Source organism: Urocitellus parryii, chromosome 4, assembly GCF_045843805.1.
Source record: "Urocitellus parryii isolate mUroPar1 chromosome 4, mUroPar1.hap1, whole genome shotgun sequence".
Taxonomy (NCBI): domain Eukaryota; kingdom Metazoa; phylum Chordata; class Mammalia; order Rodentia; family Sciuridae; genus Urocitellus; species Urocitellus parryii.
Genome location: NC_135534.1, coordinates 45,692,451 through 45,743,464, shown reverse-complemented (window position 1 = coordinate 45,743,464; position 51,014 = coordinate 45,692,451). Strand labels below are relative to the sequence as shown.

Sequence of the window (51,014 nt, the reverse complement as noted above, 5' to 3'; positions counted from 1 at the left end):
TGTGTCCGCCCGAGAACTAAAAAATAAATATTAAAAATTCTCTCTCTCTCTCTCTCTCTCTCTCTCTCTCTCTCTCTCTCTCTCTCTCCCCCCCTCTCCTCTCTCACTCTCTCTTAAAAAAAAAAGAAAAAAAAAAAAAGAAAGAAACTGAGGATTAGTGTTATATTAACTGTTTTTTGTTTCTGAGATCCATTTTTTTTTTCCAAAGGCACCAGGGATGTTTAAGCACCGAGCCTATCCCCAGCCCTTTTTGTTAAAATTCTGATTTGTTATACATGATGGCTGAATGCAATTCATTTCATATTACACATACAGAACACAATTTTTCAAGACACTGGTTTGTACACAAAGTATTTTCACACCATATGTGTCTTTTACATGTACATAGGGTAATGATGTCTAACTCATTCCACCTCCTTACCCCTTCCTTTCCCCTCTCTCCCCTTTGTCCTATCTAAAGTTCCTCTATTCCTCCCATGCTCCCACACCCCAGTCGCCATTATGCATCTGCATCCTCATATCAAAGACATCATTCTGCCTTTGTTTTTTTTTTATCCCCAGACTTTTTTTTTTAAAAGAGAGAGGGAGAGGGAGAGAGAGAATTTTTAATATTTATTTATTTAGTTAGTTAGTTAGTTTTTGGCGGACACAACATCTTTCTTTGTATGTGGTGCTGAGGATCGAACCCGGGCCGCACGCATGCCAGGCGAGCGCGCTACCGCTTGAGCCACATCCCCAGCCCCTATCCCCAGCCTTTTTTATATTTTATTTAGAGACAGGGTATCACTGAGTTGCTTAGGGCCTTGCTAAGTTGCTGAGGCTAGCTTTGATCTCACGATCCTCCTGCCTCCCGAGCTGCTGGGATTACAGGTGTGTGCCACCATGCCCGGGCTCTGAGATCCATCCTTATAAGTAAAAGGTGTATTAATATGATAGCTTTGGGGTGGGAGAAAAAAAACTACAAAATTAAATATGAATACTGACTTTAATATGTATATTTATTTCAAAAGAGCTTGAGTATGAAAAAGTGTGCATCTTAAAATAGAATATATGTAGTGTAATAAGCTTCATTTTACAGACAGGGAAGCCAAAGACTCAGGTTAAATTATTGTATGTAATGTCAAAAAACATATTCCTAATCTATGTATTATACCACCTTTTATTGTGTGAAACTGTGATGAGATTGTGATTGGTAATAATTTAGAGTATAGTACCTGTCTACCGTACATAAGGCCCTGGGTAGGTTCAGTCCCTACCACTGCAAATAATAATTTAGGAAGTCTGAACTGTGTGCCTGTTGACATTTAGTTACAAAAGGAAGGTATATAATACAAATTTATGCTTTTTGAAGCCACCCTCTGACTTCTAGACTGGCCATCCTCTCTCTTGAAACTGGTGCTATTAGATCTCAGCAGGCTGAAACATTCAGTCTTCCCCAATTACATTTTATTCTTCCTTGCCTCATGCCTTAGTGCCTGCTAGAATATTTGATTGTACTAGAGTACCTGTCTACCTTCATTTCCACTTTCTTTCACTTTCTTTCTATTCACAAAGACTGTGAGGCCCTGTAGAATAGAAGTCACATTTCATTCATCTCTTTGTGCCCAGTGCCTTATATGTTTGAATATATGCATTTATTAATTCTACTAATATTTAGTAAGCCAGATATAAAGACAACTTCAATAGAAAGTTTGCTGAATGAAAGAAAGCGTAGGGAAATAAATGTATATTGTATTAGTTCTCTTTTATATTTATTTTTTAGTTGTAGTTGGACACAATAACTTTATTTATTTATTTTTATGTGGTGCTGAAGATTAAACCCATGGCCTCACACATGCTAGGCGAGTGTTCTACCACTGAGCCACAACCCTAGCCCTATAGTGTATTAGTTCTCAGCCTTGTCTGGGCTTGACACTTTTAAGAAATCTGTTGGAGGGCTGGGGATGTGGCTCAAGCAGTAGCGCGCTCGCCTGGCATGTGTGAGGCCCGGGTTCGATCCTCAGCACCACATACAAACAAAGATGTTGTGTCCGCCGAAAACTAAAAAATAAATATTAAAAAATTCTCTCTCTCTTAAAAAAAAAGTCCAAAGTACCTCCAGACATTTGGGGAGAACTATTAAAAAAAAAAAAGAAATCTGTTGGAAAATATAGACTTGCCCTAAAATTGTTTATGTTTATGTATACCATTAATTTTGTGTCTAATTTCTGAAATATTCATGATTTTACAGAAGGCCACTAGACCCAGCTTTAAGAAATTCAAGTGTAGTTGGTGGGGAGTCTAATTGGTTCATAATTTTTTGGCATAGTAGTCTGAAGTACCTTTAACTCCATAACCCCACTTTGGGGAATCTGTCTTATGGAAATAAAAATAACAAGGATATATGTATAAAAATGTTAATTATGTTAAAAGAAAATAAGTTCTCAAACTAAAAAATGGGAAGTTTTTTGACATCCTCTGTCTTTCTTTGAAGATTTAGAAAAATCACAAGAATGGCTTGTTTAAAATTAGAATTTGTTTATTGATACTACGCTTTTTAAAATTTTTTTAGTTGTTGATAGACATTTTATTTATTTATATGCTGTGCTGAGAGTTGAACCCAGTACTTCACACATGCCAGGTAAGTGTGCTACTGCTGAGCCATGGCCACAGTCCCTTGATACTATTCTTTTGGTCTCAGTTACTTGCATAATTATTGGCCTTGTGAAGACATATCTATAGGGGATGAGTCCTTGTTACTGCAAATATCACAGGTGTATTCATATCATATTATGCTTCTTAGGTGTTTGGAGCTTGTTATTCTTTCATTGATTAGCATATTCTTCACCTCAGGCTATCCTTTCAAAAATATCCTTTATTACAACCTCTGTGGCTTTGTTTTTATACTTTGTGAAATGACATACTGCAATCTTTCTTGCTTTTCTTAACCTGTTTCTTTTTGTAAGGTTTTATGCAGCCTCTCCATGCTTTGTCTGAATTGGCCATACTCTTTATTACTATGTTGCTTCTTTGCTAAGGAAAAAAAATGAAAATGTTAAGAGAAATTCAACTAAGAAATTTTGCTTTTAATAATCATAGCAAAAATTGGAAAAATGTAAATGCATATGATATTAGTTATTAATGTATTACCTTTTGATCCAAATCCACCATTTGCTTCTTGCTCTGCCATAATGGAGCTGGACCCTATAAGCAATTCTGTTTTGATAAGTGGACATGGAGTTTTGTCAGTAGAGGGCCCTAGGGAAAATGCTGAAGGAGACAGGGCTTTCTCTTCCTAGATCTAGCATGCTTGTTTTCTTCTTGGTTCAACTATGTGGCTGACAGTGGCATTTATGGGTACATCTAGTGGTTCTCATCCCCAATGAGTGTCATGGCCCTCTGTGAACAGCTTCCACGTCCCTGAAACAGATTGCCAGTGAGTTCCATGAGCTCACCCCAGGGCAGCTTCCTGGTACATTCTACTGGCACATCCCCAGTTTCTCAATGATGCTCAGTAATTCTGACAGAACCCACTCTGGAGGCTTCCTGAAAATTCTACCATCATCTCAAAGAGTGAGTAGTTCCCTCCTTCCTAGATTTGGCTTGCAGCAGCTCATTGGACCTCTCTACCATTTCATTGGTCATGGCCACTATGACTTCTCAAATTTTAGATCCCAGCTCCAGAAGGGAGGGGACTCGTCCAAATTTATTTCTCAGATGGGTACTATACACTAGAGATAAGGGCTGCCCTCTCTATGCTGTTCTTGTAATAAGTACTGCTTTCTATCCCTTCCATAGTTAATCTCTTACTCCTAGTTAATATTTCTTTTTATTAAACATCCCTGTTCAAATTACTGTGTGCTTTATTAAACATTTTCTTTTCAAATTACTGTCCTGTCTCCTGGCTGATCCTTAACAGAGTAAATCATTGAAAAAAGATGAAATAAACTAGAATACTATGCAGGAATTAAAAAAGAATAAATCAGGCTTTTGTGAAAGACGAACTGCTATAGGAATTGCCTCTCTCCATAAATATATATAAAATTTCACAAAACGTATGAAATAATTATTTACAGACCTTGTACTTGAAGCAGCACAAGACTGTGATCTCTGAAAGAGTCTTGCTGAGTTGAAGAGAAAGAAAGAATACAAATGAGGCCAGAGTGCCAGAAATTTGCAGGATGGAGTTCTGAAAAGAGGGAGCTCCACAAAGAACTCTGGAGATTTTTACAGGGGCCTTCAAGAGGCTTTGGCTGAGTTCTGTCTGCACATACATGGAATAAAATACAATTAGGCCTGGAAAAGAATCACCAAAAGCAGTAGGCCAAACACTTCTTAGAATTCCTTAAGTTCAGGGAGTTGTAGAAAATTCCACAGAATGGAAGATCTAATATAATAGGCTTCAGAGAAAAGAACAGTCATATCTCAGTAATGTAGGTAATTAATCCTAGAGTAAGACTGCTCTTGGCTTTCCATAACAAAACTTACAAACAAGCCTCAGAAGATCTTAGAACAAAATCCAACACTCTTGTAAGGAATACAACAGAATCCAGTAAAATTCAACATGTTCGGGCTGGGGATGTGGCTCAAGCGGTAGCACGCTCGCCTGGCATGCGTGCGGCCCGGGTTCGATCCTCAGCACCACATACCAACAAAGATGTTGTGTCCACCGAGAACTAAAAAATAAATATTAAAAAAATTCTCTCTCTCAGAGTCTCTCTCTCTCTCTCTCTCTCCTCTCTCACTCTCTCTTTAAAAAAAAAAATTCAACATGTTCAAAAGTTAACAGGTATTTTAAAAAGCAGGAAATATCCCATCAAGAACCTTTTTTTTTCTTTATGGTTTTTAAGTTTTGTATGCTGAACAGCCCATGGACGTTTGTACATATATATATTTGTCTCAATCTTCTCATTTCTAGCATTTCTTGAAGGTAACTATTTTCTTGACTCTTTTTTTAAGGACTAGGGTTTTTGATTAGTATACCTTGATTTTATTTTTTGTTTTGTTTCATATTATTTTTCTCCTAATTCCCTTGATTATCTTCTTTTCTTTTCTTTCCCTAACAGTCAAATTCTACTGTTCTCTCTTTCACTCTTCCTTTTACTCTTTACTACTATTCTGTCTCATCCTCTCTCATAATTATTACATCCTACATGTCTGCATTCTCTTCACCTTTTGAAATAGCAAACCCTTTTTGTAAACATAATATCTGTGACCATGAACCGAAATTTCAAGAAACAATAGATAACTTCTATACCATTTCTGTTTATATTGCCAGCTAACATTGTAGATGCCAAAAAAGGAAATAAATATTTAGTTTAATGCTGAATATTGATTACATTGCTTGTTATTATTATTTGTCTTCCCCTAAGGTATTATAAAACTTCAGGAACACTATAAATTCACAGGGTAGAAGCTCTGCCACATCAGATTCTTATTGATAAATGGGTAGACATACAAAAAGCAAGGGAACAACAACCCATCCCCCCAAAATAAAAATACCTCATTAACAATCCAATGAGATCACAGTGGAGGAAATATCAGAGAAGGAATTTAGAAAGTTCATAGTTAAACTGATATGTGAAGTAAAAGATGAAATAAGGAGTGAAATCAGAGAGAAAAATCCAAAAAGTGAAAGATCTCTTCAATAAGGACATAGAAATCCTAAAGAAGAATCAATTGGAAATTCTCAAAATGAAGGAATCAGTAAATCAAATTAAAAACTCAGTGGAGGGGCTGGGGTTGTGGCTCAGCAGTAGAGTGCTTTCCTAGCACATGCAAGGGTGTTGGTTCAATCCTTAGCACCACATAAAAATAAAATAAAGGAATTGTGTCTAACTACAATGAAAACAAAATTTTAATTAAAAAAATCAATGGAAACCATCACTAGCAGACTAGACTACTTAGAAGATAGAGTTTCAGGCAATGAAGAAAAAATATATAATCTGGAAAATAAAGTTGACCATGGAAAAAAGACGCTAAGTGACCATGAACAGAAATTTCAAGAAACATTGGATAACATGAAAAAGGGCATCAAGATTTATCAGAATGGTGAAAGCTTAGAAATAAACCAATGAAGAAATATCACAAAATTTCCCAGACCTTAAGAATGAAATGGAAAATCAAATACAGGAAGCTTACAGGACTCCAAACATACAAAATTTCAACAGACCTACATCAAGGTACATCATTATAAAAATGCCCAAATTTTAAAGACTGCTAGAGAAAAACAACAGGTCACATTCAGAGGGAAAACAGTCCAGATATCAGCTGATTTCTCAATCCAGACCCTAAAAGGTAGGAGGCCTTAGATTACATATACCAAGCCCTCAAAGAAAATGAATGCCAACTAAGAATACTATATCCAGAAAAATTAAGCTTCAGATTTGATGATGAAATAAAAACATTCCAAGATAAACAAAAGTTAAAAAGAATTCACAACTGGAAAGCCTGCACTACAGAACATATTCAATAAAATATTTCATAAAGAAGAAATGAAAAATAAAATTGAAAACTAGAAACGGGAGAAACTACACTAGAAGAGTAGTTAATCAAAGGAGAAATTAATTGAAATTAAAAACCAGAAATAAAATGGCAGAGAATAAAAATTATTTCTCAATGTTAACATTGAATATAAATGGCCAAAATCCATCAATCAAAAGTCATAGATGGGCTAATTGCATTAAAAAACAAGACCCATCAACATGCTGTCTCTAAGAGACTCACCTCATAGGCAGAGACTAAAGGTAAAAAGGTGGGAAAAAAAACCATATCATTCCCTTGGATTTCGTGAACAAGCAGGGGTTTCTATCCTCATATCAGATAAAGTGGGCTTCAAGCCAAAGTTAATCAGAAAGGACAAAGAAGGTTATTTCATACTGCCTATGGGGATTATACATCAACAAGATATAACAATCATAAATTTTTATGCCCCAAACAGTGGAACATTTATGTACATCAAACAAACCCTTCTCAATTTCAAGAATCAAATAGACCACAACATAGTATTACTGAATGACTTTAACACTCCTCCATCATGACTGGATTGATTGTCCAAACAAAAACTAACCAAAGAAGATATAGAACTAAAAAATACGATTAATAAAATAGACCTAACAGACATATATAGAATATTTCATTCATCAATGAATGAATACACTTTCTTCTCAGCAGGACACAGATCATTTTCTAAAATAGACCACATCTTAGGCCACAAAACAATGCCTAGCAAATACAAAAAAAAAAAAAAATAGAGATAATACCCTTGGATTCTATCAGATTATAATGGAATGAAATTAGAAATCAATGATATAATAAAAAAAAATAGTAGCTACTCTAACATCTGGAGACTAAATAATGTGTTACTTAAAGATTAATGCATAGCAGAAGAAATCAGGGATGAAATAAAAAAATACTTAGAGGTAAATGAGAATAGCAACAAAACATAAAAATCTCTGGCACATTATGAAGGTGGTTCTAAGAGGAAAGATCATAGCATTGAGCTCATTCATAAAAAAAAAAAATTGAAAGTCACCAAATAAATAACCTAACATTATATCTCAAGGCCCTGGAAAAGACCAAATCAACACTAAAAGCAGTAGAAGACAGGAAATAATTAAAATCAGAGACAAAATCAAGGAAATTGAAATCAAAAAATGCAAAAATATCAACAAAACAAAAAATTGGTTCTTTGAAAAAATAAACAAAATTGATAAGCCCTTATCCATGCTAATCAAGAGAAAGAGGAAAAAACTCAAATTTCTAAAATTTGTGAAGAAAAGGGAAATATCACCACAGATACCAGTGAAATACAGAGGATAATCAGAAACTATTTTGAAAATTTATACTCCAATATGTTGAATAGAAGTGGTGAAAGAGGGCATCCTTGTCTTGTTCCAGTTTTTAGAGGTAATGCTTTCAGTTTTTCTCCATTTAAAATAATGTTGGCCTTGAGTTTAATGTGTATACCTTTTACAATATTGAGGTGTTTTCCTACTATCCCTAGTTTTTTTAGTATTTTGAACCCAAATGGATGCTGTATTTTGTCAAATGCTTTTTTTTTTAAAGAGAGAGGAGAGAGAGAGAGAGAGAGATAATTTTTTTAATATTTATTTTTTAGTTCTCGGCGGACACAACATCTTTGTTGGTATGTGGTGCTGAGGATCGAACTCGGGCCGCACGCATGCCAGGCGAGCGCGCTACCACTTGAGCCACATCCCCAGCCCCCTTGTCAAATGCTTTTTATGCATCTACTCAGGTAATCATTTGATTCTTGCCTTAAGTCTGTTGATGTGGTGGATTATATTTATTGATTTCCATATGCATTCCTAGAATGAAACCTGCTTGGACATGGTACAGTCCAAGAATATTTAGAATGTTTTATATGCGATTGCCAGTATTTTATTAAGAATTTTTACATCTATGTTCATCAACATAGTCCTTGAAACTCTAGCCAGGGCAATTAGGCAAAAGTATGAAATTAAAGGGATACAGTAGAAAAAAAAAAAGAACTCAAACTATCCCTATTTGTTAACAACTTGAATCCTATAAACTATCAGAAAACTTCTAAAACTCATAAATGAATTCAGCAAAGTAGCAGGGTATGAAATTGACACCCATAAATCAGTTGTGTTCCTATACACCAATGATGAATCAGCTGAAAGAGAAATTAAGAAAATCATCCCATTCACAGTAGCCTCAAAAAAAGAAAAAAAAACACCTGGGAATCAGTCTAACAAAAGAGATGAAAGACCTGTACAATGAAAATTACAGAACACTAAAGAAAGAAATTGAAAACCTTAAAAGATAGAAAGACTTCTCATGTTCTGAGATAGGCAAAATAGTATAATCAAAATGGCCATTCTACTACCACAAGTGCTATACAGATTTAATGCAATTCATATTTAAATCACAGTGAAGTTCTTCATAGCAATGGAGAAAGCAATCATTAATTCATTTGGAAAAATAAGAGCCCCAGAGTAGCCAAAACAATCCTTAGTGAGAAAATTGAAGCTGGAGGCATAATAATACCAGACCTTATACTACCAAGCTATAGTAACTAAAGCAGCATGGTATTGGTACCAAAACAGACATGAAGTCCAGTGGAACAGAATAGAAGACACAGAGACAAATAGAAGACACAGAGACAAACCCACATAAATACAGTTATCTCATACTAGACAGAGGCACCATAAACCTACATTGGAGAAAAGACCTTCCAAGATGGAAAGGAGGTGTTGTGGTGACAGAAAATAGATCTATCATATACATAGAACTCATTTTGTTTCATTCACAGGCGTCATGGATCAGGCAATAAACCTTTCCAAATCCCTAGGATTAGAATGTAGGGGTTGCACAGCTAGGCAAATGTTGTACCACTGAGCTATACCTCCAGCTCTGTCTCTAATATTAAGACACCCCCGCCCCGACTTCCTCACAAGCAGCTGTGTCCTAAGTCTTGGCAGGATCTTAAGCACCAGCTGTATATCCTAGTGCAAGTCACATAGGCTCTCTACACCTCAGTTTTCTCATTAGCAAAATGGGGTTAATAGTAATAATTACCTCATAGTGCTTCTATGAGATAATGTATACAAAGAGATTAGTTTGCTGCTTAGCTACTGATTAGGGGAAGCATCTCTGGTGTGTTTTGAGTCTGGTCCATGTGATTAATGATGTCACAATGCCCTACTAGACTCCGACTTCTCCATTAGGGAGTTGCGGATCCTTTGGAGCCAAGGAATGGAACTGACATGCAAGATCTCTATCAACTGAAGGTTTCATGAGCAAGCTCCTTTGCCAAGATCTTGGTGAATAGTTTCTCACTGTGCGATTATATTTTAGAAATTATTTTCCTTTTTATCATGATTGTACTTGGCTGGATGCTTTTTGTTGGACTTGCATGTTACATGGGCACATTTCCAGAGTTTGTGGTAAGTAATGACTTTATGTGTAAATCCCTGGTAGCCACCTCTGGCTCTGCCTCACACTTCCATCTGGAATTTCTGACCAAATTGGAGAGAGCTGAGGTCTCACCACTAATTAGAAATCAGGATGTGATGGGAACAAAGTTAGTTTCCAGGCTCCTCCTCATCTCATTGGGACACTCTTAACTTTTAAGTCCTTTTTTGTTTCCCCTTCTTTCTTGAAATGTATAAGGGGTCTGCTGGAGACAGTGCCTAGCTTCTGGATTTTAAGACAAGTAGATCATGAGTTGCTGGTAGGAATGGGGACCATAAGGACTTGGGGGACCATTCAGCAGTACTTCTAGTCACCACCCAGAGTTACTTACCTATAAGGCCAACAAGTAGAGCCATCTTGACCTTTAAATTTCTTTCTGACTCAGCCTCCACCTCTAAAGTGGAAACAGAAGTGGCCCATTAGTGAGAGCAAGGCACGACGGAGGAGCCGGGCTTTGGAGGAAGATCTGTCACTGTAAGTAGGTGGTCAGATTTGTTGGGCTGGGTTTCCAGAGAACTCTAGCACTGGAGTCTCCTCAGAGAGTTTGATCTCCTGGAAAATAGAGTAAACCATAGAAGGGGAGATGATTTGAGGTGTATGGTGGGGAAAGAGGACTTGGGGAATACTATGAGGCCAAAATTCAGGTATAAGTATCCTTTTGTTTTGTTGTGATTTTGCTATTCTGGAGATAGAATCCAGGCCTTTCACATACTAGGCAAGTGCTCTGCCACTGAGCTGCATCCCAGCCCTATAGGTATTGCTTTTGAAGATGATTCCCATTTATTTATTTTCTCCTCACAAATACTGTACTATCTTGTACCAACTCACCCCTCCTCCCTTCCTTCCTTGTTCTTTGCCTCATACTCCCTTCCCTTTCTTTCCCTTCCTCACCCCTCCCCTCCCCTCTTCTTCCTTCCTTCCTTAGGATCAGACCCAGGGATGCCCTTTTTATTTTATTTTTGAGATAAGGTCTCACTAAGTTTCTGAGGCTAGCCTCAATCTTGCTGTTCTACTGCCTCAGCCTTCTGAATTGCTGGGATTACCAGCATGCACCACTGTGCCTAGCTTGTATATTTTAAACCACCTTTTTGGCAGATCATAAAACTAGAGAACAAGAGCTTGAGTTCAAGTTCTAACTTTGCCACTTATTAGCTTTGTGACCTTGGGGAAGTTTAATTTCCTTGAACCTCAGTTTCATCATCTGTACAATGGGAGATATCTCAGTATCTTAACTATTTTTGTAAAAATTACATATGGGAATTCATGTAAGGTATTTAATGCAAAACCAGACAATTAACATTTAGTAAAATACTAACTTAACAACTAAGTAAAATAATGAATTAGTAAACAAAGATTTACTGATGATAGTGTCCTCAGGCATTTACCCAAGGCCAGCTCAATGATGAGGGTAGGATTCAAGCCTAGGGGCCTCTCATATTCATTCCACTAGACCATACTGCTCTCAGAAAATATTAAATGGACATATTGCTTTCAGCAAACCATCTCCTAGGTTTCTTGCATCCTATTGTTTGTTGTTGTTGTTGTTTTATTTTTTTATGCCTCACAAGAGTGGTTCCATTGTTAGATAAACTTAACTCTTTGTAGTCTTATTATCCTGATCACACAGGAGCAGTGTTTTTGGAAGCCCCCTGCCACCTTTTTTTTTTTTTAAGAAGGAAGAGGTGTCAAGCCCTAATCTTAGGTATATTAAGAGCAGGACACTTGGTAATTGGTTTTTTTTTCCTGTTGTTGGTTTTTTTGCTTGTTTATTTTGTTTTTTAATCCATCTGCCCCAGGATTTCCAAGAGAGCATTGGCCCAAAGGAGTCGGACCTTTGTGAGGAGCGTGGGGATGTGGATGGAAGAACTGAAAACATATTTAGCTGAGACATTGCCACATTGTGTAATCCTGACCAAATCACTTAAACAACTCTATGCCTATTTCTTCAGCTGTGAAATGAACATAATAGTCCATCTTTCTTGTCTTCTTTTCCCATGGTAGTTGTAAGGTTTATGCTGCATGATGAAAATTGCATTTCACAAAATGCAAGAATTTTCCTTTATGAACAGCATAACAATAGCATTAAAGTTAATTGCTCATAGTATACCTAACCAGTTAATTCCCTCAATAAATCCAGAATGGTTTTGTTTTTTTGAATAGCGATTTTTTTTTATCAGATTGTTTAAAGCCACTAGTTATATATTTTAGTATGCAATGAGTTGTTATTAAGGATGTGATGTTACTGAGATCCTAAATAGTCACTAGAGTATAAGAGCCCTTTTGATAAGGTTTCTTTAGCTCCAACATATGTGGCATCCTGGCCAACCATCCCATAGCTGTGCACTGTGATTTTTTTCCCATAGTGTCACAGGGGCTGATGTCACAATTGGTATCTGAGCCCTGCCCCCCAAAATGGCCATGGAGAGCCATTTTAGTTTAGAGTAGACCCCAGAGACCCTCAACCAGGAGCTGTCATGCTGGGCCATCCATCCTCTAGTCTCTAATGAAGACAGCCCAGTTCCCAGAACTCAGGGAATAGAACACTACCTTCCAGAACCATCCATTTCCCTAGGCACACACCACCAGCTGAGCAAGAAGCCCCACAATGATCGTTATCTTATGGTTGCTTCTCATTGCAGGAACGATGTGGAAGGGATTTAAATATCCCCCAGGAGGGGTAAGTGTACCTTTGACTTTGTTCCTACTTTGAAGTGTATACCCCTAAGTAACAAACTAAGCATGAAAATCCAACTCTAGTAACTTTAGAAACAAATACTGTCTTCTTGTATTTAAAAAAAAAAAAGTTAGCCAGGCACGGTGGCACATGCCTGTAAATCTCAGTGGCTAGGGAGGCTGAGGCAGGAAGACCGCAAATTCAAAGCCAACCTCAGCAACTTAGTGAAATCCTAAGCAACTTAGTGAGACCCTGTCTGAAAATAAAAATAATAATTTTTTTAAAAGGGGAAAGGGGCTGGGGATGTGGCTCGGTGGTTAAGCACCCCTGGGTTCAATCCCTGGTACCAAAAAAAAAAAAAAATTACCTACTTCTGTTACTATTCACACTCAGAATTCGGAGTTCCCACTTTCTTTCATGTGCTCTTTTATATATATTTTCTTAAAGGAGTTTATTAATTTTTTTAAAGTTCTTCATTTAGAGGTAAGGGGATGGATGTTTCTGGCCCAGAGCCAAAGGTATCTGACATGGGTGATCTAATCTATAGTATGCTAACAGCATATTTTTAAATGAACAACCTTCATAGGATTTTCCTAAATCAGCCCATTTCAGCAACCCAGACTTAACCCATCTTTGCATAAATACTTGTTGACAAAGGGTTCTGGTAGCTGATGTTTCTTTCCTTTCTACCTCTCATCAGCTCCCACATTGTTGAGCCCCCTGGCAGCCAGCATCAGAGGTCTTAGGTGAGACAGAATTGGACACAACTACCCTTGCCGCCCTTGGCAAGAAGAGCAATTGCTTGAGCCCTTCACCCTAGCAACTGCTGGACCCACCTGACATACTTTTTTCCCCCCAGACCCCTGTGGAAGTAAGCAAGGATGATCCTGGTGAAGTAATGCAGCTCTGAAGCTCACCTGACTAGCTGTACAGTTCCTGTTGTTGGTTTCTCATAAAGTAATTGCACATTATTTTGTCATATTTTATGTCCAGTTCCGCACTTTTTAAGATGAACAAAGACGGTATTATTATTTTATAACAGGAAGGTAGAGGGTAAGAAGGTGGTAGGAGATGATTGGGTCCCTTCCAAGGCAATTTTGTGTCCCCTACTCAATTTCCTTTAAGGATAGAAATTTCTAGAGCTCTTTAGACCTACTTTCCAAATAATATCCTCCTCCTAAGTACTGTTAACAAAAAAAGGCTAGAGGTTACAGCAACTTTAAGCCTGTTCTTTGTAGGCGGCATTTCTCTGTAGCCTTTTTAGTTATTACTAAGAACACAAAGTTTACCCCATGTGGGGAAAGGAACTCATTTTAAAATTGAGAACAGATACTAAAATATACATATTAGCCTTCCGAAACTGGGTGTTAACTTTGCAATGTGGCAGAAATTGAGAGGCTTAAATATCTTTCCATCACAGCTCTAGGCCGAAGTCAAGATTAAGACCCAGGCCTTGTCCAGTACATGCTTTTATGTGCTAAGGCAAGTCCAATGAGAAGGACTGGGATATCTGAGATTTTGTTACCTAAATGTCTATCACCTGAAGACAAGAAGCTGCCTGATAATTCCTCAAAGCCAGTATATGCAGACATAAAAGCTAACGGCTCAGACCTCCATATGGTACAGCGTAGTTTATGAAACCGGGATGGAAACTGAGTAAGAAACCTATTTTATTAATAAATTTAAGTGTAGGAACACTAGAATTTTTTTTGTGATGCTGGGGATTGACTACAGGGTCTCTCACATTGCCGGGCTAGCATTTTACCACTGAACTACATCCCTAGCCCTAGCCCTGAACCCTAGGATCTTTATAAGCCCTCTGAAAGTGGTTTGAGGATTTCAATTAACACTCAGGGGGGCTGGAGATGTGGCTCAGCGGTAGCGCGCTCGCCTGGCATGCGTGCGACCCGGGTTCGATCCTCAGCACCACATACAAACAAAGATGTGTCCACCGAGAACTAAAAAATAAATGTTAAAAATTCTCTCTCTCTCTCTCCTCTCTCTCTCTTTAAAAAAAAAAAAAAAAAAAAAAAACACAGGAAGTGGGAACACAGGTTAGGGATTGTAATTCCAATGCTCTAGAGAACTGCATCCTTTCCAGCAAAGCAGATGTTTTGGTTATACAGTCTCAATGGTTTGGATGTGAGATGTCCCCAAAAGGTTCATATGAAAAATGCAGGAATGCTCAGAGGTAAAATGATCAGATTATAAGAGCTTTAACCTAATCAGTGGCTTAATGGTTTAATTAATCTGAGTGGATTACTAGGTTAGGTAACTAATAGGTAGGTGAGATGTGGCTAGAGAAAGCAGGTCATTGGGGTGCCTTTGGGGATTATATATTTTGTCCCTGGCTCCTCTCTTCTTCTTCCGAGTTGCCATGAGCTTAGCAGCTTTTCTCTGCCCACCTTTTTGTCATGTTATTCTGCCTCACTATGGTCCCAGAACAATGGAATCAGTTGACCATGGACTGAGACTTAATGAAACTGTGAGTCCAAATTAAACTAGTCAATTTGGTTATAGTGACAAAAAGCTCACACAAGATTACTTGGTACATGTTTACTAAACTATTTGTAAGTGGCTCTTCACAATGAATGGATTTTCCTTTTTAAGAAAAATAAAATGAATTTGAAATCCATAAACACAACTACTATAATTTCTGAATGTATTATTCTAGCCACTTTACAGTTCCTTAACTTGGGTATCTGAGAGCACAACAGGACTTAAGCTGGTAAAAGAAGAGAGATCAGTGGTAGGGGCTGAAGAGACATGAATGTATGACAGAGAACAAGCAGAGAAGTGTGTACAGGAGACAAACCCAACCCCTAAAGTCTGAAAAATCTATGGAGATTTTAGCTAGAAAATTGTTGAATATGATAAGGAATAACTCAAAGTTTTGATCAATAAATGCAAATCACTAAAAATATCAATAAAATATCTTTAATGCCTACAATTTCTTGTATACATAAATTGCAAAACATTCACCTGTATATGCAAAAGTATTTTCTCTTGCAGGTCAACAGCACCAGAAAACAAGCTAAGCTATGTAAAGGTTGTTTTTTTGTTGTTGTTGTTGTTTGTTTTTTTAAACTTGATTTGTCCATTATGTAAAAGACATGATGGATTTAACAACTTCAAAGAATCTATATTCCACTCTTAATCATATACTAAACACCTGAATATTTATTTCATCACATCCACCCACAAAATAAATAGTCTAATATATTCAGCACACTGAAAATAAAACAACCAGTCTCTCTTCATATATTTATTCTCTTTTCAAAAATGTTTTGGTCTCCTGCTATATCTCAGAAATGTACTAATAGCTGCTTTTAAGTTACAAAATACAAAATAACAATTTATTTCTTGGAGAAAATCTCGGGGATTACCATTAAAAAATGAAATTTTGAGTTCCCATAGACTTTCTTTTTGTTAACAGTCTTTGAACTTTCTCATGGCACACATGTAAGGCTGCCTGTGACATGTGGTACCCTGGCCTCCAAATGGACATAATTGCATTTATAGTTTATAGAGAAAATACAAAGACAAGTTCTGAAAGTAGCCTTAAAAGAAAGTGCCCTTTGCTTTGACATAGAAACATCACAAGCAAAATGGACTGTGCAATCAGAGCCATGAGTTTTATGAAAACTACTTTCTTTTCACATCTTTTGTGTTAGAGAATGCCACACCCATGATCATGTAACATTATTATAATTGTGAAATAACATTATTACATTCGTGAATTAACATTACCCAATAAAAGGCACATCTTCAAATATTAAGAAAATCTAAAAATCAAAATAGTAGAGAATACATTAAAAATCAATCACTTAATTTGTAAACCTTGAGAAAATAACAGCCTATTCCAGTTTCTTCAGAGGCTTGCAAGCTTTTTATAAGAGTGGTCAGGAAGTGTAGAACAACAAAATGGAAGACAGGACTTGAAAACAAGGCCAACATTTACAACTTTTTTTTTTAATGAGCCAGAAGTATTCTTTTATAATGTTGATGCAGGTCAGCATCTTATTATGAAAGAATACTTCTCGCTCAAAAGTGATAGATTTACAACCTGACTCTTCCTACTAATCTAGCACAATGGTTTCTTTCAGTAATAAGTGCACCATTCATTCAGTGCTAGTAAATTTTAAGCCACCAGAAATCTTCCAGCTATAAGTATTTGATTGTAATTACAAATTTCAGAGTCTGAATATTGAAAAAAAAAATCCAAGAAAAAAACTTTTTTGAGGGAGGGCCTATGGTAGAGAAAATGTTCTAAACCTATCTTATTAAACAGAATATCCCACTACCCTTAAATCAATTTCACTGAAGGTGTTTGAGATGGGTGAGAGGAAGTCAATAGGATTTTCTACTAGTGTAACATCTATGTGAAGAGTTATGGTGTTACTCCTAATGAAGAAAACACATTTCATGGGATTCCAACTTTAAAATTGAATCCTTGCACTTTCAAAGTTTGAAACTCAATTCAAAATAAGTTTTAAAGGACTTGGTCATATGGTCCCATTAATGAAAGCTAACAATGGTACTCTGTAATACTATAATACCCAAACTCGAATAAAGACTTCATGGGTAAAAAGGAATATATGAAAATGTCTGTGTCTGCTGAAGAGTGAGTAAGGATTCTTTGTAGGACAATTCCCCTTCTACTTCCTTTCCCCCACTGTCCAGTGGCTTAAGCCAGAACAATTATTGAAGTATTGTCCTACAAGCTTATTTCTGACTGCCTCCAATCCTCCATATTTGGAGTTAAGGACAAATGCTCTGTAATATCCTGTCCATTTTCTGTTGCTAACTGTCCTTGAGACTTGGCTTCCTTCCAGACAGATCTCAGGTCAGCCTGACTTGAGGCTTAAGTGATATAATGTCTATAGATATGACTTTAAGAGTGAAAATGAAGAAAGTTCCACAGCCCAATAAAATACCAATAACAGGAAACACCCTTTTCTACCTGGGGGTTAGGGGTTGGGGAGTGGGAATCTCTTCACAGTGCATAGTTTGAAAGAAAAGTGCAATATGGGCAAAAAGAGAAGGTGATGCTTTTAATACACAACAAATTTAGTTTTTGGTTTTTTGTCATTGATATTTTCTAAGGAATTTAAGCTAAAAATGCAGTCATTAACATCAAGAGGTACAAGGGGACCTTGGGATTCCAAAATATCTTTGTACTGGGGGAGCCTCTCATGTCACTTTCTTGTTTTTAAACACTCTCTCAAATCCAACATTTGAATAAAATAATTTTTTTCTTCAATATAAAAATGAACTTCTTTAGAAAAAAATAAATCAGCACAGTGACCTTGTCTGTTTTACGCTAAAGCCAACATAACAATAAATCTAAAAAAACAAACAAACAAACAAACAAAAAATAACCCAATAAATCTGAAAGGAAAACTCAGAAAAGAACATTCTTATATTGGCCTAACTTGTATTTTTAACTGGAAAACTTTTATTTGCCTAACCACCTAAATTAATAAGAATGTTCAGTAATGCAATCCATGTATAATGCAGAATACAATATAATTCCTTCTACTTTGTACTTTAAAGTCACAAGGATGACATCCATGTGATAATTATAAAATTTACTCTACATTTTTGAGTTCTCAATCCAAACATATAGATTAGGACAGGTCACTTTATTGCTGGAAACATTCATGGAAGGGCCAGGTTCCTCATAAAGACAGTAAGTTTGATTTGGAGTTAGGCAGTGCCCTACTCACATCAGCAGAATTATAAGGAGTCAAGAGGCAATCCTTTCTTTCCTTTTAAAGTAGCAAAGGAACAACAGAAGATTGGCTGACTTGTCAGTGGCCCCACATTAGAGTGCATAGCTCATCAGGATCAAGGCTGGCATCTGTGTGAACAGTTAACTTCATAAGAGCACACTGTGGGCATTACAGATTTCACCCTGGGGTATTTGAAAATACTTTATGCTCAGTTGACAGCCTGCAAGTAACAGTATGCATTCCTTCTCTGGAGTACCCAAGTATAAATCTAAAATGAAAAGGGGGCGTATTCAGTCTGAAGGCAGAAACTCCTTGCAGCAGTGTTTCCAGAATTTTTCAAAAATAAAGAGCAGCTAACGTCTCTTCAGCTTCTTGGCTTTTCGACGTTTCATTTCTTCTTCTTCACGTCTCATTTCCTCTAAGTCCTCTTGCATACCTAGTCTTAAACTGTTGGAAAAAAGTTTAAATGGTATTTGTCAATATACATGAGATTACCACTTTAAAAATCAAAAAGTGCAATTTCACCTGGAAGCTCACATGAACCCTGCTGATGTTCTCAAAAAGCCTCAAGATTTTATCTCTGAAAACTTTTTTTTTAACAAACCCAAATTGTAGAAGAAAAAAATCTTACAACAACAAAATGCCTTAATATTTCTATCAAAGTAATAAAATATAAATTTATTTCAAAACTTTTTAAAAATAAAGAACAAAGATGATTTACTCAATAACAACATTCAAAAGAACACTTTGTCTGACATTTTATCTAGTTACAGAGGGGGAAAGAGTTTTAGTTTTGTGGGTTGAGACTGAAGTGAATTATTTACTAATAATAGATAATAATAATAATTATTAATTAACACTATAAGTAAAGTAATCACAAGTTACCCTTACTGAAAAATGATCATTAGTTTACTATTTGGTAGCCAAACAGGAACCAGGTAGAGGGAATCTAATTTACTGCTACTGGGTCCTCAAAGCCAACAAAGTTAGAAGTTAGTGAGAATGAATCTGATGGAGGAAGAAAAGCACAGCATTTCCCTCATAATATTCGAGGCCTCTAATATTTACTGTATGTTACACATGTGAGGCATGGTAAGCACCTTATACTCATTGTCTTAATCTTCATAATACCTCAATGAGTAAAATAGTGTATTCAAATTTTACAAATGAGAAAACATTTTAAAAGGTTGTGGAAAAGTTTTAGGATATTTTTGCACAAATGTGTTAAGTTTTATGCTTACCTCTTTGCTTCTTCTTTCTGCTGCTCTTTCCAACTACTCTCCATGTAACGTAAGGCATAATCACTTTCATCTTTGTATCTGAAGAAAGTTGTTGAAAAAAATTAAAATTTCTTAAAAAATTACATCCTCTCACTTGGAAAAAAATCAAACCTTTATAACTAAATCAAACAAATTTAGGATCATTCCTCCTTGCTTAGCACTTCTACAATAGGTAGAAGTAAGTTTCTACTGCAAAAACAAATTAAATGAGCACTTCTTCTTCTTTTTTTTTTTTTAAGAAAGAGAGAGAATTTTTAATATTTATTTTTTAGTTTTCGGCAGACACAACATCTTTGTTTGTATGTGGTGCTGAGGATCGAACCCGGGCCGCACACATGCCAGGGAGCATGCTACCGCTTGAGCCACATCCCCAGCCCCGCACTTATTATTCTTAGAAAGCAGCTATTCCCAACTCTAATGTTAATGAAGGTACCAATCCAACAATGCTTCCTCAATTCACTCAATTTATATTAAAATCCTGAAAGCACAATATGAAAATTATTTTATATATGTGAATCTCATTTAGTTTCATGACCATCATGAGGTGGCACAGGACTTTAGGACAGAAGAAACTAAAGAAGTTTTATTAATGGTTTGACCAAGAGTTGATAGCTAAGTTACTGACAGCACTAAGATTATATTTTTATTTTTTTAAAGAGAGTCTCCCTATGTTGCTCAGGTCAGCCTCAATTAATGATCTTCCTGCCTCAGTCTTTTAAGTACCAGGGACTACAGGCTTATGTCACTGCACATGGCTCAGATTAGATTTTTAGATCTGATTTTTAATCTAATTCTTCCACTCTAGTAATTTTTTTCTTAACTTTTCTCATCTAAAAAAAGAGGTAGCAAGTACTAATGTAAGGATTGTGCTAGGCTTTATACCCAGCTTCTCAAACTTTAATGTAATTATATATATATGGATGATCTGGAGACCTTATAAAGTAGATTTGGATTCAGTAAGACTGAGGTGAATCCTTAGTGCTCATATTTAACAAGCTCTCAGGTGTATCAATGTTATTGGTCCCACACTACTGTCCATGGATCACACTGAGTAGTTAAAAAAAAAAAAATTTAATATTTTGTTTTAGTTGTAGTTGGCTGGACACAATACCTTTATTTTATTTTTATGTGGTGCTGGGGCTTGAACCCAGTGGCCACACGTGCTAGGCAAGTGCTCTACCACTGAATCACAATCCTAGCCCCTAGAAGTAAAACTTTTTACACAAAAGAAAAAAGCAGGTGTCAGATCAGGGTGGATTTCTAACTTCAAAGCCATTTGTTTTCTTTTTAAAAAAAAGTCTTAGCCATCTTTGTCTACAACCTGAGATATGAAAAATTGTGCTATATGTGTAATATGAATTGTAATGCATTCTGCAGTCATATATAACAAATTTTTTTTAAAAATGAAAAAAAAAATCTTAGCCATTTCTTCTTTATTTCCTTCTTTTTTCTTTTCCCTTTTCTTTCTTGGCATTTTGAAACCCAGGGTGCTTTACCATTAAGCTACATCCCCCCAACCCTTCATTTAATCTTCTCTTGAGATAGGGTCTCACTAAGTTGCTGAGGCCTGAAGCCTGCTATCCTCCTGCCTCAGTCTACTGAGTCATTGGGATTAAGGCATGCACCACCACACCTGGCTTTAGTTGGAAGAGAAATTTAGAGGCTGAGATTAAAGTCCTGTACTTTGGGCTCAGCCCAAGGCCAATCTATTTCTACTACATGTTCCATTTTCCTTAAATATATATAAAATAACAGATTGAAAAGAGTATTTTTTTGGGGGGGGCCTCATGCAAATAACTAAACTATTCTGGATTCTAAAATATTAAGTGCCCAAAGGGTAATTCTATTCAAAATAACTATCACCCAAGGCTTTCCAATTAAGCATTACACTCAGTGAATCTACTATTTATTTCTCCCTTATAACATGAATTATTAAAAATAAAAAGTATATCACATTTATCTAAATCTTCTTTAGCCTTACTTTTTTCGGTCATAGCCAAAGATTTCTCGAATGTGCTTTGATATTTCTTCCTGAGGTTCTCCTTCATCTTCAATGAAATCATCCATTTCAGAATCATATTCATCATCATCTTCCTCCTCATATCCTCGCTGCCTTTTGTAACTAGTAGGGAAAGGAAGTCTTTGAGGACCTAAGAAGAGAAACCATTATTTAAAGGAACATTAAAACTTTAAATATTAAAATATTACCACCCAAGTTCTATGTAATTTGAGATTCTGAGAAATCATTAAGACAGTATTCTTAAAAACTAGAGCAAACAGGCTGTCCTTCAGCATGGTATCCTGAAGGAATAGAATTTGCTTGTCCCAAGTTTTTTGCCACTATGGATCAAACCCCAGCCCTTTTTCTTATTTTTAATTTTAAGATAGGGTCTCGCTAAATTGCTGATGCTGCCCTCAAATTTATCGTTCTCCTGCCTTAACCTCCTGAGTCACTGGGTTTACAGGTATGCACACCATGCCTGAATTATCCCAGATTTTATCAGAAATGTCTAATTATATTTTCTAGCTTAGCAGTGTCCATACGTCTGGGATTTAAAAGATCAGTAAAATACCTAAAGATGAATAAATAAAAGTTACAAACTGTCACAGAATCATTAACTTTTATTTTTGCCAAATAAGATAAAAGGAAGCACCCTTCTATTTTTGATCACCATAATTTCATTAAAAAATTTTAAGTCCTATATGTACCTATAATATCACAGGACAGAGGATTTCTTGAATCCAGGAGCTTGAGGCCAGCATGGGCAACAGACCAAGACTCCATAGCAAAAAACAAAAATTCAACAAAGTATAAAAGATTCTCAAAATAATTTTTCAAACTGAGTGACTAAACTGACTATAGGAAAAACTCACTCCATTACCTCTTTTTGTCATTCTGCCAAAAGACTCATTAACATCTCTCCTGTCTCCAGATGTAAAAATAAAAAATGTCTCCAGACAATGTGAAATGTCTCCTTGGGGGAAAAGTCACCTGTTGAACAATCAATGACCTAGCTGAATGAGGAAAAAAATATATATTTTTTTCCTGGTATTAAGGACTGAGCCCAGTAGCACTCTACCACTATGTTACATCCCCAGTCATTTTTATTGGGTCAGGATCTTGCCAATTTGCAGAAGCTGGCCTTGTGTTTCTTCTCTCTATAATGGGTAGTATCAAAGTCTTAACCACTGGTGCTTTAGGAATCTGCTGTCCCAAGGTGCAGAATCATTGGTTGCATCTGTTAGCTACTAGGTTATAGCTGCTTCATGCTAACAGGCATTACTTTAAAGCATTTGTTAGGCACTGTGGAGACTAGAAAAAGAAAACAATGATGAAATTCCTTTAAATTTTCTAATTCAACTGGGCACAGTAGCACATGCTTGTAATCCTGTAATCCCAGCTATTCTGGAGGCTGAGGCAAAAGGATCACACAAGGACAGTCTAAAATAGCTCCACATAATAGGCTCTTAACAAACTTTGATTCAATGAACAATGCACCAAAAGGTTTCAAGATTATAATTACCCTTGATCCCCTGAAGACAGGTCTCTTAAGTGTTCATGAAAAGATTAATTTAACCACTGAAGCATATAAGGCATGTGCAGCCCCCTATCTCACAAATCATAAAGCAAATTTACTGTAGCAGTTAACACAGATAAGTCTCTTTTCTAAAGACTTTTCCAAATCACAATCATTAAAGGAACAGGGCAGGCAGACACAGGACAGACAAAACATTAGGATTCCATCACTACCAGAGTACATTAAAGGGCACATGGAAGAATTTGCAAGGTCCTTGATTATATAACACAAAGTACTCTTTCCAATTTCCTGGGGAAATTGAGAGGCAATTTTACCTTGGGCAGATCTGTAGCCAGAGAGAGCAGGTTTCATTCCATTTATCTGTCCATTGCTGGTTCGGCTAATAATATTCTTGGAAGATATTGTTTCTGACACAACAGTACACTTGGGCTTTAAAGGGGGACCTGGGCTACTAACTGTTCGCCCAGGTCCTAAGCCGCTTACTGGTCTTCCAGGGCCTGAACTACTGATAGTACGTCCAGCTGGAACCGAGCCACTTATGGATCGTCCAAGCCCACTGACCGACCGCCCAGGGGGTCCTGAGCTAGTCACCGGTTGTCGAAGGTCATGTGGACTGCTTGTAGGCCGCCCAGGGCCTCCAGAACTGCCTACAAGTCTCCCAGAACTACCTGAGACATTGATGGGTCGCCCAGGGCCACTTGAAATGGTTGCAGGTCGTCCAGGGCCATTTGTACCAGTGACTGTCCGCCCAGAAGGATTTGAGTCACTGACTAGCTTCTTGGTCCCACTGGCCGAGCGCTCAGGTCCTGAGCTGGAGCTGCCATTCTGGCGTCTAGGCACAGGGCCAGAACTAAGTATGGACCGAGCAGTCCCTGGGCTGGGTCTCCCAGGGGCTGAGTTGGAGTTGCTGCCTGGCTGCCTGGTACCTGGACTCTTAGCCTTATTGTGTAGGGTGACTGTGGGCCCAGGCTTGGAATGGCTAGGATGAAAAGGGGGAAATTTTTTGGCTTTGTGCTCAGTAGCAGATTTCTGAGTCCCACTGGCAGAAGTCTTTGGGACACTTGGTGAATAGGTGCTAGAGTGGGGCTTTCCAGCCCCATTGAAAACAGGTCTGTCATGACCCTCACGAAGTGAGGGTTGGGAACTACAGCCAGATCCTGCCTTGGTCCTCTCTCCTGGCATGGATTTGGATGAAGACAATGATAAGTGTTTCTCATGGGCTGTGCTGGGTTTGGATTTCTTCTCACTATGAGGAAAGGGCATTCCTTTAGAAGAAAGACGCCTGTCCCCAGAACCTTTGCTAAGTTTTGTGCCCACACTTTCTTTCTGAGAGGGTGCCTTTTTGGACACAGTTGGAGGTAGTTTTGCATCTGTCTCAAGTTTCTTTTTCCTATGCTTTCGTTCCAGGAATTCTCGCTCCCTAAGTTCTTCCGCAGTCATAGGCCGCTCTTCTGATTTCTTCACTACCTTGATCTCCACTGGTTCAAACTGCTTTTTCTCAGCCAGCCTCAGTAAATCAGTGAAGTTCATAGGTGGTGGGGCACTTTTAAGGGGGACCTTTGGTTTGCTTTCAACTTTGGGAGGTACTTGCTCTTCTTCATACTCCTGTTCTGACTCTGCTTGATTGTATTCTAAAAATTCATCCTCCTCTTCCATCTCATACTCTTGTTGTACTGCCTGGCTGGTGTGGCTTTCCACTGCCTGCCTCTTCTTTGACTTTTCCTCAATAGGAATCCCATTGTAACCATGGAAATTATCCTTTGTTCTCTTGGCCATAGCTCTTGCTTTCTTGTCATGTTTGAGCTCAATTCGTTTTTTCACTAGTTCTTCTTTTCTCCTTTTCTCTTCTAAGGCTAAAAAGGACAAAACAAGAACATACTATTTCAAGGTCTCAAGATATCAGTGTGCTCATCTGAAATCAGTAGTTGGCCAAAACAATGTTCAAGTTACAAACTGAAGATATCTAGGAATCAAATGTGGAAGTCATTTGAAAAGCAGCAATTGAGTCATCTTTACATAATGAGTAGATAACATATGGGTTTTGCTATATGACTCAGTAAGTGGGAAATTTGGTTTTCTGCTTTAAATACAGAAAACAGGGCCAGGCACATGGCACACACTTAAAATCTCAGTGACTTCCAGAAACTCCCAGAGACTCAGGAGGCCAAGGCAGGAAGATTTCAAGTTCAAGGACAGCCTTGGCAATTTAGCAAGACCACTTTCAAAATAAAAAAAATAAAATAAAAAGGGCTGGAGATATAGTTCATTGGTATAGCACCTCTGGTTCAATCCCCAGTACTGCAATAAATACATATATACAAGAAAATGGTTCGTACCAAATAATATACCAAGTTAGGGGAACAATTGGTACCCACTTGTTAATTATAAATCAATAAATACTTATTTAATCTTTTCTTTGTCATTTAAACTACTACTTGAGTTTCATGGTTTTAAAAAGTCCATGCTTAAATTTTTTAAGAACACTCTTTTTGAAAATATAACATCCTTATTAATTTAATAAAATACAAAATAAGTAGAAACAGTTTTAGAACCAAGGTTAAATAAGTTAAAGAATGCAGAACTTATTAGGGATTCACTATGGCCAATTAGAAGACATGATCACTAATCCTCAAAAGTTCTTTTTTTTTTTTTTTAAGAGACAAGGTCTCATAATGTTGTCCAAACTGGTCCCAAACTTCCTGGTTCTAGCTATCTGTCTCCCTCAGCTTCCCAAATAGGTGGGACTCCAGGGCATGCTACTGCACCTGGCTCCAAAAAGCTTTTAAGTAGCAGTAAAAGAAAATTTACAAGTTACCAATATATGAACAAAAGGAAAGCTATAAATAAATTTAATACATACAAACATCCACCCCAAATCCACTAGTCTGCTGTTTTTATGAACATCCAGTGTTGCAAATAATATATGAAAGTAGAAGACCTTAATATTAAGACACTTGCCTTTTTGTCTAAGTTCCTCTTCTTTCCTTCTAAGAAAAGCTTGTACGGCTGCTGATTGGACACCTTTAACTTTTGGGTCTTTCTTGGGAGGTCCCACTGCTAAACTATATCTTTTCTAAACATAAGAACAGAGAGTAAAAGTTATAAACAATGCAACTTTAATAGTATAATGTCTAGGGATTGGGGTGTAGCTCAGTGGTAGAGCACTTGCCTCCCATGTACCAGGCACTTGGTTCAATCCCCAGAACCTCAAGAGCAAATAAACAAAAGCTTTCCTTCAGAGGAAAGCATTCCAAAGTCTAACTTTTCAAACAAACAGAAAAAATTACTACTTTACTGTCTCTCCTGACTTTGCTATTCCAGATGATTTTCTAGTAGGGAGTTATAGCTATGTAGGCTATTTTGCTTAGAACACTGAAAACACTGACATTTTTATTTGACTATAGGCAAAAGCCAGGGATAAAAACCATAAATAAAAAACATTTCAAAGAATTTTAGGGGGACTAGAGTGTAGCTCAGTGGTAGAGCACTTGACTAGCATGTGTAAGGGCCTGGGTTCAATCCCCCTGCACAAGAAAAGAAAGGAAGAAATAAATCTAAACAGAAAAGGACCCGATTCTTTATAACCTTTAACCATAGTGCTACCTCCATTGTCGTACTATACAAACTCAGGACAGGAGACCAGTTCCATCCTAACACAAGAAAGTGCTAATATTATCCTGGCACAGATGGTATTCCTCTAGACTTTAGTTTTTATGTAACTGCATAAAGAAATGACTAAAAGTACAATATTAATTTGAATTATGAAAGGAAAAATTTTCATTTTATAAGCATGATTATAAAAGTACTATAAACACAGAACTAATAATTCAGACCAGGGATGAGTCATCTTTAGGACCATTCCACATTATAATTATGGGCCAGGAAATAAGTTTGTTTGTTTTTACAGTGCTGGGGGTGGAACCCAGGGCCTCTCATATGTTAGACAAGCACTCTACTACTTAGATATACTCCTAGCACTTGGATTAAGAATTTAAAGTACCCTCCTTTTGTCTTGTTAGGCAGATGCCAGTTCAAGTATCTCCTGAACCTATTGCTATGCTAGTAGAAAAAGAAACATTAATCTCCTAGAACAAAGTGAGCAATTTATAAACCAAAAAAGTCTTCCCACAACATGTATGAAATTCTTAGAGGAAAGCCAAAGGATCTGTGCTTACTATAAAGGCTGCCAAATACAAAGTATCTTGAAACAGGCTGAAGTTGCAACTAAATTAGTCTACCAACAAAGCTACTGGTCAAGGAGGCGCAGGCCCTAATCCAACCTGAAAATCCTGCATGATAGCAATGCTGAGAACTGACATATCCCTGACAGAAATCCCAAAACAGCACCCCAATTTTTTTCCCCAGTCACCTTGGCTGAGACATAATAAGTTCCTTTACTAAGATCCTATTTTTGTAAATTGAATTGTAGACTCTTTCTTTCCCAACATTTAAAGAAGGAAAAAAGAGGGAAAGGAAGACTAAAGAGAAAGATGAGTAATAATGCTAATCTAACTAGATAATATAAAATTGCCTTACTTTACGAAAAGAGAACCTCAAACCCAGGCCCTATCCACAAGCAGCTAACATTTTCATTATGGAAATACTACCACAAATGAGATGCCTGATTTAAACTGATTTAAGACAGAAAGTCACTCATTAACTCCACTCCAATCTACCAGGAAGGTTTGGAAGAAGAGGATAATTTGATTTTTGTTGCCAAAACTTAAGATTTTCCTGTTCTTGCCCAATTTTATATATATCTATATCTATATCTATCTCATAGATTCACCTGCCAAATCCATACTAGGATTTCCCCAGAAAAATGTGAACACATAACTGATGTTACCTATTTAAAATAGGGCTGGTTTGTTGTCTATGTATCATAGCACTGAGCACAACTTAACATGATTCTGAGAAAGACATCATTTGCCCTAATCTGGGAATGCCAAGAGACAGAAACTTAAGAAATGACTAGCAGAAAAGCTGTTCTTGATTGAATACTGATATCCAAAGGTGGGGAGGTATGAGATATAGTTTAAAGCAATGTTAACCAAAATACATTCATGATTTTTGCCTTTTAGTATACTACCTATATTATTATTGACTAATTTTAAAAAACAATGTAGACCTAATACCACAACCTATTATATTGCTGAGCTTTACCTCAGCAATAATACTCATGAAATGGCTGGCTTGAAAAGCTACTTATATTTTTCCAATTCATATCAAAATATATAACTATTAAAATAAAAGTATTTGTGTATCACCTAAAATCATAGTACAATCAAATCTATATGCAGAAGAACTAAGAAAGGGGTATTCAAGAATTCAGCTTTGGGCTGGCACAGTGGTACAAAACTGCTTTGATAAAGTTTAATTTTATTTACTGATGTAATCTCATTTACATAAACTGAGTCATAATGAATAGTTTCCTATATTTCTGAAACTTGAAAATGCATTCAAAGGTATGAGATACCTAGAAAATAGTTTAGGTCACAACCTATAAATCTACAGGTGGCCAGAGAGAACTGGGTCACCACAGATCATCTCTATTTTAAAACATCTTCGAGATATAATTCACGTACCATAAAAACTAACAATTTAACACATACAATTAATGACTTTTCTTATATTCACAGAATTGTACAACTATCACTACTGACTCCAGAACATTTTCATCATTTTGAAAAGAAACCCATAAAAAGCAGTCACTCCTCCTTCCTCTCTCCTTGTCAACCCCTGGCCACCACACAAGTGTACTCTCTCTATGGATTGTCCCATTCTAGACTTTCATATAAATGAAATTGGACATTATGTGACTATGATAGTTAATTTTGTTTGTTAACTTGACTGGACTATAGAAATCAGTTACTTAATGTAGGTGGTCTCATCCAATCAGCTGAAGGCCTTAAGAGTAGGTCTCTAAGGTTTATCTGAACTGAAAAGGATGCTTAAGACTACAGTAACTCCTGCCTCATTTTCCAGCCTGCTGGCTTTTTCTACTAATTCTGGGCTTGCCAGCCTCCATAATCAATTCCCTAAGATAAATCCCACTGGTTCAGTTTCTCTGGAGAACACTGACTGATAACAGTAGCCTTTTGTATTCAGCTTCTTTTATTTGGCATAATGTCTTCAAGGTTCATGTTGTTGCAGCTATCAATATTTCACATCTTTAAGGGATGAATAATATTCCATTTTATAGATATTCAACATATTACTTGTCCACTCATCAGTTAGACATTTGGATTGGCTCTACTATTATGAACAATGCTGCTGGTGAACATTTGTGTAGGTTTATGTGAATATGTGTTTAAATTTATCTTGGATATATGACGACAGATCTTAATATTGAGCTGGAAAGAGCTTTTGAAGGAAGGTTACATTCAAAAGATTTATAGTAATGGAATACTTTATAAGATAGCTTCCCACAGGGGTAGAAGAGAACGATTTCTTTTCTTTTTTTCCTCCCTCTCTCCTCCTCTCTTTCTTTGGTACTGGGGGTTGAGTTCAAGAGTACTTTACCACTGAGCTATTTTCCCAGCCCTTTCTATTTTTTATTTTGAGACAGGGTCTCACTAAATTGCAGAGGCTGGACTTGTACTTGTGATCCTCCTGCTTCAGCATCCCAAATCACTGGGATTACAGGTGTGTGCCACTGTGCCTAATAAGAATGATGTTAAAAAAAAAAAAATCTTAGGCTGAGAGTATATTATATTCTGTTTAATAAGGGAGAAGAACTATTTGGCACTTTACCCTGCATCAGATGGTCATATGTAGCTCTAGCAGCAGTACATCAAGATGTACCCATCGTTTCTGAATCTGATTCAAGGCAAAAGGCTGCTTCATTGTCTGAGCAGAAAAGGAAAAGCAGCTGGACAGAGTTTCTTTTATTCTAAGAATATCTATTCTATTACACTGCAAGCCAACTCTGTCACTCTGCTGAACCCAATGAATAATCCACAATAGTGGCACTTCTGCCATTTAAATATAGAATCAGAGATTTTGCCAAAATTTGTAATCCTAAAGCCAAACTAGAAAGTATTATGCCACTTTAAAAAATCATATGTGTAAAGAAACTATACTGTCAGGTCAGGTTATGAAAATAAGGAGCACTCAGTTGGGCATGGTGGTGCATGCCTGTAATTCCAGTGGCGTGGGAGGTTAAGGTAGGAGCATCACAAGTTCAAAGCCAGTCTCATCAACTTAGCAAGGCCCTACACAACTTTGTGAGACCCTGTCAAAAAATAAATAAAAAGAAGGGCTGGAAATGTGTCTCAGTGGTTAAGAGCCCCTGGGTTCAATCCCAGGTACCAAAAAGAGAGAGGAGAAAAGAAAAGAAGGAGCTTTCAGTCTAGAAATATGTAGTTATAGAATGTGTTATATTGGAACCAGTAATCAATCCCCTCTTGAAAGCTGTAATTTACTAGGAGATAATGTAGTGTTATAATTGTAGAAAATAAAAATTTTGTGATGGGGCTGGGGATGTGGCTCAAGCGGTAGCGCACTCGCCTGGCATGCGTGCGGCCCGGGTTCGATCCTCAGCACCACATACCAACAAAGATGTTGTGTCCGCCGAGAACTAAAATATAAATATTAAAAAAAAAAAAATTATCTCTCTCTCTCTCTCCTCTGTCACTCTCTCTTTAAAAAAAAAAAATTTTGTGATGATTTTACATAAATCAGAGTGTTACTAGTTAGAATTAGAGTGTGAAATATTCAAAGAATACATCCTTAACTTTAATAAACACCACATAATTTCAAACATCTTCTCAAAACATCACAACCAGGGAACAAATATAAGAAAACAATTGTTGGGGCTGGGGATGTGGCTCAAGCGGTAGCGAGCTCGCCTGGCATGTGTGCGGCCCGGGTTCAATCCTCAGCACCACATACAAATAAAAAGATGTTGTATCCGCCGAAAACTTAAAAAAATAAATAAATAATTCTCTCTCTCTTTAAAAAAAAAAAGAAAGAAAAAGAAAACAATTGTTTTCATTAGGCTAGCTTAGCCAGATGACTAAAAAGGGTAAAATGAAAACACCCCCAATACATACTATTCACAATTGCTATGGGGTTATATGTAAAATTTACTGTTATTGGGTTTACAAAACATAACTAATTATAAAATGTAATAATATCAAGTAGATACTTCGGAGTTTCTAGTCCAACTCTGTTAGAAATGGTCCAAAAAAGAAAAATGAGAAGCTGGGGTATGGCCCAGCACACGCAAGGCCCTCGGTTCAACCTCAGCACATAAATAAACAAAATAAAGGTACTGGGCCCAACTACAACTAAGCTGGGCATAGTGACACATGCCTGAAATCCCAACAGCTCAAGAGGCTGAGGCAGGAGGATCAAGAGTTCAAAGCCAGCCTCAGAAAAAGTGAGGCACTAAGCAACTCAAGTGAGACCCAGTATCTAACTAAAATACAAAATAGGGCTGGGGATGTAGCTCAATGGTTGAGTGCCCCTGAGTTCAATCCCTGGTTCCCCCCACTCCAAAAAAAAAAAAAGATAAACTGTATTTACAAGCAATTTACACAGTTTATAGCAGGTCTCCTGACTAAGGTCCAAATTGTTCTCATTATAACATGCTTCACTTCTCATTAACTCCAACACTTTCATCTTAACTCTAACCTTAGTCTTAAGTGACATTCCTTAATTTCCTCTGGCCTCTTGAATTTCATTACCTCAGACAGGTCTACAACTGAACTTTTATCTTATCTTCCTTCACTATCAGACTCACTTCTATTTATCAAGATGGCACTGATAACAAGGCCAAAAAGGCCATAAGTACTCCTCTATCCACCAGTTTTGTGGTGCTAAGGATTGAACCCAGGGCCTTGTGCATATGAGGCAAGCACTCTACCAACTGAGTTATATCCCCAGCCCTATCCACCAGTTTTTAAATGGTGTTAGTTTGGCATTTAAATGTCTCTCCCCTCAGACTTTACTATACACTAAGAATGTCATTTTTAAAAAAACATGGGTGCTGGGCATGGTGATGCACACCTGCCTCAAGAGGCTGAGGTAGGAAGATCAGGAGTGTGAGGCCAGCCTTGGCAACTTAGTGAGATCCTGTCTCAAAATAAAAAAGGATAGGGGATGCAGCTCATTGGGAGAGCACCTGTGGGTTCAACCCCCAGTATCAAAACAATAAAACAAAACAAACACCAAAAGTTATTGTCAAAAGCAATATTAGATAAGAGTTGAGACAGGGAGCTGGATGAGTTCAGGCTATATAGATGTCAATCTTTCTTACCACCAATACACTTCTTTTCATTCAACTCAAGGTCACGATTAAGAGCAAGAACTCTGGAGCCAGACTGCCTGGATTAGACTCTCTGCTTGTCATAATAGACCTATCAATATTAGCTCTGTGACCTTGTGCAAGTTCCTTCACCTCTCTGGGCCTCAGTTATATTCTCAGTAAAATAACCTCCTTTATATGGTTATTATGGTGATTAAGCTAATACATAAAATGCTTAGAACAATGCCTGGCACAAAGTAAATACTATAAATATTGGACAGTAGTTAAGAGAACTTCTCCCTAAAACACTGGTTGAGAAGTGTGGTTCAAAGTTAGAGACCCAAAACTGCCCCAGGTAGTGGACAAATCATATTCAGATCCAGGAAGGGAGTCATCTAGTTATAATCCATTATAGATCAAATGTTACCCACTGGAAAGTTTCCTGCAGAGACTTTTTTTTGTTGGCTCATACTGTTCTTTAAAAGGAAACACTACTGGGCTGGGGATGTGGCTCAAGCGGTAGCGCGCTCGCCTGGCATGTGTGCGGCCCGGGTTCGATCCTCAGCACCACATACCAACAAAGATGTTGTGTCCACCAAGAACTAAAAAAAAAAATAAATATTAAAAATTCTCTATCTCTCTCTCTCCTCTCTCACTCTCTCTTTAAAAAAAAAAAAGAAATGAATATTTAAAAAAAAAAAAAAAAAAGAAACACTACTATAAAAAATCATAAGCTGGATACAGTGGCACATACCTGTAATCCCAGCAGCTCAGGAGGCTAAGACAGGAGGATGGCCAGTTCAAAGCTAGCCTCAGCAAAAGCAAGAGGCTGGGCAACTCAGTGAGAACCTGTCTCTAAATAGAATACAAAATAGGTCTGGGGATGTGGCTTAGTGGATGAGTGCCCCTGGGTTCAATCCCTGATTCCCCCTACCCCTTACAAGAAAAAAAAAATCAAAGACTTTTCTTTTGAATACATAGAGCTTGGAGTCCATTATTTTATATCCACTACTTCAAGAAGTTACATCAAGGCTGGAGTTAGCAAGCACTTGCTTAGCATACACAAGGCCCTGGTTTGATCCCCAGAGTTATAGGAGCTGCAGTGGGGGAGGGGGGAGGTGGAGGTGTTACATGCAGAATCTATCTGGCCCCTAAAAATATCTGAATCTGTCAGCTCAGTTAAAAGTCCCTGAACTCCATTTCTAGTACATGGTTCTTGTACTGGAGGGACAAAACTGGACCCCCAAATTCTCATAGATCTGGTTTCACATGAAGACTTGCTCTTCACCTTTTGGTTTGGGATGAGGTGCACACCAGATTTTCCATGAGAAGGACCATATAACTTGTCTCATGTATTATTATTATTATTTTTTTTTTAGAGAGAGAGAGGGGAAGAGAGAGAGAGAATTTTAATATTTATTTTTTAGTTATCGGTGGACACAACATCTTTGTTTTGTATGTGGTGCTGAGGATCGGACCCGGGCCGCACGCATGCCAGGCGAGCGCGCTACCGCTTGAGCCACATCCCCAGCCCTTGTCTCATGTATTATAATGAAACTTACAAGAATCCATATTCTAAGCTGTACTATCATAATGAGACAACTACATTTTGCTATTGAAACCCAGAGAAAAATCAAGTGTAAGGATACCAAAAGTATCTTTTCTCCTTTAAATAAACACAGAGCCAGTGACAATGACTAGTTACATCACCTTGATCAGCTGTTATTTTGTTTCCACTGGAAAATGACATCGATGCATGATGCAATTTTACCTATATTATGAACGTAAGTATTTCTCTTAAAAGAAATGAGGGACTAGGGATGTAGCTCAGTGGTAGAGAGCTTGCTTAGTATACACGAGGCACTGCCAAAAATAAAAAATAAAAAAAGGAAGGAAGGAAATGATTCAGGAAATATTAGTACAAGTTGAGCATCCCTAAATTGAAAATCCAAAATGCTTCAAGATTTCTAAGCACTGACATAACACCATACATATAAAATTCTACCCCTGACTTCATGTGAAAGGTTGAAGTCAAAACACAGGCATACTAAAAGTATGTATAAAAATACGAGTCCAAAGTTGATGTATAGTTGATTTAGATTTTAGTCTAATCACTGCTAGTCATCAGACTTCCTATCTGTAGCAAAGATCTGACCTAAGAATCCTGAAAACTAAAATAAATGCCAACTCTAATAGGATCCACATAAAAGATGAGGGAAGAAGATGGCTAAAAGGAGGAAGAGGACTAAACACTAGAATGGGATGTAGGCCTTATTGTCAGTTACTACAAAGCATCTGTGGTTCTCAGACCATTAGTCAATTAAATTTAGGTCAAGCAGGTTATATGTATGCCACAGAGGTGTTGTGTGTGCATCTATCTTAAAATGCTTCTTGACTTGGATGGTATTTTATTTATAAGGTTACTTATTTTACAATAATTTGTTACACTGGATAATCTGTTATTTTTTTTTTAAAGCAGGGAGTGTAAAGACTTCTGTCATCAATTTTTCTTTACTTCTTTAGAGCTATATGGGGGGCTAGGGGTAGAGCTCAGTGATAGAGCACTTGCCTAGTATATGAGACCCTGGTTTGATCTCCAGCACTTCAACAACAGTATGTGTGGGGTGTGTGTGTGTATACATATATACATATATATGCACACATATATAGTATTCAATACATATCCATACAATGTATATAAAACATATACACACATACATACAAAAAATTATAAACATAAATATAGATTTTGTTAATATATATTAAATATGAGGGATATATGGCATGGACACATGGCAATATCTTAATATTCTGTATGTTTGCAGGTGCCCAAATTATTTTGAGCTGATAAAGAAAGTAAAAGCAAACAGATGAATGAAGTTAAAACAAAATCATGGATTAGCCACGTACAGTGGCACACACCTGTAATCCCAGCTACTTGGAGGCTGAGGCAGAAGGACTGAAAATTTGGGGCCAGACTCAGCAACTTATTAAGACCCTGCCTTGAAATTAAAAAAAATAATAATAAAAATAAAAGATGTAATTTAGTGGTAGGACACCCATGGGTTCAATCCCAGCCCAGGGCAGAGCAGGGTTGGGGGGCAGAGGGAGATGGATTAAATTTAATTTGTTCTGTTAGTTTCTTTTTTGTGACTTTCATTTCATGTAAAAGGACAGGGATTTTAATGCTAACAAAATCAAACTTCTAGGTTGACTAATTGGGGGGGGGGGACAAAACGGGAGTATGATTCATAAAATATACAACTGCTACTCATCTATTAAAATTAAAATTACTTCAACAGTTTATCCTTTTTCACTTTGTGATTGTAATTATAGATGGATTACATATACACATATACCCATACACACACACAAACACCACACATATATATCCTCAAATGTACACATATTTTAAAGTTTTCTGCTCTATAATTATTTACCAGCTTTTCTCCCAGCAGCCATTGGCTTTTAAAATAAGAAATGACTAACTTGATTCTTGATTCTTAGAACACTCCTAAAGTTAGCATTATCAATCTTTGACCTCAATTGAAATTCTGGACGATCTAGAATAATGGACCAATGTATGCAAAGAAGAATAGTTACCAGACCCAAAACTGATTTGTCTAGAAAATTTACGTGCACATATAGCAATTCTGTTGTTCAAGGTTAGATCCCATAACTTCAACATGCTGGTTTATGGTTCACATCTTAGGGGACTAATAACTCTTGAGTACTTGGGATGGGGAATGACCAAGAAAAAATATAATTCATACGTACAATATGTGATATTATACATGTATACATATATTGTACATATGTGTATGATATTACATGTTATATATGTATTATAATATCACAATATATATTATACGGCTCTATTCATTATTTTGTTATGTCAGATCAATATTTTCGAAAGGGTAAAAGAAAACGGCCAGATTCAACAAGACAAGTGGCTGAAGATTTTAAAAAATCCATTATATTTTATAAATCTAGGAAATACATATTACATAGTAAGAGGTTAATTAATTCCAGTTGAACTGACTTTGAAAGTAATGATTTAAGTTCCACACCTCACTGCTCAAACCGCAGGTATCACAATGCAATTTATCGGTTTACAGCTGTGCTGCGGGTACCATCTGAAGATCCAGAAATGATTAGTTTATGCAAAACAGCTACAACCCCACAAACTAGGCACTCTACCAATTTAGTCTTTGGCTTTTCCACTTTAACCGGTCTGCGAATTTCAGTGAATTGGCAAACATGTACTAAGTAAATGGGAACTAGATTTCAAACAAAGACTGAGTGTGGAAGGGCACAGGTAAACGGAAGCTGAAACTATCTCGCCCTTCTGTTGGCCCAAATTTCGCGGAATCTGCTCAAGCTCTCTTCCAAAACATAGAAGGTAATACTCCCCCGGCTTAGCAAGCGATAAGTGGGTGGGGCTCAGTGGTGGGGGCCACGAACGAATAAACTCCGTTCAAGAAAACATTAAATGTTTAACCTGAAGATCATCGAGAAGTCAGTCAAAAGGCTATCAAGCCAACACCCTAAAGCCCCTTAAGTCCCTTACATACATTCTTCCTCCTCAACCTTTGCTCTTAAAAGTTATGCCGAAGCCTGAAACTACTATCGCTAGATTCCACTAAGCGCCAGGCGTGCATCACTCCCAGGCTTTCCAGCAACTCCAAAGCACACAAACTGCAAAGTCCTTGTTGCAGGGGTAACTAACCTGGCGAAGCCCCATCACGGGGAGGCTTTCTCCGCATCCCAAGCTTCTCTTTACCCCGAAAAAAAGGAAGTAAGACATTCAGGTCTTTCCTCTCCGGGGCAGAGAGGCAGCTGCCTGAAGTTCCACGGGCCACCATTCCGAACTTGAAGACTAGGGTCTCCTACATAGCACCACGCCTGCTACTTACCGGCACATTGTTGACACCTTGTCCTTTGGAAGCTATCAAGAGAATTTCTCTGAAGTCCATGTTTGGCCGAGGAGCAGAGACCGGGCCAAGCACTCGGAAAGGGGCGAAAGCACGCCTTCCCGAGGCAGCCGCTACACCGAGGGCTCTGCCTCGGCAACCCCTTTCCCACCCCTCCCCAACGCACCCACTTCCGGCGCCTTCCAATGCCGTCTGCCCTCCCCCTTCGCTCCAGCGGCCTATATCCTCTGAACGGCCTCAGAGCTCGCGAGTCTGGCGTAACTTCCGCTTTCAGGATGAGACACGTAGAAACGTGATACGTGGCTGCTGGGGTGGGCTCAAAGGGGAGGGATTAAACCCGTAGCCGACCAAGGAGATGCGGCCTGGGTGTGGCTAAAGGAGAGAATGCTTCCCTGGTGGCCTGGACGAGCGGCCTGGTAATGTTGTTGTGCTTTGTGGGTACCGGTAGTGGAAGCGAGGGGGTGGGGTGTTTCTTGCCAGGCCTGGGCGCTCACGTCCGAAACCGTGGCGTTCGGACAGTAGAGCCGATAGGTCTCGAGACAGGGATTTCAGTTACACGTTAATGGGTGCTTGCAAAGCTGCGCAGGCGCACACGGCTTTGGTTGGTGGTCTTAGATACACGTTACTCTAATAAGTCCTGGCAGCTAAGTCCTCGCTGGGTGCAGAGGCGGTGCTTACAGCTGTTGACCCATTTAGATCATAAAAAGTAGCCAGACTCTGTTTTGCTCAGGGAATGAAGCGATTCTTCGCACACAGACAGCCTTAACATACTAAGATGCACTGATGAATATATATTCTGCATATTCATTGCGAGCCCAGTTCTGGCTTTCATTTGAGAGTTAACTTGGGTCTGTAAAGTCATTTCGACTCAATTAACTCAGATAAATGACTAGGTAAGACTGGGTCTGAGTGGAAACAGGCCAGGGATTGATAGCAGATGGGCACAAGGGAATCTTTCAATATGGTAGAAATGTCCCCAAACAGGATCGTGGGGATGGTTTTAACAAAAAAATCATTGAACACTTGAAAGGGGTGAATTTTAAAATAAAGTTATATGTAAATAAAGCTATTAAAAAAAATAGGCAAAGCTGCTGGGCCTTACTTTTTCAATTGATGTTTTAATGCTGAATTGGAAATTCTCCAGTTTCTCTTCAGGCTGCCCGAGTAACAGACCAAGATTAAACCTTTATCCTAAGAACTGAAAATGGTGAACTTTCCTATTTCCATTGTGGAGCCCAGCATGGCATACAGCTCACATGTTCCATTCTTACCGTGGAAATACATACCCATCTTTTTTTTTTTTTTTTTTTTTTAAAGAGAGAGTGACAGAATTTTAATATTTATTTTTTAGTATTTGGCGGACACACATCTTTGTATGTGGTGCTGTGGATCCAACCCAGGCCCCACGCATGCCAGGCGAGCGCGCTACCGCTTGAGCCATATCCCCAGTCCCCCCATCTGTTTTAAGTAGTTCACACTTGTGGGGACTCCATCCCTACACATATCTTACCTTCAAGAAACTGTATCTCCAACATAGAAATGGGAGGTTATAATCCATGTATGAATAATTTGTCAAAATACACTTCACTGTCATGTATAACTAAAAAGAACAAATAAAAAATTTTTAAAAGATACTGTATCAGTTTTATTCTCCATAAAAATAAAATAACAGTAGGATTACTATCAAATATTGCATATGAGCATAGATTAGTACCTGATTCTAATGGGCAGAGTTGTGCCCCCACAAAATTCTTACATTGAAATCTTAACCTCCAGCATCCCAGAGTATGACTGTATTTACAGATAGGGTCTTAAGTTGTAAGGGTCCAGGAAACGTCGGAGGAAGAGACCACCAAGAGACTGACTCATGCAATTGCAGAAGGGGATTTATTGAGGATCCAATTCAGCGCGCTGAGGCTCCAGGCTCACTCAAGAAGGGAGAGCAGCCCAGAGCCCCGGGGAGGGGTCAAGCAGTGCTTCAGTACACTTTTTGGGGAGGGCGCGGACTTTACACACATCACTGTCACCTTTGACAAATCACCTTACACTGGAGGGAAAATCAAACAACAATTCTTAGACTTGATTAGTACATTCATTGGCGGGAACAGGGCGGGCTGGAGTGATAGGTCATTCCTAAGGAGGGGGTTACATTTAAACTGATTGGTTCGGGCCCTGAATGCCTACATGACAAGCTGCACAGGGTCCTAGGCTATTAATCAACTAAATGGCCAGTAGAGCATTGTCTTAACTGCCTCAGGAATTTCAGGTTCTGTGTGCAGTTCAGAAACTTTACAATACCTAGTCCTTTACTTTTTTTTTAAAGAGAGAGTGAGAGGAGAGAGAGAGAGAATTCTTAATATTTATTTTATTTAGTTCTCAGTGGACACAACATTTTTGTTGGTATGTGGTGCTGAGGATCGAACCCGGGCCGCACGCATGCCAGGCGAGCGCGCTACCGCTTGAGCCACATCCCCAGCCCAAGTCCTTTACTTTTTAACCCAGGCTTTGCAGTTTAGAAGCAGCTTTACAATGCCTGGTCCTTTACATTTTAACTCAGGCTTTGCAGTTTAGAAGCAGCTTAGAAACTTTACCCTTTCAAAGTGATATAGTAAACGTGAGGTTATTAGGGTGGATTTCTTTAGATATAAATATAGTTAGATACAGAGGAAATCCCATGAAGATTTGGGGATTTCAGAGAGAAGACAGCCAAGCCAAGAACAGAAACCTCAAGATAATGACAGTTTGATCTTGGACTTTTAACCTCCAAATTTTTGAGAAAATACATTTCTGTTATTTAAGCCACTCAAACTGTGGTACTTTGTTATAGTATGCCACAAACTAATACACTGATGGTAAGTACTCAGTTAATGTCAGTTAAATTTGTCTCTTAACAGTAGTAGGGATCAAACCCAGGCTCTTTTCACATGCTAGGCAAGTGAACCAGACTAGCTCAATATCCCTTTTACACATTCATAAGGCCTTCACTCTTTTCCTTCACACAACCTTTCCCAGTTTGAAATTACATATTTATGTGTGTTTTTTCTTTCTAATAACCGGTATCTCTTGTGGTAGACAGTAAAATCTATTAGAGAGATGAGCCTATTTTACCCTCATCACCACCATAGTTCTCTGCTCATGCACATAAAAGCAGCAATAAATAACTTTAACTAAAGAAATGATAAATGAAAAGTTCCCAGTATTCAGTATCATGATAGCTACCATATATTGAGCCCTTATATGCCAAATGTTTGACATGGATTGTCTGGTTTAATCATAAGTGCCTAGAAGCTATTACCAAACTTGGGTCCAAAGGCTCATCTCGTGGAAAAACCAGTGTTGAGAGACACATGCTGGGGAGAAAGAAAGGCTTTATTCAGTGGCCAAAGAATGTAGAAGAGGGAACTTTGCTTAAAAAATCAGCATCTTAACTCCAGGGACTTGAGGAGGTACAGACAGTATAATAATGATGAGGGTGAGAGAGATAGCCTAATAAAAGGGAGAGAATGTTCACATATTTTTGGAGGGATTAGGAGAAGATCTTCCAGGAACTTGGGTGCCATCTCTTTTCATTCCTTTCATGGTCTGGTATTTCTGATATGGTAGCTAGTAGGTGTCTTTAAAGAGTGGAGGGAGAGAGACTAGGCAAGTCTAGTTCAAATTAACTTGTGTGATGGTTTTGAGCAAAATATTTCTGAAATGATCATACAGTGCTGAGTAGAATTTGACTCAAAGGTTAAGGCAATAAAGGAGACAGACACAATGTGAAGACAGAGGTGCCAAGCCTTTTCATCCCATTCCAGTCACCCATTGGACATCGGTAGTGTTAGACCAGGACGCAAGAAAAGACCACTGACTCCAATTAAAAATCAAATTAAAGCAAGCTTATTATTTCGACCGGCCGGGCTGCCTTTCCCTCCCAAAACGGCGGGAACAAGACAGCCCCAAGGCTTCTTTGTGGCCCAGTTTTATAGCCCAAAAAGTTACACAAAGGGAGGGGGGGTTACAGATAACAACACTCTGAGGAGCATAACACAAGTTTACATTTTTGCTGGCCCCGGCATCAGAATTTATGGAGATCTTAGAGACTCAGAGAGGGTCATTGTCCGGCCAGGGAAGGCCAGAATTTATGAGGCGTCACTAAGGTTTAGGAAAGGGTTGTTATCTGGTCAGGGAAAACCGGACCTGGGTGAGTTCAGGGCATGGGCAGGCATTCCAAGTAGGTTCAGAATTTGCAGTAATTTATAGTAAAGCCGAAATTATCTTTTCATGGTTTTATGGCGAGATGCCCAATTTTAAGAAAGGTTGGGTCTATCAGTAGGCCCAAATGGAATCAGTGTTTTTATCAAAATCAGTCTTCAGGTCTCTAAAGAGTAACTCAGGCAACTGTTAAAATCCACACTTAAGTGGTATTATCTATAGCAGAGCTTAGTGGGAGACTAATGTATTGAACAGCTGTATGACATCCCAAATTAGTGATCTTTATTTTAAATTTTTTAGTTGTAGTTGGACACATTGCCTTTATTTTATTTATTTTTATGTGGTGCTGAGGATCGAACCCAGGGCCTCACATGAGCTAGGTAAGCGCTCCATCGCTGAGCCCCAGCCCCAGCCCCCAAATTAGTGATCTTTATGACAACTAAGAGCAAATAAAGCTAGAGGGTTTATTTAGGCTTTTCCTCAGTAACAAAGGCACTATTTAGCACTATTTTATATATGAAGAAACTGGACTAGTCAAAATGAACATGAAGGAGATTAGTCAAATTAGACTGCCTTTGTTTTGTTTTGTTTTTGCTGTGCTGGAAATCAAACTCAGGAGTGCTCTACCACTGAGCTACATTCCTAGCTCCCTGTGCTCACCGCCCCCCCCCCACACACAATCTTTTTTAAAATTTTGAGACAGGGCCTCCTTAAGCTGCCCAGGCTGGTCTCAAACTTGAGATCCTCCTGCCTCAGCCTCCTAAGTAGCTGGGATTACAGGGATGTGCCACCAAACCCAACTAGAATGCCTCTTGACATTTTTTTTTTTTTTAGTTGTTGATAGACCTTTATTTTATAATTTATATGTGGTGCTGAGAATCGAACCGGGTGCCTCACCCAGGCAAATGCGCTACTGCTGAGCCATAGCCCCAGCCCCACGTCTTGACATTTTAATAACCCATTTGACCTGGTATAGATGAAACAAGAATTAGAGACAGAGAGTCTGTGTAGATAGATAGGGTCGGATGGCAGAAAAGCAGATTTGGGTCTGGGTAGTTGGAGACTTTGATTACCAAGATTGCCTGTCTATACTGCTCCTCTCAGAAGGTTGTTAGTGAAGAACCCCCTGAGCAGACAGGGAGCTGCCAATTAATGCCCCCTGGGCTGCTTCCCTTCCTGGTTGGATCACTCCACTTTGGCCCTTGCAGCCTACCAGCTTCTCACCTTTTGGCCATCCCTCTGGCATCTCCTGGGCCTAGTCACCATAGGTACATAGGAAGGAGAGAGATAAGGGGGAAGAGAACAGGAGAACAAAGAAAACCTAAATGTGTAAGCAGGACGCTCCTACTTCTTGGGTTACCAGGATACCAGGTATAGCCCTCTTCTCCCTCCTGGGAGAAATCTGTTACTATTTTTCAAATAAAACTTGCTTTCTACGCTTACCTCAGCCACTTCTCTAATGTTCAAACTTCAACATTTGAGGAAGCAGAACTTGTCACTGATAACTGGTGGTATCATAGATATTTACACATGAAGTTATAATTTAAAAGGGCTTGGATTAGGAAGCTAATATATAGTTAATCAAAATCACCAAGAACAACTGTTAGAGGCGGGAGTGAGTAATAAGGGAAAAGAAGAAAATTTCCAGTACTCTTACAAAATTTAATATTGAATTCGGCAAATATTTCCTGAAAAAATACTGTGTTCTCAGCCCAATGGACAATACAAAGAAAGGGAAGATCCAACCCCTGCCTGATCAAGGCATTCATTTTTTTTTTTTTTAAAGGAGAGAAAGAGAATCTTTTTTTTTTTTTTTTTAAGATTGACACAACACAATGCCTTTATTTTTTTTATGTGGTGCTGAGAATCAAACCGGGGTCCCGCCCCCGTGCTAGGCGAGTGCTCTACCCCTGAGCCACATTCCCAGCCCCACGGCATTCATTTTTTGTATGAACATAACAATGATGTAAGACAGGACTAACTGCATTGGGGGTACAAAGTGCAGGGAGTAGGGTAACCAGTTCAGAAATAAAAACACAGATACCCAGTTAAATTTAAAAGGCAAACTTAAACCAAAAACAATGTTGTTTCTCTGAAATTCAAATTTATGTGTCCTGTATTTCATCTGGAAACTTTTAATAAAAGTGATGGAGGGCTGGGGATGTGGCTCAAGCGGTAACGCACTCACCTGGCATGCATGGGGTGCTGGGTTCGATCCTCAGCACCACATAAAAATAAAATAAAGATGTTGTATCCACCAAAATCTAAAAAATAAATATTAAAAAATTCTCTCTCTCTCTCTCTCCTTAAAAAAAAAAAAAGTGATGGAATATCAGTTAAAACATGAGCAAAGACAGAGTCAGAAAAGTCAGGGTATTGAGAAAAGTAGTACATTTATTTAGGAAAATGGTAGGAAATAAGTTCAGAAAAGTAGATGAAAGCCCAGAGCAAGGGTGAAGGAAAGAGCAAAGTCTATGAAAGATCGATCAGAAAAGTAAGAACATTAAAATCACAATGAGATATTCTTTTTGCCTATCAGATTAGAAAAGTTTAAAATGTTAGGAACCAAGCAATGCTGATAAAAATCAAGGAAATAAGATCCTACAGTGGGAAATTAAGTTACTTTAACCTATTTGAAGACAATTTGGCAAAATAATAATATAAAATCTTAACACTGTGTATTGTGTGCTATTCTTCTAAGCAAATTTTATATATTAACTAGTTGAATTTTCACATCAACCCTAGTGGTTGATCTACCACTTGGCTTCAGTCTGTGTTCTATGGTATATTCTTATCCATCAAAAATCTAAAATGCAACTACTCCAATGTAGAAATTGCTTGTCTAGAAATATGTCCTATCAACATATTCACGTGAATGCAAAGACAATTGAACAGAGTTATACATTATAGCATGATTTGAAAAAACAGAAGACTGAAAATAATGTTCATTATTAGGGAGACAAATACATTTTGGTATAATCTCAGGAAAACTATTCAACCCTTAAAAAAAAGTGAAATGGAGCCATATATATGCATATGGAATGATCTCCAGATATATTGTTAGATGAAAAAAAGCAAGATATAGGACGATATGTTCTAGTAGGGCTTTAAAAAAAGTGACTATAAGGGGCTAGGGTTGTGGCTCCCTGGTAGAGCAAGCTTAGCATGAGCAAGGGTTATTTTTGTAACCAACATAGTTTTGGCACCATAATGAAAACACAAATAACTGGGACAGAAACGGACCTCAAAGGAGCAAGAGGAGTCAGTCAGGCAGGCACTGGAGGGGCTCATTTCCTGGGTAGAAATATGGCCCGCCAGTTATAGAAGTGCACTGATTTTGTAGTTTACAATGAGGGTGAATTAATTATAGGAGACAGAGGCAGAAGTTGTCTGTCTGGGCAGTCAGGAAAAAAAGTTCTAAAAAACCTGGGACTCGGGGCTGGGGATGTGGCTCAAGCGGTAGCGCGCTCGCCTGGCATGCGTGCGGCCCGGGTTCGATCCTCAGCACCACATACCAACAAAGATGTTGTGTCCGCCAAGAACTAAAAAATAAATATTAAAAAAAAATAAAAATAAAAATAAAAAATAAAAAGGGCTGGGAGTATAGCTCAGAGTTTAAGTGCCTCTGGGTCAAATCCCTGGTACAAAAAAAAAAAAAGATTAAAAAAAAAAAAAAAAAAAAAACCTGGGACTCATTGTCACTGTGAGAAGCTCAGAACTCCGTGTTCAAGGCTCATCTTCTTCCTCTGGGACCCTTTGTTACCCAGAGCTTTTCTCCTTCCAGGCCTCATCAGCAATGAGAAAGGGTCAAAGTCCAAGGCCCAGCATTTCAGTATCCGCCTCCTCCCTTCAGCACCTGTTATGGTTGGGAAGAGATAAATGTTTGCTTTTGGTGGAGGTGCTAGAGATGAACCCAGGAAGAGATGAAAGTTTGCTTTTTCCCTCGGGGCCCCTTGTTACTGGGAAAGGATTTCCTGGGAGAGGTTTAATGTTTGGTTAATTTCCCTCCTTCCTTTGGGACTACAACATCTTTCTGTTTTTCCCAGGGACTGTCTTGTAGGAATATTATTTTTATAACATTTCAGGATCAATGCCCAGTACACACAACAACAAAAAAAGTGAGTAAAAAGTGAACTTAGAGGGCTGGGGTTGTGGCTCAGTGGTACAGCACTTGCCTAGCATGCCAACTGGATTCCATTCTCAGTACTGCATATGAATAAATGAATAAAATAAAGGTCAATCAACAACTAAAAAAATGTTTTAAAGTGAACTTAAGAGTGTGTGCACTTGTATATGCTTGTATATATTAAAGTTATATCCCAAAATAATGGGGCCAAGAAGATGATCTACAGGATAGTTGCCTCATAAAGGAGAGAATCAGTCACAGGGCCACCTCTTACTGCATCTTTGATGTTGTTTGAATGCTTTTCCTTGTGTGTCTACTGCCATTTCAAATTTTTTTTCTTTCTTCCCTTAAAAAAAAAAAAAAAAAAAAAAAGGAGAACCAGCAGTTTTGTAGTCTCCACTTTAGAATGGATTCTCACATGAATTTTTTTGATCCTTAAACAGTCTTCAAAGAAAGCCATATTTGCCCCTTTTCTGAGAGTAATTTTACAGATTGTAAAATAGTCTGTCAGAGATTTCTTCCCAAAAAGGACTCCATGGGGAATTGATCTGCTGCAGTGGCACTTTTATTATTATGAGTGAGAGGAAGAGGCTTGGGCAGAGCAGAGCAAGCCCTGTGTGTTTAGCTGTCTCAGCACCCAGTTCCCTGGTAATTAAGCAACCTCAACCTGACAGAGTTTTATAAGCAGCTTCAGCAATCTGCTGAGGGGAGAACTGAGGACTCAGGTTAATGGGATGTGAAGAAGAACAGGTGAATATATAATTCAAGCCATATGGTAATAAAAGAAAGGTGAGTGTGGCTGGTTGGGGCCATTAGGAGAAAGGCAAAGAGAGGTAATGTAAACAGAAAATAATGGAGTGAGCTGGGTTTTGCCAATCACAGGTCCTTTCCTAGCTCTGCTGTGGAAAGGTTATATGTCTTTAGGCAAATAACTTTCTTGTATATTTTGGTGTATGTATGACAAAGTATTTGAATACAATGTTCGATGTAAAAACTTTTCAAATAACATAGAAATCCCCATAAGCCTCAATCTCATTTCCCTCCCCCAGAAGAAACTACCATATTAGGTTGTGGTCTCTAACTTGGCTCAAGTGATCCTCTGGCCTCAGCCTCCAAGTAGTTGGAATCATAGGCATTTGTTACCATGCTCAGTTCTGAGATTTTTTATATGCACAATTATGCCTCAAGTACAATATTTATATTATATATATATATATATATATATATATATATATATATATATATATATTGATAGATAGATGTATTATATTTATGTAAGATATGTGGAATATATCTGTTGTTTTCATATTGATGTCAAACAAGAGCTGCTGTCTGGCCCATATAGAAGCCAGTCTATGTGGGTCAGACAGCAGTTTTTGCAAAAAGAAAAAGTTTTATTGAACAATCAACATCCAAGAAGGCCAGGATCCAGTAAAGCTCAAATCTGCCTCCTTGATCAGTTGGTAGAGGGGGAATTTATAGGAAGGGAGAGTGGAAATGTTGCCTATTGATTGGATGGAGAGAAGGGGGAGTTTTAAGATTCTTTTGTAAAGGTATAAATTGTTATTATGCCTCTTCATAAATTGTGTGTTTCTTTTTGGGGAGAGTTACCATGTTCTACATGTAGGATTTTAATATTATAAGTTCAAAAGGTCATTAAGCTGGCTTCTTTTGTGTACCTTGAAAGGCTGATTCCATACCATTCTTTTTTTTTTTTTTTCCTTCTAGGATTGAACCCAGGGGTGCTTAACCACTGAGCCACACTCCCAACACTTTTTATTTTATTTTATTTTATTTTTTGAGAGTCTCACTAAGTTGATTAGGGCCTTGCTAAGTTGCTAGGACTTGCCTTGAATTTGTGATCCTCCTGCCTCAGCCTCCCAGGCCTCTGGGATTACAGGTGTGCACCACCATGCCCAGCCAATATAGGACTCTTATAATAAAAGGAAACTACACCAGAGATGCACACAGAAAGAAGACCAAACAATCACACAAGAAGATGATAGCCATCTGCAAGCCAAGGATAAAAACTTCAGAAGAAATCAACTTGAGGTAGGATAGAAGACATAAGGATAGGTAGAAAGGTGACAGGTGGAACAAAACAAGAGTGTCTATGATTTAAAGTCCAGATTTAAATTCTACTTTCCCATGATATTAAGTCCACATTTAAATTTTACTTCTACATATATTAGTCACAAACAACACTATTAAATTGATTATCAGACCTTTTACACAATGACCTCTCTTTTAATCAGAACCTAAACAAAAACAGGTCTGAGAATGCTTTTACTCAACATATAGATTTCTCTGTTACTTATTGTTAAGATCTGGTTATTTCATCTCCATATCATACTCTCCATCAAACCCTTAATGGTTCATAGATGTAGTTCTGTGTAAATTCACAAAGTAGAATGATGAAACCCCTAGATGGGGAAATTAATAAAAATTGTTCACCAATAATAAAGAAGGAAACAAATCCTGATAGGTAATGATTAACATGTCCAGTGACCAACACAAAGAAGAATTAAAAATGCCCTCTTGGAATTTGCCTTGCTGAGGGGTAGCTAGTGTGGTCTTTCCAGTGTTGCTACTCTGTTTCTCACAGTGGGTGTGATAGAATTTTTGGTAGAAGCCAGCGCGGTAACACATGCTTATAATCCCAGTGGCTCAGGTAGCTGAGGCAGGAGGATTGCAAGTTCAAAGCCATTCTCAGCAAAGGCAAGATGCTAAGCAACTCTGTGAGATCCTATCTCTAAATAAAATACAATTTAGGGTTGGGGACGTGGCTCAGTGGTCGAGTGCCCCTGAGTTCAATCCCCAGTAACCTCCCCCACCCCCCAAAAAAAGAAAATTCTTGGTAAAGCCAACATGCACGAGTTGCTGGGTTGGATCCCTAACACTGTAAAATAAATAAATAAAATAACACTGTAAAATAAATAAATAAAATAAAAGTTTTTTTCCTGTCAGTACAAATTGACCTACTAGTTTTTAACATAGATGTTGATTCATATTCCTTGTTATGTACTTAATATGGTTTATTTAACCATACTGCTATTTAATGTTTATACTTTAATTTTTTATTTGTTCTAATTAGTTACACATGACAGGAGAATGCATTTTGACCCATTGTACACAAATGGAGCACAACTTCTCATTCTTCTGGCTGCACATGGTGCAGAGTCACACCAGTAGTGTAATCATACATGCATATAGGGTAATAATGTCTGTCTCATCCTACCATCCTTCCCATCCCCACAGCCTCACCCCTCCCCTCACTTCCCTCTGCACAAACCAAATTCCTCCATTCTTCCCTTTCCTCCCCCCACCCCACTATGGAACCATATTGTTATTAATAAGTTATAAGACGTCTCACAAAAACTTACTATCATGAATAGTGTTGTAGTGAAAAGCCTTGGATTTGCTTTTTTGTACAATGATCCTGTTTCCCTGTTAGTTATTCAGATATTTAGAGATTGGGTTGCTAGGATGAAGGAATGCTTTTTTAGATTTTGATAACTACTACCAATTTGTCCTCCAAAAAGGGCATACCAATTTAGAGCCCTATCAGCAATATATTGGAACACACTTTTCTCTATACCTCATCAGATCTGGATATTATCAAACTTTTGCCAATTTGATGGGTGAAAAAATATCTCATTGTCTTATTTTGCATATCCTCAATTATTAGCCAGCATCTTTTCATATGCTAATTGATGATTTGTTTTTCCTTTTCTTCTTCTATAAATTGCTCACATCTGCAGTGCATAGTTTGATTATTTCTCTGGCATCATTACCATTTCCTCTCCCATTGTAGAAATTCCATCAGGGTGGGATAGGCCCCACTCCCAACTCTAGGGTAGTCCCCTGAACCCCATTGCCTTAATCAAATCATTAAACTTTACCCTCATTTTCCCAATAGTTAAATCAAAGAATAATTCCATGCAGGTCTTTATTAATCAAGAATGAGGGCTGGGGATGTGGCTCAAGCGGTAGCGTGCTCGCCTGGCATGTGTTCGACCCGGGTTTGATCCTCAGCACCACATACCAACAAAGATGTTGTGTCCGCTAACTAAAAAATAGAATATTAAAAATTCTCTCTCTCTCTCTCTCCTCTCTCTCCTCTCTCACTCTCTCTTAAAAAAAAAAATTAAAAATTCTCTCTCACTCTCTCTCCTCTCTCTCCTCTCTCACTCTCTCTTCGAGTTACAGTACACATAGTGCCTAGGGCTCACAGTCCCTTTAAGAACACATGAAAATATTTTAACTTCTTTTAAATTCAAACAGGAAAAAAAAAAAAAGAACTTTTGGGCTGAAGAAGTTTTATTTTTATTTTTATTTTTGTGGTGTGGGGATCAGTGTGGTGCTGAGCACTCTGCCACTGAGCTACATCCCCACTTAGAAAATGTTTTAATATATAATATTAGTATATTTGTCTTTACCAGCAATGTATTTACAAAATATAACTTAAAAAAACTTTTATGGAAGCCAGGTGTAGTGGCACACACCTGTGATCCTAGTGACTGGAGGCGGTGCTGAGGCAGGGGGATCGCAAGTTCAAAGCCAGCATCAGCAACTTACGGAGGCCTTAAGCTACTTAGCAAAACCTTGTATCAAAATAAAAACTAAAAGGGCTGGGATTGTGGCTCGGTAGTAAAGCACCTCTGGATTAAATCCCTATAAGGGGGTGGAATGGGTGAGGGAGTGGGATAAGACTGTACCTGAAATAAGATCTTATGGCAGATTGCATATATTTTCAGCTCTTACGTCTTGCATGAGAGTATTTTGAGCAAACATAAGACAGTTTAAAAAAATAGCAATATTTATTAGGAGAGAAAGAAGAAGGATGAAAAACACCATCAATGGAGAGAGTCCTCTGTGAGAACTCATTTTGTGTCCCAGCATTTGCCTTTTTTGGATGAGATTTATCAGAAGGTCCCACCCAAGTCAGTCTCTCTCTCTCTCTCTCCCTCTCTCTTTCAGCTCTAGATTGATGGACTACATTAGTTAACCAGCCTAAAGGCATTCTTGGTTATCTTGGCTCACAGGTCCTAATTGGAACTCATTTTACAGAATTTATAATTGGTGGGCTCCAGTCTTAATCATCCTGCTGTCCTAGATCTGGAATCTCTGGTCTGGGTATAAGGCCATGTTTAAGATGTTTTAGCAATTAGACTCTTGTGAGTGAACATATCCTTGTCCTTTGGTTCTTGCCTCCTGATTTCATCAATCTTTCTCCTTTTTGTAAAAGCGATGGTTTGTAGTGCTCAGATCAGGCAAGGGTCCTGAAATAGCTATCTTCTCAGACTTTGTGGTGCTACTGAGGCAGAACTGTTGAGATTAACC

At 38.0% G+C, this 51,014-nt stretch overlaps 2 protein-coding genes across 2 annotated transcripts; one reads left to right on the top strand and one right to left on the bottom strand.

Annotated features, from left to right (window-relative positions):
* The first annotated feature begins 9,839 nt into the window (after positions 1–9,839).
* Misfa (mitochondrial sheath formation associated) lies at positions 9,840–14,474 on the top strand. Its single transcript, XM_026414500.2, has 4 exons — positions 9,840–9,908; positions 10,322–10,410; positions 12,576–12,613; positions 13,470–14,474. The coding sequence occupies exons 1-3, from the start codon at positions 9,840–9,842 to the stop codon at positions 12,595–12,597; spliced, it is 180 nt and encodes a 59-aa protein (XP_026270285.1). The 3' UTR covers positions 12,598–12,613; positions 13,470–14,474.
* Positions 14,475–15,531: 1,057 nt separating this feature from the next.
* On the bottom strand, positions 15,532–37,477 carry Spty2d1 (SPT2 chromatin protein domain containing 1). The gene is made up of 6 exons (XM_026414499.2): positions 37,331–37,477; positions 26,123–26,237; positions 23,479–25,017; positions 21,607–21,775; positions 19,587–19,664; positions 15,532–18,792 (listed from the first exon to the last, which is right to left on the bottom strand). Exons 1-6 carry the CDS (start codon positions 37,388–37,390, stop codon positions 18,699–18,701), a joined length of 2,055 nt encoding a protein of 684 aa, XP_026270284.2. The 5' UTR covers positions 37,391–37,477; the 3' UTR covers positions 15,532–18,698.
* Between the last annotated feature and the right edge of the window lie 13,537 nt (positions 37,478–51,014).

Coding starts and splice junctions, on each gene's coding strand:
- Misfa (XM_026414500.2), top strand. CDS start 9,840: ATGATTGTACTTGGCTGGATGCTTTTTGTTGGACTTGCATGTTACATG. Junction 9,909..10,321: donor GCACATTTCCAGAGTTTGTG/GTAAGTAATGAC, acceptor TTTCTGACTCAG/CCTCCACCTCTAAAGTGGAA. Junction 10,411..12,575: donor TTGGAGGAAGATCTGTCACT/GTAAGTAGGTGG, acceptor TTCTCATTGCAG/GAACGATGTGGAAGGGATTT.
- Spty2d1 (XM_026414499.2), bottom strand. CDS start 37,390: ATGGACTTCAGAGAAATTCTCTTGATAGCTTCCAAAGGACAAGGTGTC. Junction 26,238..37,330: donor AAGGTGTCAACAATGTGCCG/GTAAGTAGCAGG, acceptor TCTTATGTTTAG/AAAAGATATAGTTTAGCAGT. Junction 25,018..26,122: donor AGAGGAACTTAGACAAAAAG/GCAAGTGTCTTA, acceptor TGTCCTTTTTAG/CCTTAGAAGAGAAAAGGAGA.